Below are 72,089 nucleotides of genomic sequence, written 5' to 3' on the forward strand. Positions count from 1 at the left end.
AAACAGAGGAGTTTATATATGATTACAAGGGTTATAATGAACCACTAGAGTTTATTGGGTAAATGAATGACATTGTCAGACCTATACTATGGGGAAATCATTTTAGAAGTATTTAGTATTGGAGTGAGGAGAGATGGGTCATAAAGTCCGATTAGAAGACTATAGTAATAGTCCATGAGGAGTGTCTGAACTAGGGTGGTGGGAGTATATATGGAGAGAAGGGGATGTATGGGAGTTATCTTACTGAGAAATAAAGGAAAAGATTAGGTAGCTGATTAGATATTTGTAGTGAATGAGAATAAGGAATATGTGAGAATAAGGAATTAAGGGTTGGAATTGAAACACACACACACAAACACACATACACCTAAAGAGGAGGGGGATAGGAGAAGGGGAGAGAGAGGGGGAGACAGAGACAGACAGAGATAGAGACAGAGAGAGAAACAGAGAGAGACTGAGAGAGACAGAGACAGAGAGAAGGAGGGAAAGAGGGAGAGGGGGAGAAAAAAGAGACAGAGGGGAGAGGGAGAGAGAGATTTCTCGTTTTTTACATATAATTTCCTCTTGTTAGATTGTTAACTCCTTGAGGGCAGAGACTTTTTTAAAAATTTCTAACCCCCCCCCAATTTAGCATAATACCTGATACATAATAGATGCTTAATGCATTTTTATTGAATTGAATTGGAAATGAGGTGTTTGTATAGGTGGAGTGCAGAAGTGAGAGTTCAAAAGGAACTGGAAGTAAGGACAGTTTAGGGAATATCATTGTACATATTGATATTCCCTAGAATAAGGGCAGAAGTGGAGCAGAGGGAAAGACTATGAATCAAGTACCTAACACTATGAGGAAGGAGGAAGAATGCTTAGGAAGCTGGTAAATATTAACTATCAAAAAAAATCTGGCCTGGGTGATAAAATTGGATTAAATTAACTTCAAAGGATGAAAGGTTTATGAGTGATGAAGTAGGAGGAATATTTGGAAGACACAATGGAGGCCAAGAGTATTTAGATTCCCAACATCATAACTTGTATCTTGGAGTCGTGGGGAAGTGGAAGGGAAGGGAAATGAATGAAAGTGACAACCAGTAAGTGGACAAAGTGTTCATCATAGCACAGTCTTCAGGAAAGGGTCAGGTCCTAGTGAGTACCAATAGATTAAAGGGGAAAGTCAGAAAGTGGTTTGTTAAAGAGCAGTCATTCCAAAGGGCACGATGTAAAGCGTAGGTAGAATTGGAGTGAGACATTGCAGTGGGAGCAAGAGGATAAGGTGGAGGTGGGAGGGAATGAAGGAGTGAACAGTTAGGGTTAAACAAGAGTTATGGGCTATGACTATTTTCTTGCTTGTTGTTCTGGCAAGCAGAACAGTATCCCATAAATGGGGAAAGAATGATAAGGATGCGAGTAAGCCAACCATTGGGGAAAATATGGCCAGGCAGAGTAGTAATAAGTTTCTTTGATGAATTTGCATTGGTTTTTTTCCGTGTAGAGAGGCTCATTTCCAGTGGGATGTCCCCAACAATTCATTAAAACTTCTATTAAGATGTAGTCAGATTGTAATCTGTCTATGTGGAAGCATGAAATGAAATCATAGATCCTTGAAGTCTGGAAACAAATGCAGAAGATCAACCAAAATAAATGTGTCTGAAAGCTACATCCAGGGCATTTCTAGAGGCTGAGGCTCAGAAGTCCTTGCTCATAATTTATCTGCCCTACAGTTGCCAGTGAATCACTTTCTGAGCCAACCAAGCTTCTCTGTCCCTTCCACAAGTGGAGAATTAAATTAATTAACCAAATCGGTCAATCAATATACATTTATTAAGTCCTTGGTAGATGTCAGGCATTGTGCTAGGGACGGAGACATATAAATAAGAAGGGAATAGCTATATCCTCTCAAGGAAGATACCACATACATTATATACATATACATACATATATATATATATATATATATATATATATATATATTTATGTGTTTGTGTTTACAAATAGATTGGAAATACATGCTAGTTAACTTGGGGAGGGAGAAAATTGGCAGTTGGGAATTAGGAGAAGTTTTCTTGTAGAAGGTGGCATTTAAGTCTAGAAGGAAGAGTTCTATGAGTAGAAGTAGAAAAGATATTCATTCCAGACACTGGGGACAAAAAGTATGAAGTTTGATTAAGAGATACTATCTCCAAAGTTCTTTTCGTCAACATGCTTTCAAAATAATGAAAATATTGGATTCTTTTTAGTTTTGTGTTCTCAAAAAAAGCAGGATACAAATGATGATATTAGATGATCTGTCAAAGTCCTTTTTAGGTGATTTTCTAGCATCACAAACCTAAGTGATTTTATCTCATTCCTAATATTTCATACCCAATGCTTATGGGGAGTTGGAAATGCAATGATTTTTTTTATGAGGAAATGCCTTATGTATTAAATTATGTAGTGAAAATTTTTAGAGGGAAATTAATAATTAGATATAAACACCACTAGCCCAATACCAAAGAGGAGAAAGGGAGGAAGATACAAAGTAATACTCAGTTCTTCTGCATTGGACGAATTAATTAATTGTATGTGTTCTATACTATCATGTGTCTAAGATTTAAAAGTTACCTTGCATCATGGAATCGTGAATTGAAACTTGACTTTATTACAGAAATAAGATTTTATCTAGATGAACAGGGAAAGGGGGAAAAAGACATTTTCCAAACTTTAAAGGATTCCTCAGTATTTACAGTACATAAGAATAGAGTGAGAGCTCTACTTTTGAGATACTGACTTCTCTGCATGACAAAAGCCTGGGGCAATGTTTGATGACAGGTCATTCTTCCATGGGGTGTCTAGGGAGCCAAGAGTTTTACCTTCTGCAATGGATAACTTCCTCTGCTCCTTCATTAAAGATTCTGTCTCCCTCAGGGGGTCTAGAAGGCATCTAGTTCAGACTGTTTTGTTCAGGTCTGTATTTGGTTGCCCCCAGTTCAAAATGCACCTGTTTTCCCAGAGAGCCCTCTCTCTTTATTCAGGCAGGATTCCAGAACAATGTTAAAAGCCACTGAACATGGTCAAAAGGTCACTGATTGTGATTTACCCCAGAAAACATTATCTGCTCCCATTCTGTTTCAGATTGCCTAATCTTTCCAAACTCAGGTGCAGTATTTTAGCTATGTAAATCACCATGACAAAATCCAGAAAACACACACTCTTATATTAGACAAGGATGAATAAATTTTATACTGTGCTACTGAACAAGGCAACACAGATGTGCATTGCAAAAAGAAAAGAATTAATTAGGCTTCTGTTCTTTCTGAATGAAGTACATGTTAATAGCTCCTGATGCCTTTGGTTACTTAATGCTACTTTCCCAATTCATCCAATTATTGCACCTTTCATCTTCCTTCCCTTTAAAGTTTTCCCAGTTGTGATCTCTTTCCACAGCTGGGCAGAATTCATGAAATTTGCCTCCAGCTCTTTTCTCACTGTTATGTCTACTTCTGAGTTCACTCTAAGAATCTATACAAGGCAATAATTAATTTCAGAGAGAAACAGAAGACAAGCATATGGACCAAAAGATTGTAGAAATGGAACTGGGAGGGATGTCAGAGATCTGATCCTTCTTGCATCCCATCTTCTGCCCAACACACACACACACACACACATTCATTTAATAAATGAGAGAATTGATGCCAAAGTTCTTAAGAGATTTGCCACGAGTAGTATGTATGAGAGTATTAGTAGCTGTTTTTAAACAATAAATATCTAGATATGTATGTATACTAGGAAAAATTATATTTTTTGAACTGGTCGGTTACTCCATGAAATAGAATTTCTCCTTTGAAAGCCATCATTTTTGGATACCTAGGCAACCATAATCTTCTTTCTAGTTCTTCAGGTTCAGGATATTTTGCAATAATAATGTTTATAAAATGAAATTTTTTTCTGATATAAACATTTGACTTATAGTTTTTTAAAGGCAGCAATTACTACGTTGGTATCTTATTTAAAGTTATGAAAACTCCTCTGATATTTGAAGCCCAGCCTATCTAGATCTAGATCCAACCTATCTTTTCAGGCTGATTTAATAAACTTCCCTTCATATATTCTATAAATCAGTTGTACTGGCCTATTTGCAATTTGCAGTACACAAAACAGTACACAAAACACACAATACATTTCTCCTGCCTTTGCCTTTGCACATACTGTCCCCCATGAATGTAATACTGTCCCTCACTCCTAAGGCATCCCCAACTTGTTTTAAGGCGGAGCTCAAGGATCACTTAGTAAAAGAGACTATTCCTAATTATGCCAATTATTACTGACATACATACCCTTCCTTTTCTAATATATGGTTTGCAATTTTCAAATCTCTTTCCCTATTGGTTCCCCTAGTTAAATATAAGTTCTTTGGAGGCAGGAATTGTTTTTGTGTCACCAATATGTAGCAGAGTATCTGGTACAAAGTGGATACTTAATAAGTGCTTTTTGACTTGACATGGATGCTTCTGATTCCATTAGTCTTGTTTTCTGTTTGCGGTGGCAAGCAGAAGTTGATCCTATAAGTAGTCCACTTACTTGGGCTCATGCCCCAGCCAAGTGGGCTAGTTTGAGAGTTAAGAATCTCCATGACAGATACAACCCAAGTGGCAAATTCCACAGATTCCTTCTTGCAGGGAAAGGTCAACTTTGGTTCTGAATACGGCTGGCTCTGAAAGCTTGTTTTCCTAAAAAGGAAAGAAGAAAAGATTGAGGAGGGGGCAAGGAAAGCAAGAATACCTTAGATTTGTGCGAATGTTTTTTAATGTTTTAATTTTTTGGTCTTATTTTTTGCCTTTTGTTTTAGCACTGCAATTGTTTCTCTTCATCATATGTCCTTCTTTGCAACAAAGAAAAAGGTTTCAGAAAAGTCATCCTGACTACATTTGCTGCATGTACTACATTCCACATCTACACACCACCTCTTTCCTAATTGTTTTCCTTAATTCTTTAAGCCCATTATTATAGTCACAGTTTATATTAATGATAACAAAACCAATAACAACAGCATTAATAATGATGCTACTTCTTATTAGAGACAAGTAAATGTGAGAGTGGCAGATAGAACATTGAATCTAGAATCAGACTTGTTGTTCAGTCATTTCAATTACGTCCAACTTGTCGTGACCATATTTGACTTTTTTGGGCCACTTTTAAAAGCTAGATTGGTTTGTCATTTCTTTTTCCAGCTCATTTTACTGATGAAGAAACTGAAGTAAACAGGGTTAAGTGACTGGGCTATAGTCACATACCTAGTGAGTGTTTGAGGCCAAATTTGAACTCAGGAAAATGAATCTTCCTGACTCCAGGGCTGGCAGTCTATCCATGGTGCAACCTAGCTTTCCAAAATCAGAAAGATCTAAGTACAAAATTAACCTCAGACACTTACTAGCTGTATGATGGCCAAATCATTTTAACCTATTTTCCTCAGTTTCCTTAACTGTAGTTCCTATTTCACAGGATTTTTATGGGGATCAAATCAGATAATATTTGTAAATGCATTGAGCTTAGTGCCTGACAAGTAATAGGTCCTATACAGATGCTTATTCTTTTCCTTTCCCAGCAACAACAATAACCAGAACAATAATAAGCATTATATAGCATGTAAGGTTTATTAATCTTTTTACAGATATTATCTCATTTTGGTTCTGTTCTTTATATCCTCTACAACATCTTCTCAATGTTTCTCTCTAGTCTTTATTCATTGCAGCATGATAGATGTGGAAACATGTAACTTATGGTGGATTACTTGCTTTATAGAGGAGGGGGATGAGGGAAATGAGAAAGAAAATGTGGATTTGCAAGTTTTGCAAGGGTGAATGTTGAAAACTGTCTTTGCATATATTTTGAAAAATGAAAAGCTATTATAAAAATTCTTAATTCATTATTTCTTACACATTATATTCATATATCATAGTGTAAACTACTACTCATCATACACTGGATGATGTTTTTGTCTTCAAATATTTGTTGCCCCTAAGAAGTCCTTTCTATATGACATCTTAACTGATTCTGACAATAATCCTGTGATGGAGGCTGAGCACCTATCATCTTAATTCTCTGATTTTAGAAGAGGAAACTGGGATTCACAGTTCAATGAATCCCAATTCAGTTCAGGATTTGCCCTGACTCATACCTGACTCTTACACATGAAAAGTCTGAGTTGAGTCCATACGCTTTCCAGGATACCACTTTGCCACCATAATATAATAGAAAATTACCTTAAGAAAAAGTAGTGTAGAAAGAAAAGGGAAGAGAAGGAAGGAAAAAATACTAAGAAAAATATTACCAATATAGATCAAATTTATATTATTTATTTTCAATTATCTTTTCACTTAATACCTTCTTATACATTTTAGTATTCAGTCATATGACAGAGCAAGTACTTGTGGAAAGAGCCCTGCATATTTGGACTCAGGAGATCTAGATCAAATCCTGGTTCTGCTAGTTATCATTTTTTACCTTGAACAAGAGACTTCATCTTTCTAGGCCTCTGTTTCTTAATTTTAAAGATTAAAGGGGTAAAAAAATGCTTACAGAAATCCAATTTGCAGAACTAAAAAATGAGAAACAAAGTAAATGTCAATTGAATAAAGCATGATGGAACAAATTTTAGTACATGAATAAATGGCTTATCATTGCACCATATGAAATGACAAAAAATCAGCAGTTCAGAAAAGGCTAGAGAGATTTGTATAAAGTGAGGAAAGCAAGCAGGATCAGAAAAATAATATATGTGTCCATAGTAATATGAACAAACAGACTTCCCAACACAATGGAGTTGAATATTATATGCTTATAATGTTGATCTTGAGGAAGAGATGAGAGAAATGTATTTCTCTCCTACCACTTGAAAGGTAAGGTGAATATGAGTGTGCAATGCTACATACACCGTCAGATAACAGATCTTATATTGTCAGTTTTATTTACTCATTTTCTTTGTTAAGAGAGAAGAGGAGGAGAGGTATATTCAGAAATAAATGCTATATAAAACAAAAGTTATCAGCAAAGATTTTTTAAAAGAGGATTAGGTTGGATCCCTAAGATTAAGATCCTTTCAAAATTTGATCTTATGTTTTGTCATTCTGCTCTGTCTGAATCTCTACACCTTTCCTTTTGTCCTTTCTCTATGATCCTCACCATTATCTTTTCTTTCCCTTTCCCATTTAATTTTAAAGTTATTGACTGGGAGTTGATATCACTAGGGTTTCTTCCTCTTAAAAGGTTGGCCTTTTAAGCGGGAAGCAAATGCACCTAACTAAACCTTATTGGCTTCTCTAAGTCCAGTTTGGCAAAGGTCACATAGAAAATCAAAGTGGTGGGAAGAGGATATCCTGTGACAAATGATAGCTCAGCTTGTGAAGACGTGACCTCTGTGGATATACACATATTACATTTTCCTTAAAAGTGAAATTACCCATAAGCCTCATTGGAGCACACTTGATCAGCTGCAAACAATAGGGACAGATAGATGGCCAGTACTATAAATCAGGCCAAAGCTGCTGGCCATGAAGGGATTATTCAGAGCTCAAAGTGCCAGGAATCTCCTCAGAATCCCAGGGAAACAGCTTGCTGGTCCAATTGTCTGTTAATTCATTTTCACTGCATACTTAAGTTTTCACAGGGCCCCAGAAGACAGAATTAGGACTGATGGATAGAAGAGGCTCTGGGGAAGCAGATTTGAGCTCAATATAGGTGAAAATTTTCCCCAAATCTGAGGTGACCTACAGCAACTTGCTTCAGGAATTCCCTTGCAATTTGGGAATTCTTGGATTTTCTGAAATCTACATACACCTAAGCCCATGATATTGGATTTTAGAATATTTTTAGAGGAATAAGAGAACAGTTGAAGGCTGGCCCTAATTTTCAGCCAAAGTACTTCTTTTAGCATTAGCTTATTGAAGCATTGAAGTTGGGGGATTACATTAAAGAATAAAAGGGAACATGTTTTCTAGTCCTCTGTGAACTCTTAGAAACTGAGTTAGAATATACAAAGAAAGGGTATTATGAATTATTGAATTAGACATCATTGTCTTCATTATCTTTATATGATATCAGTCTCCAAGGAGTTCAAAATATCTCATGTTTTTTTGTTCAGTCCTTTACAAATTCCTACAAATCAAATAAATAGGAAATCAGGGAAAAGCATGCATGTAGTCATCAAAATACCGAGAAATAATGTTAAAGAACCAGATGGGCCTAGAAATCAAGGCCTCCACAGGACCAACTGTATTTCCTCCCCATTAACTAATAAAACATTACCTGAAGAACCCCAATATTTCTTTAATTTGATCAGTGTATCACTTAGATATAGCTTGTTACCACATTAAGGAAATCAGGAGAAATAAACTGTGGGCCAAATAACTCCTATATTTCTACTTTGAGGTTTCCTTTTGATAGATTGGTATTTGGTATAGGCTCACCTATGTAATGGATAGTGTCCTAAATGTGGCTTCAGGAAGGCATAGCTTCAAATATTATCTCTGACACAAGCAAGCTGAACCTCATCTATAAAATGGGGATAATAATAGCTGTAGTAATTATCTCATAAAGTGATGATGAGATTCAATTGAAATAATATATTAAAAGCACTTTATAAATGACAAGCAGGATGATTTCAGAAAAATTAGGGAAGACTAATGCAAAATTAAGTGAGAAAAACAAGAGAATATTGCTCATAGAACAGCAATTTGGAAGAATGACTAACTATGAAAGACTTAGCTACTCTGATTGAGACAATGATCTAAGACAATTCCAAAGAATTCATGATGAAAGACTCTACCTCCAGAGACCTAGAGAGAGAACTGATAAATTTTGAATGCAGATTGGTATACTTTAAAAAAACTTTCTTATTTTTGTAGTTTTATTTTGTTTTATTTTATTTTTTAACATGGCTAATGTGGAAATATGTGTTGCATGACTTCACGTGTATAATTAAAATCAAATTTTTTTCTCAAAAAGGGAGCAGGGACTAGAAGAAGAGAGAAAATTTGGAACTCAAATTTTAAAAAAATAATTGATAGGTTTTTTTTTTTATGAAATTGTGAAATAATTAAATAAAAATAATTTAAAAAATAAAAATAAAAGCACTTTATAAACTTGAATGTGCTACATAAATATTAGTTATTACTGTTATTGTTATTATTAGTCAGGGCTGATTGTGTTAGAAGAAGAGCCCACAAAAAGTGAATGGGAGATACTTGTTTAAAGACAAAGTGATATGGCTCTAGGGGGTCTGGTGTCCATAAATGACATTCCTTATGTGTCTTTGTGTTGTTACTCTAAACTATTTCTGTCCTTGGAAAGACCTTCTGTTCTAGGATATGTTAAGTATCACAGAGTTTGAATCTCTGGGAGGAACCTCAGTGATCATCAAGTCTAAACCTTATCTGATCAATACTCCTTTCTAAAATAAGCCCCCCTCAACTCCACCCATTCCCTCCTGCCCCCAAACTCCAAGCATTCCCTCCACTCTTTTCACCCCCATCCCTGCCAAAAGAGCCATCTAACCCTTGCTTTAAGACTTTCAGTGAGAGGGAACTAATGACTTCCTGCCACAGACTATTACTATATTTAAGAATAGTTCTAATTATTAAGAAGGTGGTTTATTTATTTGTTTGTTTTTTAACCTAAATCCATTTTTTTAGTTTCTAATCCTTTTCCTGATTCTACCTTCTTAGGGTAAGTACAACATAAATCTAAACTCTCTTCCACCTAACTATCCTTTGAATACTTTAGGAAACAATCATATCGGAATTAAATAATCCTAGTTCTGTCAAGCAATCCTTATATTACATGGTCTCTACTCAGGAATGTGCTGGTTCATGCATAAAATTCAACAATCAATTCCTAGGATGGAGGGGGGGATATCTCATGATATATTTTTATGTTTAATATGCATTATTATACTTTTTTCCATCTCTTTCTTAAGTCTAGAGAAGCAACAAAACAATAAATCAAGTCCTGATTCAAGCAAATGCTTGAGGTATAAGGTAATCTCATATAAAGTATAAATTCTCATGCTGAAAATTTAACAATCTGGAAAACTGATTCAAATTGGCTCCAGTCTAGCCCTGTCATCACTCCTTTCAATTTGTTTTTGTCATTCTTAAAATAGAGCACCTAGAAGTGAACATAATATTCCATTGGTGACCGGAATAATTATCTTTATTCTTCCGGATGCTATGATTTTTATTCATTTATTTTTGATTCACTGTCACATTTTTGACTTGATTTGAAGGTCCAAAAAAGAACCTTCTTTATTCCCAGATCTTTTTTGGAATAATTGCTGTTTACATGCTTCTTCTATCTTGTATCTATTTCTAAAGCCAATTTTTTTTAGCCCATGTATAAAACTTTACACTTACCATATTATAGTTCATCTTTTTCCAACTTGTTCTATAGTTCTTGCCTGTCAAAATATGTTCAGATCCTGATTCAATTATACAATCTCTTTACTATCCCTGAGCTTCTATCTAAATATAATCTATTTTGATTATATTTGTATATAATATAATCTGTACTTAATCTGTATTTAAGTCAACTGAATTTCATTCAAGTCAATAAGTATAGTGTTGAATAGCATAGAACCAATAAAGATCATTAGAATGTTTCACTAGACATTTCTACAAGTTTATATGACTTCTTCCATGGCAACTTTGGGTCTGGTCACTCAACCAGTTCCAAATCTACCTAACTATACTGTCATCTAGTCTGTCTCTTCATCTCATTCAAGGATACATGGAACATTTACAAATATTTTGGTGTGAACTAAGTATATTACTTCCATGTCATCAAAACTTATATTGGTATCATTGCCCCTGTCTAAAAAAATAAAAGTCAAGAAAATTAGTCTGACTAGTATTTTTAATAAAACTTTGCTAATTCTTAGTGATCACTGCTTCCCTAAGTATTAATATAAGTCAATATCAGGATCTTATTTAAATTTTCTCTATCTATTTCTAGAGAGACAGAAAAGAACTGACAATGCATGTAAGTTCCAAAGGCTAAAAATTGGTCCTTAACTTCTCCAAATGTACAGCATAAGTTGGTAGTTTTCTCTTGACCATTTTGGGCACAAATCTCATTTTTCTTATAGACATATGCTGCCATTTAGAACAATTAGAATAGGTTTCTTATAACTCATGTCATCTTTTGACTCAAATGTTCAGTTATAAAGAATTGTCACAGCAATATGTCAAAATATCTCATTTAGCACCAACTGCTTCCTAGTGTTATGCATGGAATCAGTTACATTTGATGCAATGGTTCCTTACAAAGTTTCATCTTCTCAACATTGTCTCAAAAGTAAGATCCTTTCTAGGGAATGATGCTTGAATCCATAAGCATCACTCCATTCTTAGCTTGTAAAACCTCTCATTGTCCTTTGTGCTCCTGTTACTGGTCATCCAAAGGCATATGAAGCAAAAGGAACTGTTTCAATAAAATAAAAATATGGGTCTCTTAATGAGTATTTCTCAAGCATGTCCACTCTGCACTGAAAATATATGTGTGGGAAAGTGTCCCAGGATCTTAAAAGATGGTAGTAAATGTTTTGTTGTTACTTTTCTTGCTATGTTTGTTTTGTTTTGTTTTTTTACAAAATGCTTCTGCATCAATTTAAGTGTATTCCTGTTGCAAACAAACAAAAGCAAAGCATTGGTGGTAGATTGTGAGCTATGTTAGGTATGTGTGTATATGTGTATTTGCACATGTACATGCATGTGTATATGTATATGTTTGAGTAGATACTGACTCAGAGTAATCTTGAATTTATGGTAGCTTTTCACTCATGTGAGTCATGTTCTCCAAGTATTAAGCTAGCACCAAAATTTTCACATTAAATACCTTTTCATTTCTTAAGGAACTTATGAATTCCCTTCTGTATGATTTAATTTAAACATTTATTGTCAATTTATTAAATGATAAAAATACAAAACTTGAGTTTACATTCTATTGAGAGGGAGGGTTTAACCTGAACAAGACAAGAAGATAATAATTATACAAAGAAATTTCAAGAGGGGGAGCATGCTTTCAACATAGTAAAGCAGGAAAGGCTTCATGTACAAAGTGACCTCTGAATTATATTTTTAAAGCTTTAAAGAAGCTAAGGATTCTAAAATACAGAGATGAGAAAAAATGTTTGAGAAAATGTAAAATCATATGAGAAGGAAATGGAATGTTAGGTCTATTCCATTTGTGAAAAACCAATATAGTACAATGCTATACGCCATGGGGATACTTGATTGATACTTATTGGCTAACCAATAGATTCAAAATCAATAATAATTGACTTTAGGGATAATTTTAATCAAATCTTCAGTATCACAGAATCTTGGAGCTGAAAATGATCTTGCAGACCACTTGTTCAATCAATCCCTCAATTTGACAATTAATTATTTAGCATCTGCATTGTGAGATGAGATATACACAAATAAAATATAAATTAAATGTTAGAATGAGAAAAAGGCATAATAGAGGTTAAAAAGAGAAAGACATAAAAGATTGGGGAAGGGATACATCTTTCATGGAGAGCATGATAAAAGATAGTGATTAATGAACCTTGGTCAGTAAAAATTTTGAAGCAATGGAGAGAACATGAGGTGGAAGATGATCGATGTCAATGCATTTCATCAAGAAAAATAGGAATGTGATTTAAAGTGTAACTTGACTAAAATCTAGAATTCTACATATTATCCTCTGAAGAATCTGGTTGTACAACTTTATTTAGGCCTTTTCCTCTTCTCCCAACATTTTTGGTGTCAATTCCATGTTTAGTTTAAATTAGACCAGCAAATTGATGGTCAAACATATTCTTCCCAAACCTTGTTGGAGTTCTTGAATTATAAGCTTACAGGTTGAAAGTTAGGAAAGACCTTTGACATCATTTAATGCAACCCACTCTTTTTTACAGATGAAAAAACTAATGCCCAAAGATCTGGCTTGAAGTTATTCACAAAGGTTAAGAAAACTAAATATACATTGTAAAATCTCAGAAATGGACTTTGGAGACCATTCAGTCCAATTTGCACCCCAACAAAAATCCCCACAAAAGCATTATCAACAAGAGATCTGTCAGTCTTCGTTTGAAGGCCTTCAATGAAAGGGGATCCACTCTATTCTGAGAGAGAACATTCTACTATATGGCTCTACTTATGAAGGTTCCTTGACATCATTTACATGGTTGGCTGTCTAGTTTTACTTTCTTACTTTTTCTTCCAAAGTTTTTACCTTCAGTTGAAAGAAAAATATATTTTAAAAAATATTTAATACTTCAGTTCACTCCAAGGGCTGTATAATAGCTGGATCTTTACTTCCAAGACTAGATTTATTCTTGCCATATGTTTACTGAAGCAGATAGTGGTTAGCAATGTTGATGAGACCAAGAGAGGAAGGCCATACACAGCACAGTATTTGTGGCCAATAGAAGCAAGCAATAGCCAGAACTGTCAAACACCGAAGTCAGGTACTAAAAGCAATATATTAGAAAATCTTTTCCCTACATCTTCTATTTCCTCTAGCTAAATTATCACTGTATCTTACATTGTTTTCTAGCTTCCTGACAAATATGGTGTATCATAGATATTTTTAGATATTTTTCACAAAAATATTCATATTTTATTTTTAATCTCACATGTTAACAACAAACTTTATTTTTTTTTTAATAATGGAAACTATTCCAGCTCTGGATTCTTCTTTAATGGGATTAAGCATTTTCTTCATGTCAAAAATCTGCCAACTAAGACATATGAAACTTAAATATCCTTTGAATTGAATGAAACTAACACAGCTTTTTCATTTACCAAAAATAATAACCGAAACATGACTATCCCAAGACCCAATGGCAAAGCAGGAATTCAGTGTGGTTTGCATAACCCAAGCTTTACAATGGGAAAAGGGGATGTAGAAATATTCATTTGTAAGTAAAATTGTACACTAATATAATGTTATAAAATATATAATCCCATTTAATAGGATTATAAATTTAGAGTTGGAAAGAACTGAAGAGGCCATTTAGTCCAATACTCTCTTTTCACAGATAAGAAAATTAAGTGGCTTACCCCAGAGTCATAGAGATAATAATTGGAAAGATTTGAATATTAATTCAGGTCCTCTGACCCTAAACCTAGCTTTCTTACTATTATATCACAGTACCTCCCTGCCTTTTTTCCTCCCATTTATTTGCTCATGCCTGGTTTAAGTCTTCTCTTTTTAAATCCTTTTCTATTCAAACTCTACAATTCTTTAATGCCTGATTTTTGCCATGCAGTCTTTTCTGATAACAATAATGTATTTCTCCCTTTTCCAATTCTCATAGCATTAGTCAGCTTCACCAATTATTTATTTACTTTATTTTTTTACATTCATTTATTTATATTCATTTTATTTTACTATATTTTTAACCTAGCAATTAGTTAATTTCTCTTTCTTCTATATCATCCTACTTCACCCTGCCAATTAAAAATATCTGTTAAAAATATGCATAGTTAAGCAAATTCTCTTATTGACAATGACCAAAATATGTCTCATTCTCCTGCTTAAATTTATCAGCTCTCATTAGGAGATGGATAGTATGATTCATTATAAGTATTCTTGTATCAAAGTTGGTCATTGCATTGATTAAAGTTCCTTAAATCTTTCAAAGTTGTGTTTTTTTTTTTAATTTACAATGTGGTTGTAATGCAATAGTATAAATTCTCCTTTTGGTTCTTTTCACCCTACTTTGCATCAGTTCATATTTCTCAGGTTTCTCTGAAATCTCTTTCATCATTTTGAATGACACAAGCTATTACATTATAGCCATCTACCTCATATATTTAATTTAGCCCTTTCTTTATAATCATATGTATTGTTATCTAACTTTTACCATAGTATAGCTTAGTGCATACAATTCTGAACTTGGAGTCACTGGCTTGATACTTTTTATTACCCCCTAAAATGGTTCATTTTCCAAAGTTTGTCTCTTTCCTAATCTTTGTAAATCTCTTTAAAATTCATTTGAGGGGCAGCTAAGTAGTGCAGTCGATAGAGTACCACCCTGAAATCAGGAGAAACTGAGTTCAAATTTGACCTCAGACATTTAACACTTTCTAGCTGTGTGATCCTGGGCAAGTCACTTAACCCCTATTGCCTCAGAAAAAAAGATCCACTTGAAATTGAAAAAGAATGAAGGAATAAAAGAGGTATGAAAATGAAAGTTACTGAATAACCTACCCCAGAGCTGATGGGGTGGAACCCTCTAGACACAGATCAAGAACATAATTGAGTTAATAGACCAGTCACCCCCAAGGTAGGAATCAGGTATATACAGGTTTTCTAGGTGGCACAGTAGATAAAGTGCTGTGCTTGGAATCAGAAAGATTCATCTTCCTGAGGCCAAATCTGGCCTTAACCACTTACTGTGTGACCCAGAGGATTCACTCAACCCTGCTTGACTCAGTTTCCTTACCTATAAAATGATCTGGAAAAGGAAATGGAAAACTACTCCAGTACCCTTGGCAAAAAATCCCCTAATGGGATGATGAAGAGTAAGATACAATAGAAATAAAATGACTGAACAATAACAACCCTCTCTAGAACCTGGAGGGCAATGGGTTTTCTCACAGATCCGAAGGTGCCTTTGACAATTCCAATGAAGTACACTGTCTTATTCACTTGCCTGCTCCAGTGACAAAACCTAGAGACTAATTAGGCCCCCAAACTAATCACTTCCCAGTAACCTGAAGCAAGATTTAAAGGATTTGCTCAAGGGTCAGGGTTGAGATTGGAATTAAAGGTCAGGAGCCCTGGATTCTCATTACCTCAGACAGAGCTTCTTCTTTCTTTTCCTATAGAATAAAATATTTCTACTGATAACTTTGGATTAATTCTAAACCCACATCCCTTCATGCTATTTCCTCCCCTTAGCAGCTGGGCATCCCTCACTGTTTTGTTTTGTTTTTTCTTTAATCTAAGTCTGAATATAACCAGACTGTATACATTCAGATCTGCAGATCAACCCACCGAAGCATCATTTTTTTGCATCAACAAAAGCTTTCTGCTACTAATTGTAAAAGCAGGAGACCCCTGCTGAGAGCTGCTGAGCTGCTGACTGATGGCTTCGACAGGTTCCCCATGATGAATCTCTTATGATGAAAAAAACAGCACTGTGCATTTCATTTAAAACCCGTGTTGTCATTAAGTAGTAGCCTGACATAGATTTTGGAAACATGATCATCATCTTTGAGCTGACACTGGACAATAGAAGAGAATGGGATTTTTGCAAGTTGGGAGGGGAGGAATAAAAATATGTAAATCATGGAGATTTGGATACAATTGAATGACTGAACAGCAATAAATCCTTGTAGCCTATGAATCACAGTGAAATTATATCTCCTTCAAATGATAAAGAACCTTGACCTATGGAATTTTATTTTTCTGTACATGGTGAATCAAGCATATTTTCACTTAGGCAGTCAGGATTTAAACATTTTGCTATTTTTCAGATATTTCTGGTATCCAGAGATCAGATATATATCCTTTCCTTTTATCCCTCCATTATAACTGGTTATTAGAATTTTGTTCAGTTGTTCAGTCATGTCCAATTCTTCATGACCATTTGGGGCTTTCTTGGCAAAGATACTTGAGTAGTTTGCCATTTCCTTTTCCAGCTCATTAGAATTCTTTCCCTGCCCCTCCTATGAAAAAATTACATACAACAGGTAGCAGAGTTACAGCTAAATTGATTAGGAAAAAAATAGGTTATTATTTCACTTTTATGAAAAACTAATTGTACATTATGTCTTGACAGTCAAAAAACATTTATTAAACACTGTGACAAGTATTAGGACACAATAGATACATTGCAAGAAAATTTCCCACAGTTATATTAATAACAGAAAGGTAGGCCAAATTCAGATTAATATTTAAAATAACAAAATTAGGGAGTACATGCCTAATTATGCTAGTTTCAACTGACAAGAGATAAGTCAGATTGTCATCTCAATCATTATCATGTAGGCAACCAGCTGATGAATATTTCACATGTAAAATCCTAAATGTTGGGCATATATATTATTGAAAGAAAGTGTCTAGAAAATATTGGCATCCAAGAACCCATCATCCCAGGAGGTTAAAGCAAGGTATTAAAGAGCAATATACAAGGTAAAACAGGGTATGTAGATTTTGTTAGATAATTAGATTTCATAATATCATAGATTTAGAGCTACAAGGAGACTTGGAAGTATCATCATGATTATTGTTGCTATTGTTAATTATATTACATATCTTATCTCATTTGGTCACTGCATTACAGTATTCAGGTTTTTTTTACACATGTTTATAGGAAATCTGACAATTCTTAAATTATTTCTATTTTGAATTGTTTTCTAAGTTTTTACTTTACATATAAATTTTCTTACATTTTCTTCTATTTTTCAATTTTGTTCTGATGTTTCTTGCTGTTTCATAAAGTCATTGATTTAATTGTCTTACTTGGATAAAAGTTACCTATTTATTCTTCCAATTCTTTTCTCCAAAGTTTTCTAGTTCATCCTTTGCCTCATTTCCTCTAGGTAATCAATCAATCAATAAGCACTCATTAAGCATCTAGTTAAGCAATGAAGATACAATGAAAGGCAAAAGGCAGTCCCTTTTTTTCAAGAACTCACAATCTAATGGAGTATTCATGTTGTACAAGGATGCATTTGTGTTTGTTGTTTTCTGAAGAGAAAAAAAGTGATTTGGAAGAACAAAACACAGTCTTGAAAGTTCTCTATTAACAATTTGTCTTCTGTGAATATGTTAAGATCATACAAAATTTCTTAACCATCCAAAAACCAAAAAATTAACTTTGGCAATTTATTGCTTATTCATATCAAATGAGGCATAAAAAGTGAGATATATTCTTGCGAAATGTCTTGATCTCTGTAATGTAAAACATCGAGCTCAGAGAACAAATGAAAGATAAATTCTCTAATTATGGTGAGGCATTAAGACCCCAAAGATTACAAAGCCTTCTAAATTAGGTATACCATCATTCAAAACAGTTTGGTCTAACTATCCCATATGGTCCAACAATAAAGAAATTAGATTTAAAATCTGGGTATTTCTGATTTCTGACCTTAACAATGTCTATTATTTGTGTTTTCTGCCAGTAGCAAATTAGAAGGGGGCAGAAAGAATGGGCACTGCTCACATTAGTCACAATTATAAAACTAAGAATTAACAGCTAATAACCAGATGGTAAAGGATAATAAGGAGCAGCCATGTGATTCAGTGAATAGCCCCTGTAGGATTTATTGTATTACAGCACAGAATAATACTGGAATAAATATGTATTCTCATGACCTCGAGTCAGTAAGAATAGGATAAGTCTAGAACTAAAAAGGACCTTAGAAACAATCTATTCAAAGGATTGTTACTGTGTGTGTGTGTGTGTGTATGTGTGTGTGTGTGTGTGTGTGTTTAAGGACCTCTGACAAACTAGCCTATGTACTCCTACATGTCGCTGCCAACTTTCAATTAATAGATAAATTAGGTCAGCAAGCTTTTGTTAAGCACTTAACTAAGTCCCAGGCACTGGACTAAGTGTTTGGAATATATATTGAAGTAAAGAGAAAGGCAATGCCTACCCTCAAGGAGTTTACATCCTTTTGGGGAGGGGGGAGGGGAAGTTGATAAAAGAAAGCTGAAAAGCAGGAGGAAGAAGAGGAACTCTTTTGTCAGAAGAAGGATTCACAAGAACAAAGAGATCTTTCTTTTTGAGAAGACTGTTGGAACACTATAGCAAAATTTTGAGAAGACTGTTGCTAAATTTCGATTAGAAGTTAGTGAAAATTATAATTTTTTGGCCTAAATTTATAGATCCTCTAAAATCTATCCACTGACCCCTTAAGATCTATAGACTATAGGTTAAAAATCCTACCTTCTCCTTTTACAATTGAAAACCTGGGATCCAGAAAGGAAAGTGATTTGCTCAAGACAGTAGATGAGTGATAAAGCCAGGAGTCAGACTCAGGTCCTATACCTGCAAGTTCAGCACTTCTTCCTTGGCTTTGACCAAAGTTAAAGGCCTACTACTGATAGGTATGAGATACATTTTAGAAAAATTTCCATCAAAAGCAGAACACTAATTCATAGTTGGTGGAGTTATAAACTGATCCAACCTGCTGGAGAGCAAATTGGAACTATGCCCAGAGGGCTATAAAACTGTGCTTATCTTTTGATTCAACAACATCACGATTAAGTCTATATTTCAAAGAGATTGTTAAAAAGGGGAAAGGACCAATATGTACAAAAATATCTATAACAGCTTTTTATGAGGTGGTAAAGAATTAGAAATGGATACCCACTAGTTGAGGAATGGCTAAACAAATTGTGGTAGAAGAATGTAATGGAATATCACTGGGTTATAAAAAATTATGAACAGACAATTTTCAGAAAAACCTGGTATTCAGTGAAGTGAGCAGAACCAGGAAAACATTGTACACAGTAACAGCAACATTGTGCAATGATCAAACTACAAAAGACTCAGCTCTTCTCAGTAATACAATGATACAAGATAATTCTAAAAGACTTATGATGGGAAATGACATCCACATTTAGACAAAGAACTATGAAACATGAATACAGAGTGAAGCATGCTTATTTTCATTTTTAAAAATTTGTTTCTTGTTTTTCTTTTCTCTGATTTTTCTTTTACAACATGTCTAATATGGAAACATGTTTTAACATAATTGCATATGTATAACCTAAATCAGATTGCTTGTTATGTTGGGGAGAGGGGAGGGAGGGAAGGACAGAGAAAAAAATTGGAACTCAAAATCTTACAAAAATGAATGGTTAAAACTATCTTTACATATAACTGGGGAAAATGTTATTAAGTGCAAGAAAGAAGGAAAGATTTCCATCCACAATTGTTGACATTCTCTTAAAACATCAGGACCTAAAGGGGTAAAGTTTCAGTTAATTGCAACAGTAATTTATGGGGCATAACACATTGACTGTTCTGGAAATGTTGAGTGTTACACTGCTGTTTTCTTCCTGATTGGCTGAACTATGGATAGTTTAAAATGAGCCTGGTTCCCCCACACTTGCACACCAACCAAGAAGACATTTGCCAAACAAAAGGGGTCTAATATGAGAGGAAAAGAAAGAAAAACAGATGCCAGGGATGGAGTCTTTGGAGATTCCGTATCTTTGCAGTCTTACTCTTTGGAGCTCTGGGCAGTTCACAAGAACCTAGTTATCCTACACCTGGAACCTAATTGAAACTCAAGGTTGATTTCCTTCAAAAGTGCCAATTAGTGTTGACTCTATTTACTAGTGAGATATGGAGGAGATACAATTTTTTTTTTTCTTTTTCACATCTGAGGGGTTTGTATTTGAAAGGAGCACATGTAAGTCTGTTGCCTTTCTAGTTGCACATATCCTTTTTCCATAAACTGTTTTTTGTCAAAGAGAAACATGGAACATATTCTAGTTGGAAGAAGAGATACTCATCTCTTTGAAGTTCAGGACCAGAAGTCTTTTTTTGATGTTGTTTCCATCAGGTGATTTTACTGTGACATCTCCAAATATTATGTTCATGTTCATTATTACATCAAATTCATAAATATGATTCTCTTTTGGTTTCTTTTCTAAATCCTCTCAGATAAAGCCAAAAATGAGTCACTGAATATCACAGCAATGCAAAAGAATATTTAATTTAACTAATATGTAGGCAAGTCCCAAATCCTAGCACTATCTATTTCCCACAGTACCCCCTCTACCCATGAATTCATGTGGCCCTGACTCCTCAAGCTGATTCTTATTTCAGTGTTTCAAGGGAAAGATCAGAAATGACATATTAGCTTAACTAGTAGACAAATGATGTTTCTCATGGCACCCTTAGATACCTCATCTGAAGTGGTATGAATTGTCTGCAGAGAGCAGCTTTCTCAATGTTTATAAGTCTAACCCAAGCTCAAAGTAATAAGAGCACAAGAACAGGATATGGCCTCCCACTTCTATTTCTTCCTAGCTTGAATATTTCCTCTTCTAAATTCCGTCATGAGATTACTGCATAATGTGTACTGCATGGCTGATACAACTCCTGTGCCCAGGCCCCAGCCAGGCTGGGATAAGTAGACACACTAAAGTAAAGTTGGAGGCATTCATTAATGGCAAGGAAAGTATATGCTATTATGCTATCCTTTAAAAAAAACATTTTTCCCCAATTACATGTAAAAATACTTTTTTATGTTTGGTTGTTGTTCTTTTGAGTTCCAAATTCTATTCCTCCCCCCGCTTTGAGATAGCAAACCATCTGATATAGATTATACATGTGCAATCATGGAAAACATTTCCATATTAATCATATTGTGAAAGAAAATTCAGAGAGAGACAGAGACAGAGAGACAGAGAGATAAAGACAGAGAGAGACACAAACAGAGAGAAAGCTTTCATCTGTATTCAGATATCATCAGTTCTTTTTCTGGAGGACAGCATTTTTTCATCATGAGTTATTTGGAATTGTTTGGATCATTGTATTGCTGAGAAAGATAAGTCATTCACAGTTGATCATTATACAATATTGATGTTGCTGTATACAATATTTTCCTGGTTCTTCTTACTTCATTCTGTATCAGTTCATGGTAAACCTTTCCAGGTTTTTCTGAAATCATCATGCTCTTCATTTCTTGTAGTATAATAGTATTCCATCATAGTCATATATCACAACTTTTTCAGCCATTTCCTAATTGATGAGCATCCCTCAATTTCCAATTCTTAACTACTACAAAAAGGGCTGTTATAAGTATTTTTGCACAAATATCTTCTTCACCTTTTTTTAAAAAAATTTTTCTTTGGGATACAAACCAAGTAGTGATATTTATGTTGCTTAATTAAATATTAGAGTATAAAACAGATAAGCTCCTTTAAAATATTATTTACTCTATTTCTCCATACATAGCAATTATATTTTTGAGCCCCAGTGGAAATGTAGACACATAAAAAACAATATTTCTTTGCTTTCTGCAGCAGCATTCTCAATACTTAGAAAACCTCATAAGGTGAATTTTATTATATAGATGTTCTTTAGATAAAGTCAAAAAACTGAAATCTTTTTAATATCCTTAAATCAAGGGTTTCTTAACTTTTTTGAGCAAAGAACTTTTTCTGGAAATCTGGTAAAACCCGTGGACCCCTTTTCATAATAACATTTTAAAATGCATTCAACAAAATGCATTATATTATTAAGGAAATCAATTGCATTGAAATACAGTTAGCAAAAGATTTTGATAAAAAAAATAAGCTTACCATTCATAGGCTAAGAACCTCTGCTTTAGCTTCTCTCCTTAAATATATAACCACAAACAAGTCACTTACAATCTTAAATTGTTAAAACTGGAAAGGTTTTAACTATTCTAATCCCTCTATTTTACAAATGAGGAAACTGAGGCCTAGAAAGAGTCATTAACTTATTCAGTATCCCATAGGTGATAACAGAATTCAGGTTCTCTGATTCTAAATCTAGCATTCTCTTAGATATATTCACCATTGTGATTTTCTATTTCTGTACCTTACCATCTATCTATCATATCAGAGCCAATTGAAGATAAAGCTGTTCTGGTACTTGGGTAACACCCCTTCTGGGGCTACTTTTTGGGACTGAATTGGTGTTTCCCAAAATTAAAATTGAATTTCCCAAAAGATAGCAAGCACAAGAGTTCTAGAAATAATCCTGTGAGGTACATGCTAATGTCTCAAGTCTTTACTGGTTTTTCCTGAAGCAAATATCAGTTGATGACAAGCTCTGACAAGTCCATCCAAGTTAGAAAAACTTGGAAATTGGATTAAGAGTCTATTGTTTGAGAATTAGACTAGTCAAGTTTGGAGATGCTCATTACTGAAAGGTAGGTCACCAAGTGATGAACTTTTTTTGTCCACAACAATTCACAAAACCACCTCCTAAGGCATTCTGTGGTCCAGCTTGCACAAGTAGGTAGAATACCATCACCAGTTAAATCTTGGATCATCTAAAGTGTTGCTATTATCATGATTATCATCATTATTATTGTTAGACCGTCAACAAACATTTATGCTGTGTTAAGTCCCAGGGATTCAAAATAAAAAGGAGGGTGTGGGATGGTAGAAGCAATCCTGCCCTCAACAAGTTCGCTTTCTAAAAAGGAATGAAAACATGAACATAATGAGGGATATAGGTATATAGAAGATATAATAATTATTATAGCTCATATTTATACAGCACTTAACTTTGTGCCCAGCAGTTCACTAACTGCTTTACAAATGCTATTTAATTTGATTTTCACAAGAACTCTTGTAGCTAGCCTCCCTATGTGTGTATCTCTCTTTGTTTCTCTCCTTTCCATATATAGTTATACATACATGTACTAATACATATTATATGCATACTTGTATATATATATATAGATATATGTATATGTGCCTACTATATTTATCTATTCAGTCCAAATTCAAGCCCATTGTTATGCAGTTTCCTACTTCTTTCTTTATAGAGTTGACCTCAAAACCCCCAAATTATTGAGTGATGGCAAACAAAACATAGAAACAATAACTTTTGGCCATCATCAACATACCAGCCAGTCTTTTCAGTGGTAAGAAATACATGAACCACCACCAAAAAAAAAGGCAATTCATTAAAACCTGACAGTAACATTTTTATTAGAATTATTCATTTTGAGGCTAAATAAATAAAATCAACAAATAAAACCAATATCCTAAGAGAACATTCCTCATTAGATAAAGTAATATAATAGAATAAATAGATAGTACCAAATACTGGATTTGGAATAAGAGGACCTGAATTCAAATTCTAGCTCTGTTACTAATTGTAGTATTACCTTAATCTCTCTGGGCTTCTCTTCCTTTTTTCTATAAAATAAGGGGATTGCACCACAAGACCTCTAAGTTCTCTTGAATTTCTGTATCTATGATTTTAAAAGCCTTTAGCACCAAAATATACAAATTACCCAATTCAAAGAAAATTCTCTAAATATAATAAAGTTCATCTATTACAAAATTAATTGCATTTGAAAAATCCAGTCAAAGAAATATTATCTGGCAGAGGGCACATATTAAATGCTCTGCAATGGGTGTGTTATGTCTCCCTCCTTTAACTGGCTCAAGATAAAGGTCAAATAGTGCTCATATAGTATTTAAAATATCACTATGAATAAGCCAATTAGTAAAAAAGATTTTTCAACCTATAGCAGAGCAAATAAACTTTGAGAGGGAAAAGAAGCTCTCCCAATGCATAGTTCAACTATGACCATAACTTAATTCTTCTTATTTTATTTTAGCTAATTAATTTGGAGTAGAAAAAAAGATTGTCCTTAATAACATAATATTTCTAAATTGGTATAACAAAACATCATAATGAAAATATGTCTTTGAAATTTCTCAAAACTTCCCATCATCCAGTGCGAGGATAGTCTGTACCCACCTTATTTTTTTAAATCACTTTCAGCATCCTTTTCAGCACTTTGTTCTTATTTTAATCCCCTCTTCATGTCTTCCCTGGCACCTGGGACTCTTGCAGATTGCTGGGAGCAGCATTCATTTCCTGCAGTATTTCTGAGTTCTAAACAGAAAGTGGATAGAAGTAGATGAGTTCTTCAGGGAATTGTAGATGGACCAAGAAGCTGTTCTTGGCCAATTTCAACATAACTGGCTCCCAATGTCACCCAACATCATTACCATCTTGACATTTGGATTCACTCATAAATGCACTGAGAACCTTCTTTCTCTAATAGACAGATGTCCCCATTACAATTAAAACCCTTGTCGGTCTCTGAAGAAAAGACTGTGATTGAAGAGCAGATGGAGAATGAATGCCCCTTTCCTGCCCTTTTTGAGTCCTGGTAAGCAAAAGTGGAAGAGGTTTTCTGATTCTACCTCAGCCTGGGGGCAATTGGGCTATATTAGTATGAGCATAAACATTTGAAGAAAGATAGAAAAAGAACTAAAATAACAGAAGGCATTACAAGGGATGGTCCTAGGTAATTGAAAAAACTTGCAATATAATTTAGATAGGAGTAATGGGAAACTTTTTTTTAATGAGAAATTATATGAATCCTTCATTATATTTGAAAATATTATTTTTATTCTTTAAAAAGAGTTTTCATGTATTTATTTATTTCATGAGATACTCTACCAGAACTCTGTGAAATTGGGTAGATTTTATTATTATTCTTTAAATTCCACACTATAATGAAGCTCAAATCCAAATGAAAAAAAAAAAAAAAAACATACCAAAGATTCAAGTTAGGAATTTCTAGATTTAAATTCTGCTTCTAGTTGTTGTTGCGTGTTGTTGTTTTTCTAACAATGTGATCTTATGCCAGTTACTTCCTTTTTTCCTCTTTTCTCATTTCTTAAAATGGGGGGGGGGAGGTAATAATAATTGCAGTTTCAGCTCACAAGGTCATTGTGAGGCTCAAAAGAAATAATCTGATGCAAAAAAAAAATTGCAAACTTTTTAAGTACTATACAAATGCAATTATAATTATCAATGGAAAATCAAAGATAATCTTTAGAAGTTGCCCTTATCTCTAGAAGACTAGAAATCTTCATTCTTGATAAAAGGATTAGGTCAGAAAAAGGAGTCTAAATTGCTAGTGCTACTAACTAGCTGTGTGGTTTGTCACTTAACAGCTCAGAGCCTCAGTTTCCTCATTTGTACAATGAAGGAATTGGATTGAACGGGCTCAGAGGCTGGTTTTTTTGTTTGTTTGTTTTTTTTGTTTTTTTTATTGTGAGCCAGGTTTATAGTGCTTCATAGCCCCAAGGATTGTGGATCTATTACTTACAGAGTGAAAGATAATTGAGAAGATAGACTTTTAGAACCTTGAAATAATTAACTAACAAAAAGAACTTTATTAAGTAGTAATTGGAGCTAGGGGGGGGAAAAAGTCACACTTGGAAAAAAAAAGGAAGTGGCTAATTAGAGAAACCAACAATCAAAAGGATCAGAGAACCAGGAAATGCTCTTGATAGGACTTTAATGAAATATTTATGACTATGGTAATATTAGATTACAAATGAGACCTCCACCTGAGAAACCTTGATTTTTTTATTGATTACAAAAGAGGACCTATAATTATCCTTTTCCTGGTTTCTAAATCTCTGTGTGTGTGTGTCTCTGTCTCTGTCTCTCCCAAAATATATTTGTATACATATGCACACATAGATGAACATATACAAATATATTATTATATAACATTATATAAGCATCAATACATGATAGTGAAAAGGCAGCCTGATCAGGTGGACAGAATTCAACACTAGGAATTAACACAAGACCTGAATTTGAATCATACCTGGAATTTAATAGCAATGTGACCCTGGGCAAATCACTTAACCTATAGGTATGCCAAAAGTTACTTCCTAAGACCAGACTGATCTAACATAAATGAAATTTTTTGTTTCATTGATGGGTCTTCTTAATGGAAGGGAATCACAGAAACTTTGAATATATATAATACATATATCAGTATATGTATGTATATGTGTGTAGATAGACTTAAATATGGTATTAGCTATATAGACAGAAATATCACAGAATCTGAGTTGGAAAAGATCTCAGAAACCATGAAATTCAACCTGGATCTCAACCATACTTAGCAAATGGTCACACAGACTTTGCTTGAAGATCTCTGGTGAAGGGAACATTTATTTTCTCTTGAGGCAGGTTATTTTATTTAAGAATAGCCCTTATTAATGGACCCACACTTAACACCATATACCGAGATAAGATCAAAATGGGTCCATGATTTAGGCATAAAGAATAAGATAATAAATAAATTAGAGGAACGTAGGATAGTTTTTCTTTCAGACCTGTGGAGGAGGAAGAAATTTGTGACTAAAGATGAACTAGAGACCATTATTGATCACAAAATAGAAAATTTTGATTACATCAAATTAAAAGGCTTTTGTACAAACAAAACTAATGCAAAAAAGATTAGAAGGGAAGCAACAAACTGGGAAAACATCTTCACAGTTAAAGGTTCTGATAAAGGCCTCATTTCCAAAATATATAGAGAATTGACTCTAATTTATAAGAAACCAAGCCATTCTCCAATTGATAAATGGTCAAAGGATATAAACAGACAATTTTCAGATGAGGAATTCAAACTATTACCACTCATATGAAAGAGTGTTCTAAATCACTATTAATCAGAAAAATGCAAATTAAGACAACTCTGAGATACCACTACACACCTGTCAGATTGGCTAAGATGACAGGAAAAAATAATGATGAATGTTGGAGGGGATGTGGGAAAACTGGGACACTGATGCATTGTTGGTGGAGTTGTGAACGAATCCAACCATTCTGGAGAGCAATCTGGAATTATGACCAAAAAGTTATCAAACTGTGCATACCCTTTGATCCAGCAGTGCTACTACTGGGCTTATACCCCAAGGAGATACTAAAGAAAGGAAAGGGACCTGTATGTGCTAAAATGTTTGTGGCAGCCCTGTTTGTAGTGGCTAGAAACTGGAAAATAAGTGGATGCCCATCAATTGGAGAATGGTTGGGTAAATTGTGGCATATGAATGTTATGGAATATTATTGTTCTATAAGAAATGACCAGCAGGATGAATACAAAGAGGCTTGGAGAGACTTACATGAACTGATGCTAAGTGAAATGAGCAGAACAAGGAGATCATTATATATTTCAACAACGATACTGTATGAAGATGTATTCTGATGGAAGTGGATTTCTTTGACAAAGAGACCTAATTCAATTTCACTTGATCAATGATAGACAGAAGCAGCTACACCCAAAGAAAGAACACTGGGAAATGAATGTAAACTGTTTGCATTTTTGTTTTTCTTCCTGGGTTATTTTTACCTTCTGAATCCAATTCTCCTCGTACAACAAGAGAACTGTTTGGTTCTGCACACATATATTGTATCTTGGATATACTGTGACATATTCAACATATATAGGACTGCTTGCCATCTAGGGGCAGGGGTGGAGGGAGAGAGGGGAAAAATCGGAACAGAAGTGAGTGCAAGGGATAATGTTGTAAAAAAAAATTACCCTGGCATTGGTTCTGTCAATAAAAAGTTATTATAATAAATTTTTTAAAAAGTCTAAAAAAATAAATTAAAAATTTAAAAAAATAAAAAAGAATAGCCCTTATTTGTAGAAAGTATTATCTTATATCAAGTAAAAAGATCTGCCCTTATGTGTTAATACAATTTAAGATGTCAATGTTTTGACTACCATAGAACAAATAATTGTGATTGATTCTTATTGGATTAACTTTTTTTTTTTAAACTGGACTTGTAGTGTATTAAGTGAAGTCAAGTCAACAAGCATTAATTAAGCATGTAAGTACTAGGAACACAAATATAAGGAAAAGAAAAAAAAAAGACAGCTCTTGCATTCAAGGAGCTTACATTTTGTATGTGTCTCCCTGTTTTAAATGTGTTTCCTGTAAATAACATATTGTAGGATTCTGACTTTTGATCCAGTTTGCTATCCGCCTCCACGTTATGGGAGAGTTCATCCCATTCACATTTACGGTTAAAATTACTAATTCTGTATTTCCTGCCGTCCTAATATCAGCAGATGATACTTTTCTTTTTCTTGCCCTCTTTCCCTCCTTCCCTAGTATTAAACTTATTGGTCCCCCTTACGTCATGCAGCTCTCCCTCTTTAGGATCCCTCCCTCCTCCCTTTGAATCCCTTCCCCTTTCTTGTACCCTTCCCCTATTACTCTTTTTCCTTTTCCCTTTTCCTCTCCACTTTTTAATGAGGTGAGAGAAGATTCTTTGTAAAACAAATATGTTAATTATTTCCTCTTTGAGTCAATTCTGATGAGAGTAGGATTCACACAATGTTCCTCCCCCTCTCTAAGTTCCCTCAGATATGATAGGTTTCCTTTGCCTCATTGTTGCATGTAGTTTCCCTCTGTTTATCTCCCCTTTTCCCTTTTTCTAACACTATCCCCTTTCCATTTCTACTTCCCTTTTTTATGTTATATCAGTAAAATCAAATTATACATGTGGTTTTTATGTATATCCACAACAGAAATACAGTTCTCAAGAGTTCCTTTTACCTTTTTCTACTATTCTTGAGTCCTGTGGTTGGAGATCAAATTCATTAAATGTCCATCTTCTTCCATGGGAAAAAAAAATGCTCAGCTTAGCTGGGTAGTTTATTCTTGGCTGCATTCCAAGTTCTTTTGCCATTTGGAATATCAGATTCCAGGCCCTTCCATCCTTTAATGTTGAGGCAGCCAGATCTTGAGTGAACCTTGTTGTGGCACCTCGGTATTTGAATTGTTTTTTCCTGGCTGCTTGTAATATTTTTTCTTTAGTCTGAAAATTCTGAAATTTGGCCACAATATTCCTGGGAGTCTTTATTTTAGAGTCTTTTTCAGAAGGTGTTCAATGGATTCTTTCAACGCCTATTTTACCTTCCGGTTCTATTACTTCTGGGCAGTTCTCTTTGATGATTTCCTGTAAAATAGTATCTAGGCTCTTTTTTTCATCATAATTTTCAGGTAGTCCAATGATCCTCAGGTTCTCACTCCTAGATCTATTTTCCAGGTCTGTTGTTTTTCCAAGTAATTATCTGACATTTTTTTTCCAATCTTTCATTTTTTTGGTTTTACTTGACTGATTCTTGATGTCTCAATGAATCAGTCATTTCTATTTGTTCAGTTCTGATTTTTAGTGAGTTATTTTCTTCATTAGCTTTACTTCTTTTTGTAAATGTTCAATTGAGTTTTTAAATGAGTTGTTTTGCTCTATGGAGTGGTTTTTCCCATTTCGCTCATTTTTTTTTTTTAGTGAGTTATTTTCTTTTTCCAATTCACAAATTCTGTGTCCCTGTACTTCTTGGAAGTTTTTTACCTTTTCCAATTCACATTTCAGGAAGTTATTGCTCTCTTGCATGGCTTCTCTTTCCTTTCCCCATTTTTCTTCTAGTTCTCTTTTAAGGTTTTTAATGGTCTCTTCTAGGAGAGCCTTTTGTATTGTGGACCAACAATTGTCTGGAGACTGTCTGCTATTAGTCTCTTCAGGGTTGAAAAACTGCTCTCTTTCTGTATAGAAACTATCAATCATCCTTTTGATTTTTTTTTACTAATTTTTTAAAGCCTATAGAGTCTGCCTTCAAGGCCAGAAGGTTACCAGCTTCCTCTGCAGAGCAGTGAGAGGTGTATGGCTGGGTAGCTGTCCTGCTAGCCGGCTACAAAAAGCTTCAAGATACTGGAGTGCTCTGGGAAAGAGCCCAGAAGTAACTCAGGCCTGCAGGGCCGAACTGGGAAAGTGCCCTGCAAAGAACCCTGCTATGTGGGATAACGACTGCCCTGGGGCTAGATGCTGAGCAGTGAGAGTTTCACTAACCCAAGCCAAATCCTGTCCTGGGGCTATGGGTATTAGCAGCTGAGCAGTGAATGGCCCTGCAGGGACAGAAGTGTTTCTGCCCAAGGAAGCACAGTCCTGCTGGGGAAATTCTATTGCCCCAGGCTGAGCCCCCCTCTGTGCAGATTAGAGGCTTCCCCTGTCTGTGCTCCCCTGCCATGCGGGTTTGTAACTGCCCCAGCAAAAGCCCCGAACTGCAGGATGTGGTTGCAGGGCTGTGTTACAGTCTGCCTGAATCACTTCCAGGTTTGAGTGGTTACAGCCAGATCTCATTAGGTTCTGGTGTTTTTTAGAATACCCTCTGTTTTAGGCTTTAATTTCTCTGCCAGTTTACTGCTTTGTAATCAAGGCAGAGCAGTTAGCCTATAGCAGAGTTGTCTCTATAACTTCTCTAGCCACAGAGATCACCCCCCGCCCCTGGTCTGCTCAGGATGCTAGCCTCTTCCTGCCTGTGCTAGTCTGTTCGTGACCCCTCAGGACAAACCTTTCCTGGTGATCTTCCAGATTATCTTCTGCTGGTAAATTGTGTACTTCTAATCTTCATGAATTTAAGCAGTGAAGAGCTATTTTTGAGGCTGAATTAAATACTTGGTTGAGGGGATGAGAGGAGCTTAGAAAGTCACGTGTGCCTTCTCTGTCATCTTGGCTCTGCCCCCCAGGAGCTTACATTTTAATAGAGGGAAGATGACATATAAAAGAAAGCTGGACAGGAAAGGGAGATAAAGACACCCAGCAACAAGACGTTATAGAAAATATCTGTGAGGAGAATCAGGAGTGCAGAGCCTTGAAAGGTATAAAGATATCAGTGGCCTGGATAATCTTAAATGGAGGGTTTGGGAGGAACAGTCAATTAGAGATACTATAGGGGTACAAGGTACTTCCAAGGGGTGAAGCCCAGGGCTGGAATGAGCCATTGTAGAAAAATTCCAGGAAGACAATTAGGAATGAAGAGTCTCACATATAATTATGCACATATGCACATTGCAATATTTTATAGGGAACAGTTTGATATAAAGGAAAGAGTGATAGATTTGGAGTCCAAAGACCTGGGTTTTAACTGTGTCTCTACCATTCACTAGCTGTGTGACTTTAAGCAAATTATTTCACATTCCTGAAACCTCAGTTTTCTCATTAGTAAAATGAGGCCACAATTCTAGTAGTTATTCCATAGTTGTACAAAAAAATTAAGTTAAAAATTTGTATCAAGCATTATCTTAATATGAATTACTATTGCTATGCTTTCATGAAATATTTGTGTCCTGAGGCCAGAAACATAATGACTAGAATAAACTGATTCCATCAGATCCACAAATGGGCATATTCTAATCTCTTTCTTCAATTTTTACCAAAATGAAATTTAGTGTAGAATCCCCATTTACTACCCCAATTTTAACTCAAATTTAAAAAATTGTATTTCCAAAGCTCACAAACCTCCACTAGTGAACTCCCCTATAATAGTTTGTCAATAGATACAATTGACTCAAAGTAAAGGCATTTACTAAAATCTCATAGTAAGAACAATAACCATAAAAATATTACCTCCATAAATACACTGGGATATAGCTTCTCACAAAAACTCAGTATCCACAGAAAGACTGGGTATAGACTTAGAGTATAAGGATAGTGAGGCACACAAATTGCCAACACAACACACATCCAGAACTTCAAGGTCTCATACCTTCCTTTCTTGATGGAAGTTTCTTGCTGCTTCCCTTGTAGGCAGTTTTATCTGCTGGGCAAGTCACTAAATTTGAGCTTCTGTTTCTATCTATAGATTCAGGTCTTTCATGCTAGAGGTATTGCTCTCTTGAATCTACATAGAATCTCTTTTTTAGTTGCCAGTGGTCATGCTCCTTGGAACTGCTCCCTTGAGCTCTTCAAAATGTGTGACTACTAGATTCTAGAGTTCTACTACAAGATGTCATGGCCAGTGACAGAATGAAGAGAGACATCCTCCTTTCCCTGTAGAGGTGATAAAAAGTTCCTTCTGATGGGGTGGGTTCCCAATTAGCTGTCATATTCTGGAAAGACTGGCAAAGTGGAACAACATGAATGTGGTCAGTTTTCTCTGGGCTCATCTTATGATTCAATTTAGGAGAAACTTGTTCATACTTCATAAAAGGATAACCAGAGGTCAAAATGATTTCCAAATAAAAGATGATACAAACAAATTAGGAGAGCATTGAGTAGTTTGTTTCTCAGATTTATGAACTAGGGAGGAACTTAGGAATAAAAGAATATAGAAAGCTTTACAAAATGTAAAATAGATAACTGATTATATAAAATTAGAAAGTTTTTGCACAAACAAAATCAATGCAACCAAAATTATAAGGGAAGCAGAAAACTGGGGAGAAAAATTGCAACAAGTATTTCTAATAAAGTCCTCATCTTTCAAATATATGGAGAACGGAGTCAAATTTATAAAAACACAAGTCATTCCCAACTGATAAGTGGTCAAATAATATGAACAAGCAGTTTTCAGATAAAGAAATCAAGGCTATCTATAATCATATGAAAAATACTCTGTCATTGTTGTTTAGAGAAATGCAAATTAAAACAACTCTGAGGCACCACCTCACAACTATCAGATTGGCTAGTATGACCAAAAAAAAAAAAAAAAAAAAGGAAAAAGATGGATGTTGGAAGGGATATGGGAAAACAGGAAAACTAATGAATTGTTGGTGGAGTTGTGAACTGATACAACTATTCTATTTGAAGCTATGCCCAAAGGACTATAAAACTGTGTATGCCCTTTGATCTAGCAATCCCACTGCTAGGTCTATAACTCAAAGACATCAAAAAGGGAAAAACTTGTTTGTACAAAATATTCATAGCAACTCTTTTTATGATGGCTAAGAATTGGAAATCTAAAGAATGCTCATCAACTGGGGAATTACTAAACAAACTGTGATATATGATTGTAATGGAATATAATTTTTCTATAAGAAATAACAGATATTAGGAAAGCCTGGAAGAATTTTTTTTTCAACATTACACATGATTTGTTAGTTTTCACTGTATACTTGGTGGCTTGTTCAATATGATAGTTACATTCAAGTATAACTTACCCTGAAAATTAGAGTATAATCTTTTTTTTTTTTTTTTTTTTTTTTTTATTTTTTTTATTTAATAGCCTTTAATTTACAGGATATATACATGGGTAACTTTACAGCATTAACAATTGCCAAACCTCTTGTTCCAATTTTTCACCTCTTACCCCCCCCCACCCCCTCCCCTAAATGGCAGGATGACAAGTAGATGTTAAATATATTAAAATATAACTTAGATACACAATAAGTATACATGACCACAACATTATTTTGCTATACAAAAAGAATCAGACTCTGAATTATTGTACAATTAGCTTGTGAAGGAAATCAAAGATGCAGGTGTGCATAAATATAGGGACTGGGAATTCAATGTAATGGTTTTTAGTCATCTCCCAGAGTTCTTTTTTTGGGTATAGCTAGTTCAGTTCATTACTGCTCCATTAGAAATGATTTGGTTGATCTCGTTGCTGAGGATGGCCTGATCTATCAGGACTGGTCATCATCTAGTATTGTTGTTGAAGTATATAATGATCTCCTGGTCCTGCTCATTTCACTTAGCATCAGTTCGTGTAAGTCTTTCCAGGCCTTTCTGAAATCATCCTGTTGGTCATTTCTTACAGAACAGTAATATAACCTGGAAGAATTTATATGAATTGATGCAATGTGAAATGAACAGAATCAGGAGAACATTATACATATAATGAAGAATTGTGAATGATTCAGCTGTTCTCATCAATACAATGATCAAGGACAATCCTGAAGGGTTAATAATGAAGTATACTATCTGCTTCCAAAGAAAGAACTGAAATGGATTAAATACAGACACTTTTCTTTCATTCTTCTTTTATTCAAGTCTCATACAAAATGACTAATATGGAAATGTTTTACATGATTCCACATGTATAATCTATATTTCATTCTTTGCCATTTCAAAAAGGGGAGAAGAGAGGGATGAAGGGAGGGATAGAATTTGGAATTCAAAACTTTTTTTGAAAAAGGTTGAAAATTGTTTCATCATGTAATTGAGAAAAATACATATAAAAGGATAACCAGATATATTGTGAAATTGAATCTTCACAGTAATTTTAACATTTCCCTGTCTGACTGTACTCTTTGTGACTTCAGCAACCCTCTGACAAAGGGTACTGAATCAATTGGTCAGAAACTACCTACTTACTTTACAATAGGAAGATCAAAAGACTTAAACCTTTGTTGTCATTGAACAAGGTAAAAAGGTTAAATTTCAGCATATTTCAATTACAATAACTAGAGACTGAACTAGTTTTTATTCCATTCCCTCTATATTTTCTAGTGTTTCTTCACTTTCATGATTGTGCAAGTTTCTAAACTCCAAAGCCCAGGCCCTTTTATTTTTTCTACTATCAAATGGCAGTTTTGAGAAAACAAATCCAGGCCTGAATGTGTACTATAGGTTCTTTTTTTTTCTGTTTGGTTTTGTTTTGAACAGGAAGGGAGAAAGGTTTCATTTTTTTTCTTCATTCATACAGAAACCTAAATATTACAGAGCAAGTCCATGGTCGGGATAAAGAATTATTGTAGGGTAGGGGAAGAGGAAGATTGGAAAGAAATGCAGAAAGAGAGAGAGGAAAGTCTGCTAATCTATAATTAACAAAAGGTAAAAAGAGGGACCTTCTGAAATCCTAGCTTGAGGGCCCCCAATGAAACTTACATCACCAATTGTACCAGTTCCAATTCTAAACTCCTCTCTGGCTTACAGCCTGACTGAGGTTAAGATTTGTTAAATTATAAAAGAAATTAATAGGTATTTAGCAGGGCAGGGCATGTATGTTAAAAATTAAGCCAGGATGAAGGGAGAAGCAGTCTGATGAAAAGGGTCTCACCTCCTGTTCAGACCTAACTCTCTTATTTATATTCTGTATATGTTCTAATTTCCACTATATATATGTTTATATACATATATACACACATATTTTCTTTTAAACACTTCAATTCCTTGCTAAACAAATTCATATTCTCTAAATCATTCCCATTCAAATTGAGAAGACAGGGCCTTCATATGTAATAGTTTCATTGTGGGCTGTGTACCATCTATGTCTCTATGCATTTGTTCCCAAGGGGTTTGTTTCAACACTATTTTTTTCTCTCTTTGTATGGTGTTCTTGTTGCCAGTCAACTTATAATAGGGGGTGGGGAGCTCTACCCTGTGCTCAGAGACAAAGGACTCATTGCTTCTAAAAAGGTCATTGTAAAATGACTAAAGGAGAACATAGTCATTAAAACTACAGGAAGAATGCCCCCAGAAATGATGCTTTATAGAGACAAGCAGATTTGAACAGGGGAGAAATTTAATGATTCTTTGAACAACTGGAAGTCAATTCTATAATCAAAATCTGCTGATTGCAATTGCTTAAACACAGTGACCAGGATTAGGAGACTGGTCCAAGACTGAGTTATCTAAGATATATTTAATTTTACCTTTTCCCAAATTAACTCTTCTTGGTCCTACTAAATTCTAAGACTCATAGTAGTCACATGTGCTAGGAAAGAGATATGTTGATGGAGCCACTGAAATGGAGAAATGAAAATGGAAATTATAACATATGGAAAGACAGGAATCCAGCATCACACCACACACAGACAGGATGTTTAGATATTTGAAACTTTAAGAGGATTAAAAGAGGTATAGAAGTAGATAGTCATTTACTAGGTGTAGAACCTTGGCCAGCTGGATTCACTTATCTAGGGTCCTCAGTTTGCTCATCTGTAAAATGAACACATAGAACAGAAAGTAAGGTACGGATATGAGTCATACAACTATATAGTTTCTGAAGAATTAAAAATAAATAGCAGAAATCAAAGGAGAGGTCAATGGTAAGCAAAAGATGTCTGCGACATATTACATTTAAGAAATATTGAAGAACTAAAATAAGAGATGTCAAAATAAATGTTTTAATTATTTTTAAAAAGATAACAGGCTAGCCACAGAGTAAGAGCAAAGGATTTGAGACGGATAGGCTAAGTGTTCCATCGCCGCCCTTCTTATGTTCACAGAAAACAAGGAAGACCTCCATCATATAGAGTAACTCCCCACCCTTTAATGAACTTAAAGAAGGGCCCAGAAAAGTATTACACATGAGGGGCAGGTATGGATATGTTGTGATATATATTATTAGATATATCGACTATTCAAATCAATGAGATCACTGATCTATTTCAGTCTTAAACATTCTCTAATTCAATAACCCTAGCATGCTATGTAAGAGCATACTAGATGTATTGTTGTTAGTTATGTTTGAATCTTCATGACCCAATATGTGGTTTTCTTGGCAAAGATATTGCAATAATTTGCCATTTCCTTCTCCAATACATTTTAGACAAATAGAGGTAAAGTATCTTGTCCAGGATCAAAAAGCTTGGGAGTGTCTGAAGCTGTTTTTGAACTCAAGTCTTCCAGATTCCAGGCCTGACATTCTATCCACTAAACCACATCGCTGCCTCTGACAGCATAAAAAGTGGAAGCAGTCACAAATTGATGCTACTTGCTATGTGATGTTACTTAGGACACTGGATGAAAAAGCCCCTGATAGCAATATTTTTTACATGACAGGATTCATGCATGCCTTCTTGCTTCAGGATCCATGATTTCCATAGTGGCTGACACATAGGACAGGTATTATTGCCCATGTGAAATTCTCGGTTTGCTAATGCCCTCTTCCCATCCAAATTACTTCATATTTACTTTGTACATATGTAATATGTACATGTAATACATAGTATTATGACGCAGTATAGTCATATACTATGTATATGACATATAAGTAGTAATATGACGCAGTGAATAAATGAACTCTTGGAAGAAGGAATACTTAGGTTCAAGTTCTTTTCTAATACTATTGTCTATGTGATCCATGACTAGCAATTTGACATCCCTGAGCAACTCTCCACGTCTCTAGATTGCAGAACAGTTGCTTATCTGCATTATTAGAGTAATTTTCCTTGATGTGAGCTTCCTACATGGATGGAATCAAAGATCTAGACCAAAAAATGCCTTTGCATTTATGTCTTTGTGTGTATGTAGTATCTGTTTCATGTCTTTACCACAAAAATTCCTTCTCAGAGGATGACACCTCTTTATATAATTAGTACTTTGTAAGCTTTTAATAAATACTAATTGAATTGAATTAAATTGAATTGAACTGGATTGGTTGAATTCAACCTTTCTAGAAAGCAATAGAGGATCATGCAAGAAAAATTACTAAATTATTTCTATTCTCTAACCTAGAAATTCTAGTATTGAGACTATGCTCCAAGGATGTCATCTATTGTGAGAAAAGAAAACTTTTTAAAGCATTCTCTTTTTTTGGTAGCAATTTACACCTGAAACGTAAAGAGGTACTTAATGATTTGGGAATGGCTGAGCAATTTATGATATGTGAAAATAAGGGAATATTGCTATACCGTGATAAAAAACAAACATGAACAATTCAGTGAAACATGAGGAAAATTGAATGAATCATTGATAAGGTAAAAAAAAGTGCATTGCTTCTGAAATCAGAGGCCTTTGTACCACCTCTGACAATAATTACTTATGTGATTTTGGAAAAGTCATTTTAATCTTCTGTTGACTCAGTTTTCTCATCTATAAAATGAATGGATCAGACTAGATGACCTTCAAGGTTCCATTTAATTCTAGATCTATGGTCCTATGAAGAAAGATAAAACAAAATATAAATAAATATGTATGGAAATATAACTTTGATAACATAAATAAAGTCAATATAGAGTCAATAAAACAGGCTGAATGCAGTGTTGGTGTCTTAACAGCAATGTTAAAGGGCTGGCTCCTCCATTCTGTTAACAGTGGATTTTAAAGCTATCTTCCTGAAATGTACTTTGTAAAGAATTTGCTAGAAAACATCTATTGTATTAAGTCAAACTATATCTACAAATTTATTTTTTTTTTAATTGAAGAAAGTACTTAACCAGTGAGTTGTTTTTTGGGGCTTTTTCATAGCAAATAATTGGGATATTTATCAAATCTTTCTTTTTAAAATTAAAATAAATGAAAGAAAATACAGCATAAATTATAGTAGTGTAATACTTTAGCAACCCAGTAAATTGAATGGGTCCCAGTTTTAGGAATGTATGAATGATTAAAAAAAAAAAGGATCTTTAATATAAAATCCCTCATCCCTACAAATGCTACTCTGTAGACTCCTTGGTGCCTTGCAAATGACTAGTCCTTCACTAAAAATGGTAGTATGTTGCCATTGAAGTTAAAATAATGTAGAATAAAAAAGTTTGTAAATGGTCTTTGAAGTATCCTAAGACATTTGAGAAATATAAGATGAAAAGCCCAGTGGCCTCATTATATTCCAATTTTATTTCCTTTGTTCTTTATTACTATACATTTTTATCTTTAATATTTTTTATTCTGCTTGTAACAATTTTAGATTAGTTTTCTGTAAAGCAAATATATACATATGCGTTACATACATATATAGAGAGGCAATATTGCATAGTGAATAGGGCACTGCAGTTAAGATGAAGGTCTCCTCTCAGACAATTATTGTGTAGTCCTGGACAACTCATATAACCTTTCTGAGGCTCAGTTTCCCCATCTATAAAACTGATTTTAATACAAAACATCAACCTCACAGGTAAGAAATAAGTTAATATATAAAGTACTATATAAATATTGTTATTAACAATATTAGTATTAATAGTAGATAGATAGATAGATAGATAGACAGATGAATGTATATAACATTTGGGCACAAAGCACAAAAGCTACTTCTTATTTTGAATAAATTTGTGTAAGAAATAAACTAATATAGCTGGACCCAGGTCACATTTTAAATGTGTTTTACTTTCTGTTTCTTCATGAGGCCATTTTGTAGGAGTGATATAGCTGCTAGAGAGTTAATTTGTTCCATTCCAGAACTCCTGAATTTCAGCAGTAAGTTAAACTGATCAATTTGTAGTTTTATTACAAATAATAATTTGTTTATTATTTCTGTTTCAACAGGAAGAAACACAGTTGAATAAGTTTGCATCTGTGGCACTTAGGTGAAACTGGTTTGTAAAAAGTATTAGAATGGCAACGTAATATGTGTGGCCAATGGTTGGCCAAACTTTCTGACAAACTGATTTTCAAGCTTCTAAGAAACAATGGAGCTTTTAAAGTTTTTCAGACAGTAGTTTGGCAAGACCATGTGGCCTCCTCTGCCTTTTATCCTTATCTTTCAGCTTACCTTTGCTCTATGTTCTTTTCTTATTATATAAACTCCCTCAGTATAGAGACTATCTTGCTTCCTAGTGTTTGCATTCATAACACTTAGCACCAAGCTGGTACATAGGTAAATAATACATTCTCTCTCCATCTCCATCTCTGTGTATGTCTTTGTCTCTCTGTCTCTCTCTGTTTTCATGTGTCTCGATGTGTGTGTCTGTTTCTCTTTATGCCTCTGACTTTGTGTCTCTCTGGGTTTCTGGGTCTCTGTCACTCAGTTTTTCTCTTTGTCTCTCTTTCTGCGTCTGTACCCAATCACATTTGTGTATACATATATGTATATATGTGTGTACGTGATCTTGAGTTATTGAAAAAATTGAGTTATTGAAAAAAATATTAGTGCATTAAAGACTTTGGAATTGTTTTCTTACAATGACAGGTTGAGTCCTCAGAAAGCAGTTCTATTTCTCCCCTCTGTTTCCTAAGGGTAACCTAGAGAGACTGAAGAATAATTTTCCATTCTAGTATTACAATTCACAAGCCTCCACTGGAATACTTTCTTTCCCATGATCAATTGATGTGAATTTATCAGATAGTTCTAATTTGCTTTTGGATAGAGGTATTTATTAAATACTGTGATAATAGTAATTTATTAAGATATAATAAAAAGTTGGTATAATACTTCTCCCAAAAGTCAATAATATACTTTCCCAACAATAGAGTTTGGACTTCAAAGTAGGCTTAAACTTAGAACACATTAGCAAATGGATTAATTCATATCTTTTAAAAGCCTTTTTATTGACATCCTTAAGTTTTATAATCATCCCTGTATTTTTTGGTATGGCTCATTTAAAAGTCTTAAGGCTGCTTTTCTCAGTATATTGAGTTTGTCCTAAACTCTCATTGTAAATTCTTGTTATCTCTTTGGGGAATGTTGTTAGAATGTTAATAGTAACTAGAAAATCTTCCAGAACTTTCAATGTCCACAAGGTTGTCCTCTGATCAAGTGACAGGGCATGGGAAAGAGAGAAAACAAAAGGCTCTTTGCTCCTCCCTAGTAATTTCTTTGCATAGTTTTGGCTCATTCACCATTATGACATATATGTCCTAATCTGACTTACTCTTTCATAGAAGACAACCAAGGTGTAATCAAGGATCCTCAAACAATTTGTATCTCACTCCTTATCAAATGGCTTTCAATGATTTCTCACATCTAGTCTGATATGCTCAATTGATTGATTCAATAGAAGTGTTTTCTGAGTGGAGTGTATTGTTAATCAGATTGATTCAATAGTGAAGTTCTTATCAATGTTTATCCCATAAAAATAATAACTAAAGTATTTTATTAATTTCTTTTATTTAGATGCTGTGGAGTAAGTTGTTTGATTCAATCAACTCCCACTCTTAAATTAGAAAAAATATCTAACTTGTATAAAGCATGAAATAGTACTAAAAGCACATGTCTAGCCAGTTTTACTGTTATGAGTATCACTTGCCTCTGCCAATGTGAAAAGGTTAATTGCCACTTGAATAACTAAGTGACCTTATTTTCCTCTCTAGTTAAGAATGAAGAGATTTTTTAAAAATCAAGTGTATTGTAAGCAAGCAAAATACAATATTAACATTCAAAAAATAAATAAAAGCCCTGGGAAAGGTGCCAATGAACCTATATTCTAAATGTTTCTAAGATTCCTGTCTTTAAATGGCAATCAGGAAATTTAAATGGAATGATACAACTCAAATCAGTATACTGTACATTCCTATCAGGTATCAGATTGGTATGAGCACTGATCCTTCAATTTCATCAATAGAGAAAATTTTAAGATGAAGACACTTGACATACCAATACAATGAGCAGTTAACTTAGAGAAGTTAATCTTAGAGATTAAGTTAGAGAAGTTAACTAGCACACTGAGATTTGTCCAGGGTCACACAGCCAACATGTGTCAGAGTTAATTTGAACCCAGCTCTTCCTGATTCTGAGGTAATATTTCTGTTCACTCTAGCCAGGCAGCAATATCTTAATTCTTTATAGCTTATAAAGAACAACCTCTTGTTGTTATCCTCAGAACAACTCCTTGAATAAGTAGATGTTTCAGGAAATTTGGAAAAATTCAGATGATGGACAAATTTTGCATTTTTATCTATATATTTACTATCAAATAAGCATGTCTTCTCTCGCATTAATAGGATGCACATCCTAAACATAGTTCAATTCAATTGAATAAACATTTTTTGAGTATTTGTGTACAAATCATCCACTCCATATGAAACAATTATCTCCTAGGATTAAGCTCAAAACTCTTTTAAAAAATAATATCATTATGGGAACTGGAAACTAAGTGGATGCCCATTAGTTGGGTAATAAGTTACAAAATATGAATGTAATAGAATATGATTGTTCTATAAGAAATGATCAGCAGGATGATTTCAGAAATGCCTGGAGAAACTTATGTGAACTGATGCTAAGTGAAGTGAGTAGACCCAAGAGAACAATCTACACAGCAACAAGATGATGTGATGATCAACTGTGATAGACTTGGCTCTTTTCAATAATGAGGTGATTCAGGCCAATTCCAATAGATGGAAAAAGAAAGAGAACTATGGGGATTGAATATGGATCACAACATAGTATTTTCACTTTTTTGGTTTTTGTTTGCTTGATTTTCTTTCTTTCTCATTTTTTTTACTTTTTGATCTTATCTTCCTTGTGCAGCATGATAAATGTGGAAATATGTTTAGAAGAATTATGCCTATTTGACCTATATTGAATTACTTGCTATCTAGGGTTGGGGTGGAGAAAAGGAAGGAAGAAAAATTTGGAATACAAGGTTTTGCAAAGGTGAATATTGAAAACTATCTTTGCATATGTTTTGGGAATAAAAGCTATTATTAAATAATAATAATACTATCATTATGGAGAAAGCATTGAGTTTGGGAATTAGAAGACCTAAGATCTTGTCCAAGCTTTTGCTTCAACTGGATGTTTCACAAAGAATGGGGGCACAACTTACTACATGTGAGGTGCTGAACTAAGTATTTTACTATAATCATTTCATCTTACATTATGCTAAGCATGAGGGATGTAAAAAGAGGCAAAAGACATCCTTGCATTTAAAGAACTCATAATCTAATGGGGAAAACAATAAGTTAATACACATGTATAGACTAGCTATTAATAGCGTTAAATAGGAAATAAGAGAAAGGAGAATTAGAATTAAGAGGGAGTGGGAAAGGCTTCTGAAGAACATAATATTTTAGTTGAGTCTTAAAAGAAGTCAGGGAGCCAGCAGACAGATGAGGAGCATTCTAGGTATGGGGAATAATCAGAGGAAAAATCTAGAGCTAAGAGATGGAATGTCTTATTTGCAAAACAGCAAAGAGACCAATGTCAGTGAATCAAAGAATACATGGTGGAGGATTAAGTGTAAGAAGATAGGAAAGGAAGTAGCAGCGCAAACTGTGGAAAAAATTTAAAGGCCAAATGGAGGGGTTTATGTTGTGAAGTAAAAATTACAATACTTGACAGCAAATTGAATACATAAAATGAAGATAAGAGAAGAGTGGCGCATGATAGAAACTGTGAGCTGGGATGACTGGGGAAATAGTAGAGCTCTCAATAATAACAGGGAATTGGGGAAGAATAGAATTTGAGGGAAAGAATGCCCAAGAAAGCTAAGCAGATAAAATTGATTTATTGTATGTTAAAATCTATAGCTAATTGCAAATGAGTCTTTAAAAAGCCAATGAATTTTAACATGACAGATATTTATCAAGAAACTCCCTTGCAAAATGAATCTCTTCCCTTTTACATGACAGTTAATCAGTTGTTAGCAGAATAGAAGCAGGTATCCTTTAATTTTGTCAGTATGGTACAAGTGCCAACAATTGTAATCGACCAAAGATTTGTTGCCTTTCCATGGGGACTTTGTTTACACTGTTGTAATCATTGTTTGCTTTTTTCTTTTGAATCTACTGTCTTCAACTTGCTTCATTTCATGTAAATCTTCTATAAGGTACTGCCCTTTGTTATGTGGACATTTTGATTGTTGAAAGAAATGGCAAAAGTACATTTATGAAAGGAACACTGATAAAATCAGTTTGAGAAAAAAATGGCTAGTAAGAAAGCATAGATTGTTCTGAGGATTTCAAAACAAAACTGTTCTTTGGATAATAATACTGAGAGGAACTCAGTGTTTGAATGTTTGAATATAGAATACTGACTGAGTTGAAGTCTTCAAGTTGTTGTGGTTCATCTACTCATTTACATATGACTATTTTCAGAGATCTAAAGGTTATTCTAAATCAAATAACTGCTTGAGGATCATAAGATGATTTAAAGGCATACATCACAGAAATATGGGGTTTTTTGAGTTTCACATTATGTTAGAACTAAATCACAACTCAAAAAAAATATGATTTGAGATATTTGAAATCAAAAGAAGAGATTTAGGAGATGTCCAGATGCAGATAAAAGCAAGAGAAGAAATTGAGCATAAGAGAAGAAGCAATGAAAAATGTTTCTTATAGAAGATTAAATATAGGAGATGGTAGGAATGAAAATAATAGACATATTCTACAAGTAGGTATTCAGTATGATTAGAAAAGAGGTATTCCTTTGTTAAGAGTTATGAGATGAAATTTCTTTTTCTTTCTTTTTTTATTAATTTTATTAAAGCTTTTTATTTTTAAAACATATGCACGGATAATTTTTCAACATTGATCCTTGCATAGTCTTGTGTTCCACGTTTTCCAGTCCTTTCCCTCACTCCATCCTGTAGATGGCAAGTAATTCAATATATGTTATACACATTAAATCCAATATATGTAAAGATATTTATACAATTATCTTGCTGCACAAGAAAAAAATCAGATCAAAAGGAAAAGAAAAGGAATAAGAAAACAAAATGCAAATGAACAACAGAAAGAGTGAGAATGTTATATTATGATCCACACTCAATTCCTGCAGTCCTCTCTCTGGATGTAGATGGCTCTCTTCATCAAGAGATCATTGAAATTGATGAGATGAAATTTCATAGTCGTTTTTTTTTTTTTTTTTTTTGCTTCTGTTAGCTTTTATTGCCCTGAAGAGTTTTTGAGGAGGAAGAGATAGGAAAGACAGCCTTAATATCTGATTTGGCATGATCTATGATTATTGATGAAGAAATATGGCATTGTTGAAAGCTGATTGGTGAAAACAAAATCTCTTACTATTTGAAGAACTGGTTACTGAGCAAAACAAGCAGAAACAGGAATACACCGTACACACTAACAGCAAGAATGTGAAATAATCAACTGTGAAAGACTTGGTTCTCAGTGGTTCAATTATTCAAATCAATCCCAAAAGACGTGGGGCAGAAATTGCTATCTGCATTTAGAAAAAGAACTAAGGAGACTGAATGTAAATCAACAGATGCTATGTTCACTTCTGGTTTTTTTTTTTTTCTCTCTCCCATGGTTTTTCTTTTTTGCTCTGATTTTTCTCTCCCAACATGATTTATTAAACAATGTGTGTTAAAAATAAATATTTTTTTTTAATTTTTAAAAAAGGAAAAAAATTAAAGGAAGTGGCTGTATGGTCCTTTGCCTATAAAGAGCTTTAAATGGAGAAAATTCTCAAAGCATCAGAGAAAAATCTAAGAAGTTTAGCAGCTCTACTTTTATTTTTGCTTTGTTTTTTAACATTTTAAATAGTATTTTATTTTTCCAATTTCACATAAAAATAGTTTTTAATATTAATTTTTGTAAGACTTAAGGTTCCAATTTCTTTCTCCTTCTTTTCCTTATCTCCTCTCTCCCCAAGACAGCAAACAATCTGATATAGGTTACACAAGTGCAATCATTTTTAATATATTTTCTTATTATTTGTTGGGAAAAGAAAATCAGAACGGGGAAAACCATGATAAAAAAAAATACAAAAAGGTGAAAATAGTATGTTTTAATATGCAGATAGTCTCCATAGTACTTTCTCTAGATTTGAAATGCATTTCTCAAATCTATTGGAATTGACTTGGATCACTGCAGAGAAGTATTCCAAGAAGAGATCTGAGAAGAAATTATTGACAAAGAAATATGGTCTTTGTCTGAAAAGAACTAATTATCACACAATCTTGCTGTTAATACATACACTATTCTCCTGGTTCTGGTAATGTTACTCAGCATCAGTTCACGGAAGTATATCCAGGTTTTTCTGAAATTAGCCTTCTCATCATTTCTTTTTTTAATAGTATTTTATTTTCTCAAATGCATATAAAGAGAGTTTTCAACAATCATTTTTGCAATACTTTTTGTTCCAGATTTTCCTCTTCCTTTTCTTCACTTCCTCTTCCCCAAGATAGCAAGCAATCTTATATAGGTTAAAAATGTGCAATTCTTTTAAATATATTTCATCATTTGTCATATTGTGCAAGAAAAATCAGATTAAAACACGTGAGAAAGAAAACTAGCAAATAAACAAAAAAGGTAAAAATACTATGCTTCAATCCATATTCAGTCTCCATAGTTCTCCCTCTGAATGCAGATGACATTTTCCATCCTGAGTCTATTGGAATTGCCTTGCATCACTGCATTGTTGAGAAGCTGCTCATTTTTTCTTATGGAACTATAGTGTTCAATTACACTCACATACCATAACTTATTCAGCCACTTTTGAACAAATGGGCATCCATTCAATTTCCAATTCCTTGCCACCATAAAAAGAGCTGCTAGAAATATTTCTGCACATGTGAGTCCTATTTTCTTTTTTATAATTTTTTTTGGGATATGGATCTTGTAGTAGCACTTTGAGCATAGTTTCTCCTGAATTCTCCTGAATGGCTGGATCAGTTCACAAATCTATCACCAATGCATTAATGTCTCACTTTTCCCACATCCCCTCCAACATTTATCATATTTTCCTAGCATTTTAGCCAATCTGATAAGTGTGAAATTGTATCTCAGATTTGTTTTAATTTGCGTATCTCTAACCAATAGTGATAGATGAAGCAGTTTTCTATATTAAGAAAACTTTATTTGCCACTGAAATTGCTTAGCTTTTCACTGTCAGAGCCCTACCAAGAGTGGCTGTACACTAAAAGAGCTTGACATTATTTCAGCAATATGAGAGTAGCAAAAAAGATGGTCTTCCAGCAGAAACATTAAGACAAGCAAAGCATTCAGCAGATAATCAATTTTGTCCAATAACTGACTCATGGTACAAATTATTCTCTAAAGCCCAGCTCCTTAAACTGTAGTTTGTGATCTCATATAGGATCTTATAACTGAATGTGGAGGTTACAAAATTATGATTTATTATCAGTAAATGTTTGATTTGAATGCCTGTTTTATATACCTACAAACCCAGGGTCATGCCAAAAATTTCTCTAGTGAAAAGGGATGGCAAGTGAAAAAAGTTTAAGAAGTCTAGTTCTAAAGAGAATAAGGACATCCTGAATGACCCTAGCCATATGGATATTTGTACGTTCCTGTTAGTTTTCTACAAAGGCCGACCATGCTCCTATGGAAATTATGTGCATTGGTGGGAAAGTGAAATACAGATTTATATTCTTGGGCTCAAAGATCACTACAGACAGTGATTACTACAATCATGAAATTGAAAGATGTTTGCTCTTGAAAGATGCTTTCTCCTTGGAAGAAAAGCTATGGCAAATTTGGACAACATAGTTAAAAAAAAAAAAAAAAGCAGAAACATTTCTTTGCTGACAAAAATCCATATGGTAAAAACTATGGATTTTTTTCCAGTAGCAATGTTTGGTGGTAAGAGTTGGAATACAAGGAAAGCTGAGCACCACAACATCAATGCTTTTGAACTATGATATTGGAAAACACTTTTGAGAGCGATTTGAATAGCAAGGAGATCAAATCAGTCAATTCTTAAAGAAATTAATTCAGACTATTCATTTAGAAGCCAAATACTGAAGATGAAGTTTAAATACTTTGGCCACTTAATGAAAAATGGGATTCATTGAAAAAGATTGTAATATGGAAAAAGTTTGAAGGCAAAAGGAGAAGGCACAGAAGAGGTAGATAGTATCATGGAAGGAACAAATATAAATTTGGACAGACTTTGGGAGATAGTGGAGGATAGAAGGGTTTGACAACCATGGTATTATGAAGAGTAGAATGTGATTGAATTTCCCTGTTCTTTTCTAAAGCCTTTTCAATTGGATCTCTAATATTGTTATTCAACTGAAGATACGTTCTCCAAATTATCAATGATCACTTAATTAGCAAATCTAATGGACTTTTCTTATTTCTTTAAAATCCACTCAGAAAGATGATTAAAGTCACTTTGTGATTACTATGACTCAAGAAACTATAGTGGAAAATTGGAAAATTGCAGATTACATGTTCATATTATTTGGAAATTGAGTGCAAACATGAACCTGATTTTTATACCTCATAGGCAAAATCCCATTATGCCACATGAACTGGATGTCAAAAGAAGTACATGTCTGTGTTCTCTTTCATTCTGATTTTTTTTTCACCAGGAGCCCTGCACCTGGCTTACTAGTTCTGAGTTGGAAGTAATGGAAGAGAGACAACTCCTATATCTTGAGACATAGTCTGAGCCTTTTCTCTTTCCCTTCCTCTTTCTTTTCTTATTCATAGAAATGCCCAGAACATTTTATTAAGAGTATTATCATGGACATTTTATGTCTTCAAGAAAAATATTAATTGAATAGTCAATCACAATTGACATTTTTATTCATTAAACTTAAAAATTACTTAAATTTATTTTTTTTAAACAAACAACTTTAAAAAAAAAATACAGCACCAAATCTTATAATCCCTTGATCTTATGAGACACAAAATACCAAATTATTTCAAAGACATTAGAGTGTGGCTGAACACACTCAGAACATCATAAATACAAAATTATGCATTTATTTCTTCTTGGAGAAAAAAATAAATGAATATTTAACACCTTCAGTAAAATTGAATAGTATTAAAATACCATTTTCCTGAGACAAGAAACATAAGGATATCCACATATAAAATTTTAATATATCCTCAAATAAAATCACAAAATTCTGATCCACAAGCATAAAACACAAAGCTTTATTGTCATGAAGAATGTTTATGTCTGTGAAGTTGCTTCTAAGAATGTTTTTCTCATCAGACTACTAGAGGAGGCAGCCATATGTTGCCTCAGAATATATATACAAAAGAATGTTTTATAGGGAAGGAGGGTTGGAGGACAGAAATGAGTGACTGGTTCTTTGGAAAAAAACAGTGTTTTTTAAATTTTCTTCAAAATATTTATTTGACTGAAATTTGTCTTAAAATTAGATACACAGACATACAGAAGCACATGTGTGCTTCATTCTTCTCTTCTTTAAGTTACCTTTCAGAAATCAGGGAGATGCTTGATACACAAATGTAATTTACTGAGTAACAGTTATGTGATCCCAAATCATCAAAATAGACCCTAATGTGACAGATCTCCTATCCCGAAGATAGAATGATAAATTTAGAGGGAAAAGGGGCCTTAGAGTTGATCTAATTCTCCTTATTTATTTTGTCAATGAAGAAACAGGCCTAAAAAAGTATATGACTTTGCCCAAGGTCACAAATGTAGTAAATAAGAAATGTCAGATTTGGAAACAGGCTCTTTGATTCCAAGGTCCTATGGCATCTATAATTCTAAATGCTCTATAGCATCTCCAGGCTTCCCCTCCCCCCGTACTAAGAAGACCTCTAATTCACAGGAAGTCTTTCCATAATATCCCCAAATCACCATCTGATTTTTGTTTGAAAACTTCTATAAAGGGAAAACCCACAGCATACAAAGATAGCACGTAGTTCTAATTGTTAGAAAGTTGTTTTACATCAGTAGAATCTACATCTACTTCTTTGGTAACCCTACCACTTCTGTCTGAGACCAAGTAGAATCAGCCTAATTTCTCTTCTAGTGAATAAATAACTAGAGTTGGAGTCAAGACCTGAGTTCAAATTCCAACTCAGATATTTGCGGTATGGCCCTGAGGAAGTCACTTAGCTACTCTGAGATTAGGTTTCCTCATCTGTAAAAACTGTAGTTAATGATAGTGCCTATCCACAGGGCTATTTATGAGAATCAAAAGAGATAATGTACATAAATGTTAGATATTATTATAGTGATTCTATCTTTTTTCAATACTTTAAAATAAATACTATGTGTTCCCCTAAATCTCCAGAGTAGACATTCTTGACTCCTTGATCTTTGTAAGAAATGCTTTCCAAATGTTTTTACATTCAAGGGTTCTGATAAAGGCCTCATTTCTAAAATATATAGAGAACTGACTCAACTTTATAGGAATTCAAGTGATTCTCCAATTGATAAATGGTCAAGAGAAATGAACAGACAATTTTCTGATGAAGAAATTGAAACTATTTCTAGTCATATGAAAAGGTACTTTAGTCGCTATTGATCAGAAAAAGTGCAAATCAAGACAACTCTCTCAGATTGGTTAAGATCACAGGAAAAGATCTTAGTGTTTGAGGAGATATGGGAAAACTGGGACACTGATACATTGTTAGTAAAATTTGAATAGCTCCAACTATTCTGAAGAACAATATGGAACTATGCCCAAAGGGTTATAAAACTTTGATCCAGCAGTGTTTCTACTGTGCTTATATCCCAAAGAGATCTTAAAAGGGGGAAAGGGACCCACATGTGCAAAAATGTTTGTGGTGTATGAATGTTATGGAATATTATTGTTCTATAAGAAACGATCAGCAGGATGATTTCAAAGAGGCTTGGAGAGACTTACATGAACTGATGCTAAATGAAAGGAGCAGAACCAGATCACTGTACATGGCAACAACAAGACTAAAAAATGATTAATTCTGATAGACGTGGTTCTTTTTAACAATGAGATGATTCAGGCCAATTCTAATGATCTTGTGATGAAGAGAACCATCTACACCAGAGAGAGGACTGTGGGAAGTGAGGGTGGATAACAACATAGCATTTCACTCTTTTTGTTGTGGTTTGCTTAAATTTTATTTTCTTTCTTATTTTGGGTCCTTTTTGATCTGATTTTTCTTGTGCAGCAAGATAATTGTATAAATATGTATGCCGATTTGGATTCAATATATATTTTACCATATTTACCATATATTGTATTACTTGCCATCTAAGGGAGGGGTTGGGGAGAAAAGAGGGAACTTGGAACACAAGGTATTTCAAGAGTGAATGTTGAAAAATCATCTTTGCATATGTTTTGAAAATAAAAAACTTCAACTAAAAAAAGGAAAAAAAAGAAATGCTTTCCAGTACTCTTACTCTCTGACTTTGCTCTTCTTAAAATGCTCTGGAGTTTTAATATGTGTCCTAAATCAGAACTGAACACAGTATTTCAAATGATTGGGCTATGACTGGTAAAGAAGTATTATTCCCACTTCATTCCAGAAAGTGTGATACCATTAATCCAACTTCAGATTACATGGCCTTTGTTGTCATCCATATCATACTGGTAAATCATATAGTCATTGTAAATCATCCACTAAGATCCCCAGATTGTTTTTCACACTAGATATTATGTAGTAATACCATTTCATTCATCCTGTACTTGGGAGAGTTTTTTAAAATCCATTTGTCTTCATATTTACCTCTATTAAATTTTACCTTATTAAATTTGTCAAATCATTCTAGCCTGTTTTTTTCAGTTTCAATTATGATATTTAATCATATCATTCCCAGCTAAGTGTCTTCTGCTAACTTGATAAGCACACCATCTATGACTCCATCCAAGTCTGATAAAAATGTAGAACAGAACAAGATTTGAGATTTCACTAGGTAATTTTAGCTTGACATTAATGCATCATTCATCTTTGATTCAGGAAGGAACTGGTAATTCAACTAGTTCAAAAATCATTTCACTGTAAGGCTTGTGTTTTTCCACTTACAAAGACATGGCGAGATAATTTTTTTCAAATGCCTTCAAAGCCAGGTAATTATCATAAAAATAAATGAGATTTGTCTGGTGTTAACTGTTTTAAGATAGGTAAGTAGCACAGTGGATAGAGTGCTGGACCTAGAGTCAGGAAGACTCATCTTTATTAGTTCAAATCTAGTCTCAGACATTTACTAGCTGCATGACCCTGGGCAATACATTTAGCCTTGTTTGACTTGGTTTCTTCATTTGTAAAAAAAAAAAAAAGTTGGAGAAGGAAATGGTAAACCACTCCAATATCTTTGTCAAGAAAATCCTAAAAAGATCAGACAATTGAACAACAAACTTTTTTTTTAACATGCCAATGCTGATCTTCACTTCTTTTCTAAATACTCACAAAACCTTCCTTTAATAATGTGCTCTAGAATTCTGATAGGCAATTAAGTGAGATTTACTACCTATAGATGCAGAATTCTTTGAATTTTTGAAAACTGACATATTTGTCATCTCCAGTTCTGTGACACATCCCCTATTCTCCACATTTTTCTAGTATTACCAGTGGTCATTCAGCAATTGCATCCTTAAATTCTTTTTTGGAACCTTGGCATATAGTTTGTATGGATCTGATGATATGAATTTACTGAGGATAGCTTTATATTCTTATATTAAGCCCTAATTATCTTGAGTTCCCTCCCCCTAAAAATAATTTTGTTCTATATTTTCAAAGTAAAGGTCATTCTTTTTGATATAGGAAACAGAAGCAGTAGAAGAATTGGTTAGTCTGATCTTTTCTTTCTGATATCACCTTCTCATCTACCTAAAAGAATAATTTTATCACATTTATTTTCCTTTTATTTACTTGCTTATGATGTCCCTCCCCCCTTTTTTCTCCTGCAGCATTTAGTGCAAATCTCAGCCTTCTTATTGTGCCATCTTATTCTTCTTTATTGATTTTTTTAGTCAATATCTTTCCTTCTATCTTCTGCATATGTAAAAATCTCAATTGTTCTATTAGTTTCCACATCATTATCTTTAGATGCCTTCCTCCTTTTCTCCCTTATAATAATCATTTATCTTTGCTTTATTAAAATTTCATGTCTTGAGAGCATTATTTCTTCCTTAAATTTACTAAATCAGTAATGGTGTAGAACATGGCTTCTTAAACTTTTTCCACTCAAGACCCCCTTTCACCTGAGAAATTTTTACATGATCCTGGTTACATAGATATATAAATTAGGTGAACAAATCAAACATTTTACTGATATTAAATCATAATTTTATTACTACCATATTCAGTTATGAGACTCCAAACAGGGTCATGAGCCACAGTTTAAGAGCTGGGGTCTAAAAAAGTAACTTCAGGTCATACAAGAATACAGGGAATATTTTGACATTTTAAAAGCTATATCTTCTTTCTTACTCATATTCAACTAATAATAGCCAGGAAAAGTGACTCTAAACTAAGATTAGTTCTTTTCCTTTGGACCTTTAAACCTTGGCAGAAGATAACCTCCTAATTATGATAACTAATATAGGGGCCCCCTAATTTTAAACATTCTGGTTCAGCTGTAAATGAATTTAAGCTAAAATAAAAAGATAGACTAAGGAGATAAGGTCATTATTTTCCACCCTTCTCACCAGAATTCCTGTCTTATATCTATATCTATATCTGTCAGCAGTGAAACCTAAATGATATAATATGGCATTTTAGTTGTTGAAAACTTCAGTCTTCTTTTATTCTTCATAAGATTACATTTCTGCCCTATCTTCCCACACTTTCACAAGTGATGGATTCAACTTAAAAATTATGCTGGAAACTTAAAAAGTTATGTTATTTCAAAATTCCTAGTGAGATGTGATTTATTATATTTAAGAATGACATCTAAGACATGGAAGATATTTTTCATAACTCTTCTACAATACATTATATTATTACATTTTAAAAATAAACATCTGTATTCTTTCTCTCTCGGTTCCCTTACCTTCAATTAAAAAAGCAAGAAAAAAAAAATATTCCCTGTTATAAATATATATAACAAAGCAAAACAAATTCCCACATTAGCTACGTCCCCTCAAAATACATTTCAATTTGCATTCTAAATTCATCAACTCTTTTGTCAGGAGGTGAGTTGGTCATTGTTTACCCGAATTCCTGAGATTTCCCAAGTTGATTATCTTTATAATATTGTTATTATTGTATAAATTATTCTCCTGAGTCTTGTTGATTTTATTCTGCATCAGTTCCTACAAGTTTTTTTTCAAACTTCTCCGAAATTATCTTATAGCACAATAATACTATATCACATTTATATATCTTAACTTGTTCAATCATTCACCAGGTGATAGGTACCCCAAGTTCTTTGCCTCCACAGAAAGAATGGGTATAAATATTTTTGTACATATGGGTCCTTTTCCTTTTTCTTTGATCTCTAAGTCTAATATCCTTAGTAGAGATATTGCTGGGTCAAAGGATATGGACAGTTTTACCCCCTTTTGGGCAGAGTTCCAAATTGCTTTCCAGGATGGCTGAACGAGTTCCACCAACCGTGTATTGATATACATGTTTATCCACGGCTCCTGGAGTATTAATCATTTTCTCTTTTTGTCAGCTTTTCCAATCTCATGGATGGGAGCTGGAACCTCAGAGTTACTTTAATATTTATTTCTTTAATTAGTGATTTAGAATATTTTTAATGGTAATTGATAGCCTGAATTTTTTTCCTCTGAAAATAGCTTGTACATATTCTTTAATCATATATCAATTGGAGAATGACTTATTCCTATACATTTAAATCATTTCACTATTTTGTATTTATATCTTAGAAATGTGAACTTTAGCAGAGAAACTTCCTGCAAAGATTCTTTCTTTCTTACTTGCTTTATTTCTGATTTCAATTGTTAGTTTTATTTTTGCAAAAACATTAAAAATTAATATAAATAGTGTGGTCCATTTTACTTTCTGTGATCGTTTCTTCCTCTTTCTTGATCATGATCTCTTTCCCTTTCCATGTATCTGACAGGCAAATTCTAACTTGCTTTAATAATTTGTTTATGATCTCAGCCTTTATGTCTAAGTAATGCATCCATCTAGAACTTATTTTGGCATATGATATGAAATATTGGTTTTTACTTAGATTCTGTCAGATTCCTTTCTCATTTTCCCAACAGCTTTTGTCAATCTTTGAGTTATAACTCCAAAGCTGTGATCTTTGGGTTTATCAAAAATTGATCTATTGTGTTCATTTGTGTCTCTATTTTGTGTACTTAATCTGTTTAGGTTTAAGTTTACCTAATCTGTATTTTTTAACCAGTACCAAATCATTTTTATTATTACTGTTTTGTAGTGTAATTTGAAATCTTGTGTCTATTAAACTCTTTGTCTTCCCATTTTTATTTCTTTAATTCCTTTAATATTCTTGACCTTTTATTCCTCTAGATGAATTTGTTGGTATTTTTTTAGTTCATTAAATAATTCCTTGGTAATTTAATTGTTATAGCACTAAGTATGGTCATTTATAATATATTTGCTCAGCCTGCCTATGAGCAATTAAAATTCTTCTAATTATTTACACTAATCTAAATTCATGTAAAGTATTTTATAACTGTATTCATATAGTTTCTATATGTGTTTTAGCAGATGAACTATCTAAATATATTATATTTTCCATTATGACTTCAACTGAAATTTTAAATATCTTCCAGATAGATTTTGTTGTCAATATATATATATATACATACATATTAAAAATTTATATGAATCCATTTTATATCCTGCAACTTTACTAAAGTCATTAATTGTTTCAGCTAGTTTTTTAGTTTAAATTTTCACTAAGCCCTCTAGAGTTCTCTAAATAAACCATTTATATAACTATAAGAATCAATAATTTTGTTTCCTCTTTTCCTATGCCCTTTCCTCAATTTCCTTTTCTTGCCATTGCAACAATTTTTAGTACCATCATGAATAATAATGACAATTACAGAAAGGATATATTTTAGAGATTCACTAAATCTGTGGTACTTAACAACTCACAGCAATCAGAGAGCACTGACATTTGGGTAGAAATATGCCCTCTCTTCCAAATCTTTAAAGAACACTGCCTGCCCTCTTTTAACCTTTCCCCCTTAAAAATAAATAAATAAAGGTTTTTAATGCTTGTTCTGTTTGGTGCTGCAGTTCAGAGAGGTTTTTATCTAGCTTGAATCAGATCAACCCTGGAAGATGTGTTGAAGAAGGAAACAGACTTTTTCCTGTGTGGTGTCATTTCTAAATGCTTTCCATTCCAGAGTACTTGGGGTAAATTTGTTTAGTAATCCCTTCAGTCAACTGGCCTCCTGGGTTCTAAAAACAGTAGTGCTAACTATGAGGATTAAGAAAAATAACCTTCAAATGACTTTATACAAATAGTGATTTTCTGATTCCTTTAAGTTGGAAACATGTAGGATTTTTTCAAAGACAAGCTCTCACAAGCCTTAGATTTTTCCTGAACATTAAGAGAGAGACTGTTAGGTCTTCTGAGTGAACAACTTATAATAACTAGTTGACTTGGGGCTACTTTCTTTGACCAAAGTTCATGCCTCTATTCCCAAACACACCATTATTTCCCACACACACACTTTCTCACCCCCCCCCCCTCATTATGACAAAGATCTTTGAAAAAATCAAATGAACAAAGTAACCTGAAAAAATAAAACCTACCAAAACCCTTTCTATCTCTCTCAGAGGCACACATAACATATTGTTTAATATTTTCATATTCCCCTTCAGTAACTTTATCTAGTTTTAACACTCAAATGGCATTGAAATGTTTTTCTTCTTTCTCCTTTTCTTTTAAAATTTCTTCTTAGTAATAGTAAATAAATTTGCTGTTCTATAGCTATGAACTTTTTTTTTTCCTATGAGCCTTGTGAAGATTGTGTATTTTTAAATCGACAGGAGTCAGGAATTCAGGTTAGGGGAAAATCGTCAGTCTTTATTCTCAGTGAAGAAAGATCGGAGGTGGAAGAGAATCGGCGATAGCAATGTGTGCAGCTGAGTCAAGAAGCTAGCTCGACCAGCAGCCACACAACCAGCAGCTCGGAGTCTCGAACCCAGGCCCAATCTCCCCCAGCCTCTCTTCCTGTCTCTCTCTGCCTCCACCCACCAAAATCGTCATTTCCTATACAACACATCAGGACTTGTACGGAGAGTGGGCAGGGACCATTCTTTATCCAATCATGTATATTAATAGAGTATAGCCCAATTACTATTTAGCCTCACGTACTTGGGACCTCAGTGCATCAACTCAAGCCTCAGCCCATTACAGAGCCTAAAGGGTATTTTTTGCATTTTGTTTTGTTTTAAAGTAATAAGCCAATTTCAAACTTTATAATTTGTTTATATTTCAACCATTATGGATGTTTTGAGTTAATAATTGGAATGGATGGAGCAGAGTTTTGCTTCCTCAATCAGTATTTTTTTATTTGCCTTGATCTCACCATCAACACCTTCTCTGTCTCTGTCTCTGTCTCTGTCTCTGTCTCTCTCTCTCTCTTTGATTTCTTTTTTCTCTGATTCTGATGATCTTGTTTATATCAACTGCAGTAAGAGGTATTTCTAATACAGAAAACCTTACTCTAGAATCATTCTCTTTTTTGTTACTCTGCCCATTTTTCCTCCCTCCCCCTCATAGTTTTTCAAGTTATACATAAAGCTATCCAAAATGCTATGGACTTTTCCTCTAACTGTCCCTCTTATTTGTCCTTTATATAGCCTACTTTGTATATGTGTTTGCATGTTGTCTTCCCTATAAGATTGTAAGTTCCTTGAGGTCAGGAATTGTCTTTTGCCTCTTTTTTGTATCTGCAGGGCTTATCACGGTGCCTGGCACATAGTAAAAGTTTAGTAAGTGTTGATCAACTTATTGAAGTAGAGATTGTTTTGTCAATTTTCCCACCCTAGCAGTACTTCATATAGTTTTAAAAGAAACAAATCAAACCTTTTAAATAGACAGAGAGAAGAAATGGATGGGCAATAATTAACAAAATGTAATATTTTTAAAACAGAAATCCTTTGAGGGGAAAAATCTAAACTAACAGTACTTCTTTAGCCCTTCTCTTGATTTTACCTTCTGGGAAATAACAATTTTTAGTAACTTGAGTGGAATAGACACCTATACTTTTGGATGTTGGATAAAGTTCTAATTTCTCCTCTACCACTTTTATCACTTTCTTTAATTCTTCCAGGAATTCTTTTAAGACTTGGGTCCAATTAGCATTTTTCTTTTGCTTTGATTATAACTGCTTTCACATTTTGTCTTCTAAGTTTGTGTCTTGGTTTTCCCTGCCACCGTGGTGGTGGTTCCAGCTTTTTATGGTCAAATACCTTTTTGTTATTTTGGTTGTCTGATCATTTTTTTTCAGCTTATATCTGGACTTTGAACATTGGGCTTAGAGTCAAGATGACCTGAGTTCAAATTAATCCTCAGACACTGTTTGTTCCTGGGAAAATCACTTAAAATCTGTTTGCCTTGATTTTCTCAATCACAAAATGAGGGTAATAATTGCACCTACTTCCCTAAGTTGTTGTGAAGATCAGATTCATTTAGAATAGTGCCTGGAATGTAGTAGACACTTAATAAGTCTATGCTCCCTCTCTCCCAATCTTCTCTCCTTTCCTTTCCCTTCCTTATCTGCCTATCAGAACCTAAGCTTTTGACCAGAGTGAATGGGACTGATTGGATGAAGCATTTCTCAGTATTGTCACATGATTCCTGTTCTCAGAATTTTGGGACATTGGGAGGTAGTCATTTGATCTCTGGAGGAATGAACTTTGAACCTAAGATACAGGAAGTTGCAGGAAGTGACATAGCCTATGGGAGGTAGCCAACATTAGGGATCATTGGTCAAGAATGGCTACATCTTGTTAGTCTATCCAATGAGAAGGCTTGAGTTTTTTGCTTTTAAACATTGAAGAAGCTGGAAGCAGGCCAGGTTCCAAGAGCACATGGTAGGAGTTGGGATGGCTCCCAAGTGTGTGTCTGGGTCTCTCCTTGCAGGGATTAAATAAATGCTTTCTCTTTGTACCTGATGTCTCTGACTAGTTAATTGGATTGGGAAGGGGGTCTTGCACCCAGCACATCCCACACAAGAGTAATGTGGAAAAATGATACCCTTTCTCTATTTCTCTCCTGCCCTGTTGCTAATGTCCACTCCAATCGTTAACTCAAAGCATTATAATGGTTAAAATATAAAGTTGGAAAGTTTAATTGTATGTGTTTTTTAATTGTTCCTAAAATATTAATTTCTCTAGCAGTAACTGTACAGCATACTTTTCAAATACAATGTTGATTCTGTGCTAAAAGTGTTTTTAGAAATTTTTTTTAATTTCTCCTAAAATGTTATATGTTCCTCCTTAGTCTTTATAGATGCTATTATCTGTTTATCATATCAGAAGAGAGAAAAACAGTCATTTCAGAAGCAACCCAATTTCCAAAATGAAAAAGAAACCCAGATTTCTTTTTAAGTTTAAGAGTTATTATTGTGGAGAGAGAAGAAAAGAAAAACTGGGAGGAAAACAGGAATGGGATATTAAAAAAGAAAGAAGAATCCATGAAATTTTGCCAGATTCCACAAATGAAAATCACTGTTAGACTTCTTTTTAAAAAAACTATGTTGTTGTATTTAGCTTTTTGGGGGGCATAATTCATAGTTATAATTATAATGCTTTGGATTTACATATGTTTCATTTAGAAGATTCCTCATTTAATAGTTATTGTATTCCTATAATACCTAGGTATTCATGTTTAATGCTACTTATAGCTCCTTACAAGAACTAAACCATGCTGCTAGTTACTCTTTCCAAAAAGCATGCACCAACTTGTTGCAGCTGATACTAAGTTAAATAGGTCACTTAATAATAAGTAGCATTTATAAAGCATTTTAATGTTTAATGTATTTTACATATATTGCCCTCACAACAACACTAGGTGGTAGGTACAATTATTCCCATTTTACAAATGAGGCAGATAAATGTTAAATGACTTGCCTGGGGTCAATAATTAGTAAGTGTTTGAGGATGAATTAGAACCCAGATCTTCCTGACTTAAGTTCCAGCACTTTACCCACTGTGACTGAGCTGCTCTATGGGGGTGAGGAATTGAACTTCATGATCTTTAAGGTCCCTTCCAGAACCAGTATTTTATGACTCCAGGTTAATTTTTATAAAGTTACCATGAGATTTGTTAGTTTCACAGTGGATGTGGCAGTGTTATTTACCTTAGTAGTTTGAGAAGTCTAAAGCTAGTACATCACTTGCCTACATTGATACATTCTTTCTATGAAACTATCAACTATTATGACACAAGCTGCATTAACTTATCTTTTTCTTAAAACATATTTGGGAAAGGGGTCAGAAAACTGGTTAGGAATTTCAGGGGTCCCTTTGCTGGTATTTAGTGCAGCTGGCGCCGACTAGCAATTCTATTACCCAGAATCAGTTAAGGATTATAGTTCTTGGGCAAAAAAGTAGATCACAAGGAAAAAGGAACCCTGGTCATAGTTCCAAAGCAAAGAGGAGTATAATGCTTGTGGCTACAGAGGAACAAGAGACCTTCCTGGCTAAAGACCTGAATACAGAGCAGAAGAGCATGACCCCCACAGCTCCCTGAATCACAGCACCTTGGAAGCATGCAAAACTTGCAGACATCCAGAACTAGCTCTGAAGATAGCAGCACAAAATAGCCTGAAGCTTGGCACAGATGAGCCAGAAGCTCATTCCTAGGGAAGCAGAGTCCAACTTCAATATAAAATTCAAAGTCAAGATATAGACTGGAAAAATGAGTACACAGCAACAACAACTGCTACAACAACAACAAAGAACTTGACTATTAAAAGCTAGAACTGCCACTAGAATGGCAGGAAAAACCAAGACTACTTCAAAGAGAACAACGTGAAAACAGCTACAATCAAAACTTCAAAGAAAATGCTAATTGGGCTCAAGTCCAAAAAGAATTCCTGTGGAATCCTGGCAATTTAACTACTTTTAGTCTTAGCTACCACAACTGGAAATTAAGAATAATATTGGGAATGATAATTGGGATTGAGAATAATAATAGCACCTACCTCACAGGGTTGATGTGAGAATCAAATGAAATAATATGTGAAAATGCTTTCCTAATCCTAAATATTTGTTATCCTCTTCAGGGAATGGCAAGGTTTCTTAATGCCTTTAAGCTTCTCTGACTTTTAGGCTGATTTTTAGAATATTAATATTCTTCCACTTTTATTGTATGGCTATAAAATAATATAATCTTAAACAGAACTAATAAGAGTATCATGCAGAGCACAAGAGAGATTTACAGTGATGGGTCTGATCAGGTTGCAGTACATAAAAAATAAGTAATGACAAAGAACTGTAGAGAAAGATGTTAATAAAAAGATATATTATTATCAAAGAAGATGCCTTGGGTTATATAATGAAAGCAAGAGATAAAAGATGGATGGTTCATTTGATCTCCTAGTACCTTCAAGATAGCAAGAGAAAAAGAGGAATGCTTTTAACAAGTTAGATGGCAAGGATAGTAGCTAGTAAATTCCTTGTAACAGATTTGTGGGAAACCATGGACAAGAGTCAGACATATAGACAGATATGGATAGATTAAAACTTATATCATTGGTAAGCATATCCACAGTGATAAGATCCCAGATCCATTTGAGGCAGATAAAATGTCTAATGTAGTAGAAAGTATCAGAGAACCCATTGCTAACATAAATGAGTTTAGCAGAAAAACTGGAAATTATATATTAAATGTTTGCTAAAGCTAGATTGGAACCATGGGTTTCACCTGAGTGTCAAAATAGCATTTGTTAAATTCAGCAATACTATTTTGTCCAAAAAAGAAGTCATCCAAATACTGATAAAATTATGGATCTGTCAAAATATCAAAATAAAAGTCAGTCAGTAGAGATTTATTAAGCATGTACTTTATGTCAAGCACTATGTTAAATGGAGCAAGTAAAATGTTGCCTATGTCCTCAAAGAGTTCACATTCTGCTGGGAGAAGCAACATACAATGAACTATGTTGATGTAAGACAGTGTAAATGGAAGGTACTAGCAGAAGGCGGAATAGGGAAGGTTTCTGATAGAAAATAGACTTGTGTTGAGTCTTAAAGGAATCCAAGGAAGCTAAAAGGTAGTAGTAAAGAGGGAGAGCATTCCAGGAATATGGTCTGTTAGTACAAAGATAGAGGTAGAGATGGAGTATTGTGTGAAAGGAATAGAAAGTAGCTCAGTGGACTTGGTTTTCAGGGAAGTAAAATTTAATATTACAGAAAAAGTAGAAAGGGGTCAAGTTGTGAATGACTGAATGCCAAAAAAACTTTTCTGTTTGATTCAGGAAGTAATAGGGAGTCACTGGAGTTTATTGAATGAAGAAATATGACTAGATCAATACTCTAGTAAAAATCAATTTAACAGCTAAGTGGAGGATAGATTAGAGTTGGGAGAGACTTGAGTCAGAAGACCAATTAGAAAGCTATTGTAGGTCTGAGTGTCTACAGAGTAGAGAAGGGGGCAATATGGAGGAAATATTGCAAAGGCTGAAAGTACGGAACTTGGCAAATAATTGAATATGTAATATAAGAGAGAATGAGGAGTTGAATGATGAACCTAGTTTGTGAGCCAGATAAGTAGAAGGTGTATTACACCTTCAAAAGTAACAGAAAAGTTAGGAAGACTGGATGGTCTTGTGGGAAAGATAATAAATTTAGTTTGGACATATTAACTTTAAGATGTTTATGAGATGTTTATGTTTAAGATGTTTATAAGTTTGAAGTGTCCAATAAACACTTGGGGATACAAGACTGGAGGGGAAATAAGTTAAAATCTGACAAATAGACCTGAAAATCCTCTGAATAAAGATGATAATTGAATCTTTGGGAGCTGATGAGATCACTAAGAGAAGTTGTATAGAAGTAGAGAAGAACATTTCCAAAGACAAAGCATTGCAAGATTCTCATGCTTAGAACAAGACCTGAATGAAGAGCCGGCAAAAGAAACTGAGAAGAAACAGTCAAACAGATAGAAAGAAAACCAGGTGAAAACAGTGTCTAAAAAACCCCCAACAATCTAGAGAGAAGAGAACATAAAAGATAAGAAAGTAATAATATCAAAGGCTGAAGAGAGGTCAAGATGTATGAGCATTGAGGAAAGGTCATGAAATTTGTCTCTTAAAAAGTTATTAATGACTTTGGAGAGGGCAAACATTTATGTTGAATGATAATTTAGGGAGCCAGACTACAGAGAATAAGAAGAAAGTGATTTGAGTTAGCCACTTATTAGCTCTGTGGCTCTGGGCAAGTCACTTAGAATTTTCTGCCTCATTTTCCTCATCAATAAATGAAGAAGACAATGGCACCTACCTTATAGGTGTTTTGTGAGGTATAAATAAGATAATATATGTAATATATGTAAGGCATATGTCATATAAGTGACATTTATTAAACTTTTTACATGGCTGTGGATTAGGTTTTAGAGACAGAAGAAAAAAGATTTTATTCTGAAATCTGAATGAATATTGGGGACTTATGACTAGAAGATGCAATAGTGGCAAAGCTTCTTAGACATTTGGTTTCATCTTTTTAGAGGTGAGTTCCAACTCTCTGTAAGCAGATGCAGAAGGGAATGTTTTATTATTCCACTGGAGTTCTGGAGTAGAACCAATTTGCTTCACACACCCTGCTTTTCTAATTCATGGTTAGTTTCTGAAACCTTTTGTGAGCCCTTAGAGTCCACTGGAGAATAAATAAAAAGTCTCTTAAGGTTTAATCATCCCCAGAAAAAAGCAATGTACAACAGGGAAGAAGGTCACAGAAGGTCAAGAGGAATCAGGAGGGAAAAGCGCCTTTCATGGGGCATTGCAAATGTTTGCTTTAAATAAGTATTTAAAAAGTCAAGATCTTGAAAGAAGCCATATGCCTCCATTATCAAACCAATTAGTCTGGTTCATCTGAGATTTACTCAGAAGACTAGGTCTTTCCAGCCTCCTAAAAGGCAAGGAATAGAAACTTATGAGTCTGGTATGATCATAATGGCCTAAGTGTGGTACAAAGGAATGATTATTGGAAGAAGGGATTTACTTGGAGAACACAAGAAAGGCTTATTCAGAAAGAGCATTTATGGCATGCTTTCCATAAATTATTTGCATTTTCACAGTGATTTTTCTGTAAGCATTTTAAGGATTGTTTTCTCTTATTCTTCTCCACATTCTGGTCATTTAGCTACAAAGTAAGATTAGTTTTCCATCATATAAATATAAAATGGAATAATCAAATACAATTAGAGCTTTTACCCATTTCATAAACCCAGAGATGCATTACTATAATGTCTACAGAAATAATTGGATGAGAAACGTAATAGAAGTCAACATGTCTGAATGATTACAACATATGTTCCACAGTGCTGGTCTTCTCTACATAGCAAAGATTTAAAAGCACTGGTATAATCATTCCTGAACAAGGGATGCTGTCAAGGAATGGACCCATATTCTTATATTTCTGTATTAATTGGATGTTACCTTGCAACAAGAACTACAGAGTATGAGAGTAATTCTTCTTGTATAGAATCTCTGGCACTCCCAATGTTGTGATGATAACAATTATGGTGTCATCACTTAAAAGATTTTATTCAAGTGCTAACCTGAAGGACCAAATGTGAGCAAAGAATCCAGAATTTCTATCATGTACCAAACCACATACTGTATAGTACAGTGTCTTTGTAGTGATTATATTTGAAGTCAGAGGGCTTGAGTTTAGATTCTAGTTCTGATACTACTTGTGTTAGCTTGGGCAAATACCAAATATCTTTGGCTATCATTCTCCAAATCAGTAAAATGAGAGAGTTATATTAGATGACCTTTGAATTCTAAAATCCTATGAACTTATTTTATTCAGAAATTATTTTTAAAGTAGATGGAGTTTTAGAACATAAAAACCATTAGTATAGGACCTTTTCTTTTAAATCTTCAATTTAAAAAGTTTTATTGCTTATCTATTTTTTGCATAGTGAAGCACAAACTCTTAAAATGAAGCACAGAGATTCTGGAATTATTTTCTCAACTCTTGGGTCATATCACCAGAGCTTGATTAGCTACTTTTCCCTTTCAAAGTTATAGAAATAACTTTGAGGAATTAGAGGGTCTAATATGATTGCTCCTATCAATTGTGTTCTACCTAATATTTTTCTATCAGTTAATAGGTCCCTGATATAATGTAATCAATTAACACCAATTAGCTTTTAGGAAGGGATATTGTACTTTGGAGGATAGCAAGGACATAAGTACAACAACTTCCTAAATTGAGAACAAATATTTCTCCATTACTTCAAGCCCTAAATAGTGTGGACTCGTATTTAAAGTGGTGGTTAGAAAACATTCTCCCCACCAAATTCACCTCTGGACATGGCATAGCCAGTGTATGTCACATCCTTGCTTGGAAGTCACTTTGCATAAGCTATGCATTAACTGGACTGGTCCAAACAGATGACTCCTTGAAGCTACTGCTGCTACCACTGACAGGATCTTACAACCTTTTGATATAACCCTCTCTGTTTTATCCCTGATATTTATTCACCTAAGATCAGGAAAGAATAAACACAACACAGACAACTGGCCATGGTTCATGGTCAATGGCAGCCAGTTATGTGGAATCATCAATAGAGCTATTTCTCCCTACAACTGAAGACATACAGCAGTTCTTGCCTTACCTGCTACTAAGGAAGAGAGATTTTTCAGCTATCTGAGCTTTTTATATATATATATGCTCAGTTCCAGCTCAACATACAATTAAAAAGGTTTTTCATTACCATGCAGTGAGCTGACAGGGACCATTAGAGAACATTTGTACATTCTCTGAAGCAAGGAGGGAGAGGGCACCTCCATCAAACATCCCTGAAAGCAGGCAAACCAATTTGTCATTTGTATATTATACATTATTAAGGACTGAAATCTCAATGACCAATAACCCTATTACATATTCCAGCCCTTCCACAAAAATATCAAAATCATAAAAACCCCTACTTTGAATTTTTCCTTGTATAAAATTATTTAACACCTTTCTCCAAAAGTGTTCATATTTTCAGGGAGTACAACATTATATTGCTTCATGAACTTTGAAATTCCTTTATTTGATCATAATCTTTTGTCATTTTTTCTCTCCCTCTGTCTTGAATCTTCTAAACCTGTTGTTTTCATTATGACTTCTATCTAAACCAACTGTACCTTAGGCTTTTCTCCAGGCTATCAATTCTACACTTCCTTTATCCATCTTGACCCCTTGGTGAACTAGTTTAGCTCTACAAGATCTTCTCTTGAGAAAGAACTCTGGGAGATGACTAAAAACCATTACATTGAATTCCCAATCCCTATATTTATGCCCACCTGCATTTTTGATTTCCTTCACAAGCTAATTGTACAATATTTCAGAGTCTGATTCTTTTTGTACAGCAAAATAATGTTTTGGTCATGTATACTTATTGTGTATCTAATTTACATTTTAATGTATTTAACATCTACTGGTCATCTTGCCATCTGGGGGAGGGGGTGGGGGGTGGGAGGTGAAAAATTGGAACAAGAGGTTTGGCAATTGTTGATGCTGTAAAGTTACCCATGCATATAACCTGTAAATAAAAGGCTATTAAATTAAAAAAAAAAAAAAGATCTTCTCTTGAGTCCTTTGGTCCCTTACCTGTCATCAATCTTATCCTGCTTCAGCCTTGGATAACTCCCACCATTTGTTGCCCTTCCTCTTATTTCAATCATGATGAATGAAACTGGAGAAAATCATGAAACTATATTCACTATGTCCCCTACCAATTTAATGTTACACAGTTTCAACTAGGCCCTTATTGTTGAAAGACAATAGTTATATACTTCTATAATTAGATCACTATCTAACTCAACACATTACCTTTTCCAAACCTCCTTATTCCTTCTCAAATTTTCATTGGCTTTCCTTTCCATCCTCTTCTTGGTTAAGAACTTCACTGTTAAAAAAACAATTGAGGGCATTCACTAAAAGCTTATTGCCTTGCAACTTCATTATTCAATTGAAATTGTTCTTTCTAATAAGTTACCAATGGCCTCTGAATTGTCCAGTCTAATGGCTTTTCCCCAATTTTCATCTGTCTTGTCCTCACTGCAGCTTTCTATACAACTGAATATTGATATTCTCTTATCTTATCATAAATGCATGATTTGTGAGACTACTTATTCCTAGTTCTCCTCTTATCTTCTTTTGCTGAATTTCCATCCACATCTATCTATAAAGTAATACAGATGTTGTTGACATAACATTAAATCTGTAATTTATTAGTATTACCATTTTTATTTTATTAACATGGCTCAATTTTCAACAACAAATGGCTTTCCAATTATTCCTTTCTCTTAATTTTCATAGTGTTTTGTAATTATGTAAGTCCTTAGTATGTCTTTATATTTTAATTTCCAGATATTTTCTGCATTTGTAGCTATGTTAAATAGGAATTTCCTTTTCTATTACTTCCAACTTGGTTTTGTTAGTACTATAAATGCTGATAAATTTTGCCCCACCACAAGGATATTTTAAGTATACATTGATTTGAATTTTAGATAAATGCAATGGGAATAAGAGTTTATTCTGGTATTTAACACTGCAAATGGCTTCTTCATAATTAAATTGCTTCCCTTTTGGGAAAAAATCACCTAACTTTATTTAACACTTACTTAATATAAGACTTAAAGGATATGAAGTGGCTATCAATAATTAGCTTATTCTGAAGATTTGTATATTGCAGAGACATAAAGGAAAACTTCACTAGCAAATATCAAAATCTGACATCAACACTGACAGTTTCTGACTACAAAGGACCAATTATCTTGTGACTAATTCAATATAAGATAAGACAAAGAGGAGAGAGGAGAATAAAGAAAGAAAGGGACACAGAGGTAAAGGTATTAGCTTGGCATTTTTCAGCAATATAAATGGAATTATGCACAAAAGTCATAATAATTGGTCCCTCCATCCTAGATCTGGGGCTCTAGTATCTAGTATCAATTTTTGTCTGGTCACTGTCTCTAAAGTGTGGAGCAGTGGGAAGAGCTCTGCTTTGAGAATCAGATGCACTGAATTCAAAAGCCAACTCTGTTATTTACTAGTTTTTTTAAGTGAAATCATCTCAACTCCTGATCCTTAGTTATATAATCAGAAATGAATAGGTTAGATATTTGAATTCTAAAAGACCTTCTAGTTCTATATTTTAGAACTTTGGACAAAGGCTAACTGGCATGCCATAAGAAACATCATCTATTAGATCCATGTCATCAGTGAGAAAGTTGGAGAAGAATTCCAGGCTAAGAACCTGGAGCTCTTGACTTCCAGATAAGGATTCAGTCTATGGAACAACATATCAATCTGAATAACAGGTGAAGACAGAAAAGGGATTTACATACTATATTTCCTCTCTCAAAGGCAAGTTCAATCAGTTTACCATCAGTCTGGAAGAACTTTTGGTCAATGGAAGAAATTCCAAGAATAAGTGTTTTTCACACCATTGGACATGATCTATACTGTTATTTCTGATGTGGATTAGTAATTTACTTATGCAATGTGATGTAGTAAAAAGAACATTAGATAAATTCAATAAGTCAACAAGGATAGAGGTAATAAGGCAGCACAGTGGATAGAGTGATAGACCTATAGTCAGGACGATTTGCATTCAAATCCAGCTTTGGATTTACTACCTGTATGACTCTAGGTAATTCACTTTATACCTGTCTACCTCAGTTTCCCCCTGTAAACTGTATTATTATTATTATTATTATTCAGTTATTTCAATCATGTCCAACTCTTCATTACCCCATTTTTGGGTTTTCTTGGCAAAGATACTGGAATGATTTGCCATTTATTGTTCCAGTTCCAGATAAAAAACTTGAGGCAAATAAGGTGAAGTGACTTGCCTAGAGTCATACAGCTAATGTCTATGGCCAGATCTGAACATATATGAAGATGAGTCTTCCTATTCCAAACCTAGTATTCTATCTACTCTGCCCTTTATCTGCCTTCTATAAATTGTAAAAATTCCCACTTCTGTAAAATAAGGACAATAATAGCATTTATCTGCCAGGGTTTTGTGAGGATAAATAAAGATATTTGTAAAGCACTTTGCTAATCTTAAAATGTTACATGAATGCTTGCTACTACTCTTATTACTGTTATTATTAAAATACCTCCTATGTGCTAGACATTGTCCTAGGTGCTGAAGAAATAAAGAATAAACAATCCTTAATCATAAGTTACATTCTAATATGGGGGAAAGTACATATGAAAATATATGCAAGCTAAATATTAAATTAATTAACACAAATCTCTCTACAAAGTCGTTGAAAGTAAGGTAGTTTGGAAGGAAGAGAATGGGAGGAGGGATCAACAAAGGCTATATACAGAAGGCGGTGCTTCAGCTGCACAGTTTTAAAGGAAGAGAGAGAAAGAGAGACAGGCAGACACACAGAGACAGAGTTTATGACATGAAGGTAAGGGTGCAGTGCATTATGGAAATGTCAGAAAGCCAGAACAAAGGCATCCTAACATTATTGATTTGCTGATATATATTTAATAATCAAATATCTTGGGGAGGGTATATTTTTATGTTTAATCAGCTTTATTAATACTTTCTCAACACTTAAGTCTAAACAATGAACAAAACAATAAATCAACTATTTTTGTGTAGCATGACAAATATGAAAATATGTTTAGAAGAATTACATGTTTGACCTATATCAGATTGCTTGCTATCTTGAGGAGGAGGGAGAAGTGTTGTGATATGGGAGCCATCTGCCAGTGGCTTCTGGAGATCTAACTCAGACCTGTAGAATAGATCTCTTCATGTAAGAGGAATGAGGATGATGAGGATGATGAGGATGATGAGGATGATGAGGATGATGAGGATGATGAGGATGATGAGGATGATGAGGATGATGAGGAAAGGAGACTGAGAGGCCTATTCTCTGACCTCTCTACTGAGAGGCAGTTGCGTTGTCTAACCTCTCTCCTCTTCCCTCTGCCTCCAATTTATTTCATTCCCAGTTCACAAGTAGCACCTGTGTCAGTAAAGGCTGCTTTGCAATTCTTTCAGATGTTATGATTCACAGCTGTGGAGGCTCTCAGAGAATTGACCTGCCCCTTCACTTAGGCATGGTCCTTAACAGAAAAGGGCAGAGAGGGAGAAAGGTTTGGAATATAAGGTTTTGCAAAGACGAATGTTGAAACTATCACTTCACGTATTTGGAAAAATAAAATACAATTTTAAGAAATGACAATTTCTTCAGAAAATAATAAATCAAACCCTGATTTGTTGTTTTTGCCAATTTCTGAGGCATAAATATTCACATGGAAAAATTTAATCAGTTCTGGTAAACTGGTTAGAATTGGCTCTAGCACAACTAGATTAGTAAATAGACTATCACTAATTAGTTGATTGAACATAGGAATGAAGTCACTTTACCAATCTGGGCCTGGATTTTCTCATCTATGAAATAAAAGAGTTGGATTAGAAAATTCTTAGAATACCTTTCAATTCAAACATTCTTTATTTAAATTATACATTCATTAAAAGCTGCTCTCTACTTCTTATCAATTCTGATGTATTTCTGAAGGAATAAAAAAAAATAATAGGTTTTAGTTCTTAGTGGAGCCCAAGAGGCTTACAGAACCTCACTATGATATGCAACTGGTGTCACAGTGGGGGACAATGCTGGACCAGAAAGACCTAAATTCAAATCTACCCATTGTGTGATCACAGTAACATTTATAAAATGAGAATATTGATAGTATCTGCCTCCCAGAGTTTTGTGAGGATTAAATGAGATCTTTGTTAAAGCACTCTAAAAATGCTTATTTCTGTCACTGTTATCCTTTTCCATAATTATAGGACTGAATGGATTCCCAGGGCATCTATATCCCAAATAAAAGATAATTTAAATTAAAACATTCCCCTAGACCCACTCTGTTTTGGAACTATAGCCAAAGATTGTTTTTAGAATTTGATTGATTTCTAGAGACAGAAGTTTTCCATTCCCTGTACCACTTAACCCAGCGATGTTATTCTCACTGAGAAAGCTTGAAGCCATGTTGCATTCTAGGAAACAGAAAGCATTTGTGATCTCCAGTTATGAATAGTAACTTTTATTTAGAATAGTAACTATTTTCCACTACATAATCAGTATTTTTCATGAAAGCTGTGTATCTATGGATCAGCATGAAGCCGTAGTATCAAATCCAAACAGTAGCCACTAAACCATATATGATATCTGTATGGATCACATATTGACTTGTAAAACCACATATTAATATTATCTATGTTCTATCATATTTTTATTTAATTTGTCAAATGTTTCTCAGTTACATTTTAATCAGTTTCTTACAAAAGAATAATTTCATGTATTTGGTAAATATACACCATAATACTCAGAAAGTTTTTTTTTTTTTAAAGGTACCTTTAATTACAGTTTAAGCACCAATATTTGTTGAAAAGAATGAGGATTTTCAGAAATTCCATGAAAAAAGTTATGAGAATTTTCAAATTACATCAGCATTGATTTTAACATTTACTGACTTTAAGCAAAAATACCCACTTCTGGAAAGTTCTAACCATTAGGAAACTATTCTTAAGCTAAATCTTTCTCTATATTTTAACCCATTGCTCCAATCCTACTCTCTGATGCCACTTTCACTGTCAGGAAGGTGGTCCAATGCAAAATCAATATCTAAGAGAGAATCCCTATAAATGGCAATCTTTCAGATGTAGATAACTGTGTTAAAAGGGTCAAATCACAGAATAATGCAGAGCCTCCTCTATGAGATCTGTAATCATCCAAAATCTTTCAGCCTAGCTATCTACACATGAAAAATTAAGTGGATTTAAAAATTCCCTATTATCCAAATGTGAATGATTTTGCTTTTCTCAGTAGTCCAATGAGCCACAACTACTCTGAAGGACTAATGATAAAAATCCTATCCTTACCCAGAGATAGAACTGATTGTGTCTGGATACAGATTGATGCATTCTCTCTTTCTCTGTCTCTTTCTTTTTAACAATTCTTCTTGAGGGTTTTTATTTTCATTATAGTAAGAGATCTGTGTTTTCTTTCACAACGACTTTTATGGAATTGTTTTGCATAACTTTACATGTGGTTTCTTTATTGTGGGTGGGGGACTCAAATTTAAAAAATAAACGTAAACAATTATTTTGAATGTAACTGGGGGAAAATATTAAATAAATAAATAAATTTAAAATCAGTTTATCACTTAACAAATAATTGAAATTAAAAATAAAATAATTGTAGACAAAAATAATTTTATGTTTATGATTGTGGTTATTTTTCAATTTGATAAGGAAATTTGGCATTTCAGAATTTGCAGATAATATCTATGGTCCATCCCTCCTGCCACTAATCTCATGCCTAAGTGGCTATTTTTTATCATGAAAGCTCTCCTACCTACAAGCTAATTAAAGAAATCTAAGTTGTATAAGGGGAGGGAA

Source organism: Sarcophilus harrisii, chromosome 4, assembly GCF_902635505.1.
Source record: "Sarcophilus harrisii chromosome 4, mSarHar1.11, whole genome shotgun sequence".
Classification (NCBI taxonomy): Eukaryota; Metazoa; Chordata; class Mammalia; order Dasyuromorphia; family Dasyuridae; genus Sarcophilus; species Sarcophilus harrisii.